Source organism: Anopheles moucheti, chromosome 3 (assembly GCF_943734755.1).
Source record: "Anopheles moucheti chromosome 3, idAnoMoucSN_F20_07, whole genome shotgun sequence".
NCBI classification, from domain to species: domain Eukaryota; kingdom Metazoa; phylum Arthropoda; class Insecta; order Diptera; family Culicidae; genus Anopheles; species Anopheles moucheti.
This window is the reverse complement of record NC_069141.1, coordinates 28,911,808-28,983,896: the sequence shown is the minus strand read 5'-3', so window position 1 is coordinate 28,983,896 and position 72,089 is coordinate 28,911,808. Positions and strand designations below refer to the sequence as shown.

Here is a 72,089-nt window from a genome sequence, read left to right as displayed (position 1 = left end):
TAAGACACGTAAAAGAATGAGAGGATTAGCGTTGAGGGTGCTAGGGGTATTTTGGACTCCGGTGCGACAAAATGGATACCCCGGCCCGGGTGCACGGAGCAACGGGGCAGAGTAAATACTGTTGACCTGGTTCGCTTTCTGCGCTGAAGCTGGAATTGTTTCCATTGCTCGTCCAGTCCAGTTGGACAGCCAATTTTCTTCTGTTTCATTTAATCAAGATTTTTGAGCACCGGTGCGCGCCGTAAGTTATGTGCTGTAAATCGAAATTGCTTTTAAAAAATGATATTTGTTTGATTTTTCACGTTACATTAGTGTTTGATGTTATCGCATTGGAATTTTGCCGAATGCTATTTATGATTTATTCCTTACGAATTTTAGTGAAGCAAAAGTAAATTTTATAGCTATAATATAGCTACAAATAATTCACTAATTTATGCGAATGAATAGTACGGTACAACAATGTCCAGATTTCTAGGCCTGCCTAGACTGGCTTTCTGTGACTTTATTTACCCGTAGCTAAATAGTCTGTCCTACGTCCGAAGGATTGGTCTGGATGGGATTTTGGTCCGGTATGTTCTCTGTACTGATTTCCTGGACCGCCCCATATAATTTACTGATTGGAAAGTTGCAACTATTCCATTCTTTTATACTAATGGTTTAGCGGTTGACGGATATGTCATATAAAGCAACATCTACTTTGCTGTAACAGCAGCTCGAAGACACTGCTCCTACGTATCGGTAATCCACTGCCGAAAACAGAGAAAATGTCCAAGTGTCATCTCTGCCGTTATCATCATTATTACCACTGCTTTTACGGTGGCAACAAAAAAAAAAGCTCGATCGGTAATGATGGCACGCTAACGCTGTTGGCAAACAAGCTTATCGAAAACTTCACTACATCCACTATGCAAGGCCAAACATCCGCACAAAGTGATTCGGCCTTGTTTGTCTTCCCGATGTCTCGATTTCACTGCCGCAGGCCAGATCCACACACAAGCGACAGTGTTGGGTTTCTAGCTAAGCCTAACCAGATGATGCCGGTCGGAGAAGAAAAAGCGAAATCAAACCCGAAGACACCGACAACAATTGACAACTTTTCTCCGGGTCCGTCCACGTCCGCTTGGACGTCTGGATGGAAGCACATTCGGCCGCGGTGCAGTCGGTAGGAGATGTTTTGGAAAACACACTACACTACTACCCTGCGGTGTCCTTGCTCTGTCTCCACCGAACCAAAAAAAAAAAAGGAATACACAGTCGACGCGCCTACTCTCGTCTTGTGCCCGATTCGGTAGTGGATCCATTGTAACGTGTAGACCTTCTGGTGACTTTTGTGGGGTGACATTCAATAACAAAAACAAGAAAAAAAACATCAAATGTTCCACATCAATCTGTCGCTTCCCGCTGTTTTGACATAGCACTGGCAGCGATTCCACCATTCGAATTCCCACATACCGAAGGGCCATTGTTCCCGGGAGAGATGGATCGATCTGGGTGACTCCCCGGTACCGAAACCGTTTATCGCTTCCCATGCTGCTAAGTGGTCCAAACAGTTTTCACTTAATAAAATTGGCATAATGACTTTCTCGCCCATGTTGGTTTGAATATTGGTGTAGTGGTCAGCCGAAGCAAAGAAAGAAAAATCACCTCCCGGTCTTAAAGGTCAAATGGTTCCGTTGGGTTTGTTTGTTAATTTTGCTAGAATCCGAACGGAGCGTCTATTTACGTTGACCTCCGGCTACGGCACACTCAAGAGCGAAGACTTATGAGACTTAGAAGGCATGCAGCTTTACAATGCTTATCCCATACAGCACGAAATTCAACGCAAAATGTGTTTCCCAAACTCCCAAACCGGAGGGGGGATTTATCAACAAAAGTAGTTTTGGGAGTCCGTTTTTTTCTGCTTTTGCTGTTATTTGTTAGAGTTTTTGAGTGGTTTGTGTTTGCTGATTGGTGACGAAGAAAATGACACAGTACCATCCGAAGCCATGGTCTGGGATTGGAGTGTGTGATTTGAATTTGACAAATCTACAAGATTAAAAAAAAGGGCACCGCTCGATGGTGTCGAAAAACGCAGCTGCAGCTGGCCGAATGCTTACAGACGGGGTTTGTTCAGACAGTTGGTTAGCTTCAAACGAAAAACCACCGGATCGTTCACAATCGTTTCCAATTTCCCATCCAGTTGCCAGTGACATTATTGCCGAAGAAAAAAAAACCTTTAACCTTTTGCATTCCCATGCTTCAGCGTCGCAGTTCGTGGCAGTATGCCGAGCGCGTTTGTCTCTGCTATTTTGCCATTCAGAAACTTTCTAGTTTACGATGAGAAAAAGTTCTACCCCAAGCAGCGCTGCTTCACGAAGGTCATTCGGCGAGAGATACCACTTCGATTTTGTTTTTATTTCCGCTGGGAAAATCGTTAGTTTTGATACAGCGGACACCAACACCAGTACGGTGGAGCATGCCCGAGCGACAAGCGGACGGGAAGGCTGCTATCGATCGATACCGATCCTCACGCTAACGAATATCAATCAAATTATTCGCAAAGTTTTCCTCTCGAGTCAATTGCATTTTGCAAAGTTGAAGGTTGATGGTCAGAAGTGAGAAGGTGAGGTTAATTAAAATATTTCCCTTGAACTTATGTGTGCGTTAGGTAAAGAGAGAGAAAGAGCAAGAGATACGTCTTACGTTATAAGGCAAAAGCAGTAACTTTTTTCGGATAACTCGCTCGTTTATGGCGGAACAAACATATCCAAGAGAGTGAGTTCGGTACTAAAAAGTGCAGAAAAGTGTTGCACGCATTTTGTTGAGCTTGAACTTACTTGTGATCCTTTCAATTAACTTCTATAGACATCGCTTTGCTAATACTGCTTAAAGTGAGTATATATTTTAAAGTTTTCTTTCCTAGACTTGCTGTAGCACGGTAGAGTGCAGAGTGCACTGGCGCCATCTACTAACAATTTATCAATTACCCTAACTGCTGTTGACACTTTGACACACATTTTATCGCAGTGAAACATCCGCACCGCCATGGTAGTGACTCGCTTGGGCTCACAGGTTCACAATGTGGCGCTACCGATGCAGCGCTGGCTGCAGTTGGGGAGTCGGTAGATCAGATAGAAGGTAAGCAGTGTATTCTAAACATTTCAACCAACTTCCATCGAAACGGTAGGGTTGTTATGATTACGGGCCAACTCTTCGATGCATCCTTGCACCGTACGAGCGCTCGATGATGATAGATGTATCGGTGCACGCCGGCAACCAGGGCGAAATGCATGTCGTTCGATTGCATGTGGCACACGCTACACGCACACACACCCATCGTAAACAGTTGGTTGGGTTCGAAGAATGTTTTGCTGCATTACTGCCAACCGCATCACCGCACTGGTAGCGAGACGCGCATTTCCTTTTAGCGAAAACAACAATCCCTTCGGCTGCATCTTGCCCGTGTGTGTACGGAAGGTTGATTCTAATGGAAATTGATATTAATCTCCTTGTTTATTAACACTGAAAATAGCAGCTCTTGGCATGGGAGCCCATTAAATGCGCTTGCTTATCATCGCGAATGGCCGCGGTATTGTGTTACAGAGCGATCGCAAGGAAAGGGAACCTTCTGCGTAGAAGCTGTCCAAAAGTTTCAGCTTGAGCGGCTCTTCAAGATGGCGAATGTTTGGATTCTAGTGATTTCTAGTAAACCACTTGTTATATTCCGTGAAGTATGGGGAAGTAAACGGTGTTGTGTTGCAGAATTTGAGAGGAGTAAAGTTTCTGAGCAAATGTGATTTTCATAAACATTATGCTTCCCTTATAAACCACCCCTCACGGTGCTAAAAATGCTTAACATCATAAAAGCGATGTATCTACTTGTAAGCACTAACCTTACTAACCTAACAAACACTTCCCAAATCAGTTTTCAACGCTCAGCCTAATTACTTTCCGGCTCTCCTTCTTTCTTTTTTTTCCTGCACAACAAAACCCCCGAAATGTGCGTAACGAGAAGCATAATTTTCTCGCCCACCAGAAGCCGTCAAAGTTTGCCCGAGCGAAAGGGTGAGTTTTCCCTTGGTGGAAGCAAAAATAATCCCACATTGGAAAACCGACAAACCCCATCCACCCGTACCGTGAGCCGTGCCGCGTGGGGTCTATTAGTTTTTGAAACCCTCCCGAGCCAGTCAGCCAGCCAGCCAGCCAGCCAGGCGGCCGGGCGATCGGGTGGATTTTAATAATTCATCACAATAATGATAATATATTTACGCCTAATGGTAGAATTATGATAAACTACCCGCAGCCAACCGGAATGTTGGCTTCTTATACGCCAACGCATGGCAGCATGGATTGCCCTTTCAGTTCCGGGGCGTATACGAATTTTTCGTATCCTTCCCCATTCGGCGGGGGGCGGCCCGGTGCGATGGAGCGAACATTTTTCACTCTTTCCCGCCCTGCTGCGAGTGAGTTTCCCTTGGGATTTTTTTTCACCCCCTCCACCCCCATTTGCCCTTTTGTTTTTGCGGCGATGCGTAAGACGAATTTCAAACATTGCCCAAGGATTGTTTCACTTGCTGCTGAACGCATCGATATACACGATAAGCCCAACGGGTTCTATCCGCAGCGTGGATGCGGAGGGTTCGGTGGTGGGAGGGCATAATCGTATGTGCCGGGGAGGGTTCTTTTGGTTGTGGCATACGTTACTCCCAGACACTCCCGTGAAGCGTCCCACGAGAATCCATCCCGGAACGCTACGAACGTACTCCTCACACCGGTCGATGCTCTGCTGTTGGGTATTTTTCTTCGCTTATCAACACCATCATCATCATCGCTAGTTGCTTTGGAACCGTTTTGGGGGAACGGGAATTACTGCCGCATCTCAAGCTGTACGCTGTATCGTTTTGTGTACAAAAAAAAAAAACATTATACAAATGCGAAAAATGAAAAAAAACGCGGGAAAGGTAAAAAATACAAAACACGTAACGGGGTGTACAACAGCGAACAACGCGAAACAGACACATGCGCAAGTAAGATAAATTGAATTTCAAGGGTTTGCCGAAGGGAAATTGGCATATTTCGCTGATCCCCGATCCAAGCGTGCCCGGGGCCGTGTTTGGCCCCTTGCAGTGTTAGACAACCTTCCGTACGGGCGCCCGAAACATACGACACACCGAATCGGCTTTCAAACGATCTTACAGTAAAGCGGGAAAAGGTTTCACCAAAGAATCGGGCATACCTAATCCCAGCAGCGTGGCGGCTTAAGACAAACGCACCCGGACCAGCGTGTGATGGTTTGCGGGTCGGGCAAGAGCCAAAGATAAATGATGGGCTATGGTTATTTCGTCGATGATTGGAATGTTATGATGGTTAAAAATGAAAACCTTTCATCGACCTCTTTTGTCGTCGGTAGCAGCTCTCGTACGGTTATAACAGTACCCACAGTGCGTTACAGCTTTTGGGGAACCGTATTGCAAAACTCTGCTCCCTTGTCTCTTTGGAAGGTGCGTCAATGCACGTTGGTTGTGTGTGTGTGTGTGTTTGTGGTATGGCAAGAAGGTAAGGAAATCGATTCCTAACATTATGTACACTTCAAACAACTCACAAAAGTAATCTTCGATAGGCGTAAAGGATGCTTTATCCATATACGAATTGAGCGCATTTCCGAAAGTGGTCTCTTCTCAGATCCCTAAGTCTATCAAATACTATATCCAACCTTTGGCAGGATCTTCAATATTCTGGTTCAAATCAAGCACAAGGACTGTTTGCAATAACTTATGACATTGTTAGTAAGAACCAAGGCTATTGATTTCTTCCAAACATCGACCAAATTGTACTCAGCTTTTTAACATTCAGTTTAATTCTGAATTGAATTTTGTAAAGATATTGTTGTTCTCCAAGGTCTATTTCATAATTGAGATAGTAGGATGACATATCTAAAGGAATATCAATCGTTTCTGCGGCCTTGGTAAGCATGCTCGGACACATGCGCTATAACACTATTAGAATTGATTGAAAAATTATCTGTATACCTTTCTAAATCAAGAGCCATCGAATATGATTCACCTTCATATCCGACAATGTCTGAAGAATTCTTGTATCCACAAAAAAAACATTTCATGGCCTGAATCCACCCGTTCCATGTGCATCTGCAACATGAACGAACTCGGTGAAACGCCTTCATATTTATAAAGGAAGTCGAAGTTCTATCCGGGACAAATCACCGTCAACCACTTTATTTCTTACAGGAATCAAATGTAATATAGAACAATTGGACAGTTCATGAAACATTCTAAAGCTTTGCGTTCTATCGGGCATCAATCAGGGATGTATAAGTGACCTGGCTGTCAGATTAACTTGTTTCGATACACCACAACGGTGTTGTTGTTGAATTGATTATTGATTTAACGTTCCTTTCCAGCAATCGGAGAAATGCTTCGTAACATTTTGTAATTATTACAATCAAACATCAGGATCAGTGCAATGCCGGCAAACGTTTCCAATGCCTACTACGGAAAACACGAAGAACGTTTGTTGACACGTTACAGAGTGCATAACATTACCGTTTGCTCAGAATTTCATCGAAGCAGAAATCAAATTCCTATCTCCATTGGTCAGCACAGTAAATAATCGTCTACTGCAATTCAACCTTTTCCTTACCAACACTGCTTAGAAGCGGAGGAAGGGGCGACTTTGCAGCATAAACATGGACGTACGTTTGGCGCGTACGGATTGGCCACGGTGCAGCAAGACAAACTTTTGCCCTCCGATCGGAAACTTCCGCACACAAAGGTAAAACCGTTCGCTTTACCGTCACCTTACCGGTGACCGGTATGGCGACGACATTGCACCTTCAACCCGATCGGAAAAGGAAAACGGCATGTCAACTATCGAATGCCCGGCAGGGTTTTTCGGTGCGTGCGTACTGCGAAAACACTCCATTCCACCGAGCGGGGTTTGGGATTGGGAAGGACATCGTTAGCTTCACGCTGCGTAACGAGGCTTCTTTGGCATGCGGCTGGTGCCACCGTTGTTTGCTCATTGGGGATGTGTTGCGCATGGGGACGATGGGTTTTCAGGCTCGCTCGAGAAATGTTGAGGACAATCAGGCGAGCAAATACATTGGAGTGTTTTCGAAATTTAAATCAACACAACACCACACTCACATGCCGCTACATCACCAGGACCAACTGCCTAAACGTGTTTGTGTTTCGGAAAGGGAAAATGTTTTGCATCGGTAATCGGACAGGTCCGTGGACCACCCGTACGACGCTACCCATTTAGCCAAATCCATCGAAGGCGGGAGGTTACGTACGCAAAAGGTAATCCTTGCGTTCCATTAGGATGGCGACTTCCGGCTGTGGGGTGTTTGTGTTTGTGCTAGGAAAATACAACATTATGCTGCTGTTTTCTGCTGTGGGGCAGGGTGGAAGGTTCACAGTGACCGTTCACCCTTCTCCACCCAATTTCGGGTGGTCGAAAAATCAGCAAAACCGGCAAAAGACACTCTCCGGTACCGGTCACCACGCATAACATGCCTCATCAAAGTGAATGTTAAGGACGGTGCTATGTATGCGCAGACCAGATCAGTAGAAGTAAAGTGAATTATTTACCGGCAAAAGTTTAATCCTGTGCCCCGTTGGGTGTGGATGTTCGTAAGGGGTTTTGTTGGAAAGGCCAAGTGTGCAAATAGCCCATCGCAATAAGAGCATTCTTTGCACGGTTTGTCCCTGTACCGATCGACGCTTGGTGGTTAATCACGTTAATGATAGAAATGGCTCTTGATTAGACATACACTCTTCGTGGACATGATGTCATTACATTTGCGTATAATGTTTCATTTGATTAGTAGATTCTACTAAAACATATCATTAAAACAGTGCTACTTATCACTAGTCACTTAAACTAAATTAAAAAAATATCTATTTCACAAATTAGTGTCAATACTATTAATGGTGATTTATCGCTATAAATCTTTAATGTAAATATCCTAGCAACTTTTCTACATGTAACTTGATAGATTGGACACTTACCCGATAGAGTACCGTTGTGGTTTCGTCTCAAAAGTCAGACGATCAGACATTTGAATCACCTTGAAAAGACATAATTTTAACTTGTGGCAACAAAACAGCAGGAATTGAAAAAGATTACTACATCAAAACTAAAGAAAAACTGAAAGGATTTTGTTAATAACTAAATCAAATGTCTGAATACGCAATGTGTAAAATTAAAACAAAAAAATGTTGAAATGAGCGAAAAGTACATACTTTAATTATAAAATAAAACAGCTATAATTAACCCGTTAATCTATCTATTTTAGTAAATCGTTTCTTAAATAAACGAATATTTTTCTCTATACAGTGGAGCGCTGATTATCCATGCTCATCGGGACTCGACGGTTGCCGGATAATCGGATAACACGGATAATAGGCACATATCCTATATATGATAAAATTAGCGTACAATGTGTCATAGAAACTGCTGTTTTTAGACCATAATATAATTTCTGTATGTATTTTATTGTTTCAAAAGAAATTAAAGGTGTTTTCCTTAATAATTTTACCTCGTTTGATCAATATTCAGTTAGGTTTTTCAATTCTTCCGTCAACGGTGTTGCCTGGAATATCTCCAATTTTCTTTGGATTTGTTATTTTCGAGCTGCACGGACAATAAGACACTCGGTTAAATGGCACCCGGATAATCAGCGCGTCACTGTACATTCACATTTCATTTAAAATGTGCAAGAAGAATGGAAAAATTTATTTAATTCAAAAATAATTAGTATAAAATAATACATAATTCGTATAATGTTTATGACTCAAAACTTTCCAGCATATGTTTAGGAAAAAGTTTGCTTAAACAAGTTGAAGAATTTTACCGAATATCAAAACATACAAATCTCCTTCTCTTATATCGTTGAAATAATATCAAATTGTTTGTTTTAAAAACCATGATTACCCATTTCGCTTGTTGCGGAACCACTGCCACGGGGCCAATCGTTCCCCATCGCACGACACAATAAATCTAACAGGATTCGGAGAAGAAATTGAGCTAAATGTTGCCTTTTATCCACAACTGGATCCACGTAAGCGGAATCGGGTCCTGTGCTACGTGCACGGGATGAAGGTTGCTTACCGTAATATCAGTATCCGAAGTACTGTTAATTCCTGAAATCTTGTTAGCAAAGCCGTTGAGATCCGGCCACCACTTTCTTCCCACACGCACAAACTCATGCACACACACACGCATATGGGAATACGTGCGAATAACGAAGAGAACAAGTCCCGGTAGCAAGCTTTGCCTGTGTGCTTTCTCCATTGTTTGCTGCTAAAGACCCGATGCTCTTTAGATAGGGATACGTGTGCGATGCATTGGAAGAAACCTCGACTAGCTGGAAAACGGAAGCACACACGTGGGTGATGAGTTTAATCCTTCCATTCACCAGTTCCGCTTACGTCCGCTGATGTTTCCTCGTTATCTGCTTCACTTTAACATCAAAAGGCTGCGTCTTAGATCTTCCGAAGCTGAGTCGCTTCTATCGTCAGCTCGTAATCAAATTCATCAACACACACACACACCCATCCATAGGCCAGCAAGCGATGTGCTCATTGTTGTAATTTATCGTCGGCTGGAATGCCACAGTGAGCGAAAACCAACCAAACCAAACAACAGACCCAACAGTGTGGTGGTGGTTACTTCAAAGAGCAATCGCTGCTTAGCTTAGCTGTTCGTTCGGCAGTAAAGAAATCGCAACGATAAGCGAAACGATGCTGTGGTATTTGGTTTGGCTACGCACTTTCACTTTCGTTTGATTTAAAACTTGATATGGACGTTGTACCATTGTGTCTTTCGGTCGTCGATGGGGCCAGATTGTTGTTGTACTGTTTGTCGCGTCACACACAAATGCTTTGCCTTTACGCAACCCCATTGTCATCTTGGGAGATAATTTTTACATCCACTGTTCCGGTTGATCGGCCGCGTTGGCCTGCAACCATGGAAACCTATTTCGGTCCTGCTCTGGTCCTGACGTACAGTGCCGTGGTTTTGTAGAGCTGGGGAATAAATATGTATTTTATGCCGGTCGAAAACAGGCGTTTAATGGGCTCATTTTCTCATTTCGGAGAGCACGCAGGCAGCCAGCAGTGGGAAAGCCATTTTCCCATTCCGCAAGTTTCAGTACGTTTTTATGCTTTGTTGCTTCAATTTGCGAAACTGCTGCACGTTTTTACAAGCATCGTTAACGTTGTCTTCGGCACGCAAGAATTTACAAACGAAAAATGCAAAAATAAAATAAAACAATCTCCCAACAAAAAAAATATAAGACGATCCATTTTGTACAGATGTTTTAAACCCCGAAAACTGAGCACCAAAGGACAACAGCACCGTCGACATTCGTTTGCACAAATTGGCTGCGTGGTTTGTTCGTTTTTTTTTTGTTGTTGCCCACATTCAAATACCCGCCGAAGAATAGGCGGGAGCCAGCGAGCGACTGAGCTCGGGGCTGGGCACAACTTCATTATCGAGCGAAGGCGAAAATTGAGACATAAACCATCGACGCGTAGGTATCCTGCAAATAAAACAAAGCCGCACCGCAGACCGAAACCAGTGCTCTGTTAGCTCGGAACCGAAACCATTTTGTACACTCGATTTGAAGAATGGGAAACAGATTAAATCGTAAATGGTCGCGAATTGGGAGGCTGGAAAAATATTCCGCGATTTGTGTGAAGTGATGAGAGATGGCAAAAAAAGATGGAGCCAAATGAGTGAATCATCGGTGAGGCAGGGAGAGAGCGTGCAAAAGAGTGGAAGTATCGTTAAATGATTCTACCCATGTGGTAGTAAAAATGCGTAATACTAACGAAGATGAGCAAAAAACAGCTCCTGTACACTGTAACAGCCTAAAAGAGACAGCAAACGCGAAGGAAAACGGCGTGGAAAATGAACAAAAACAGGATTTTAACGACGACCCAAACCATTTGTTCGACGTAGGATGAGGATGATGCAATAGGCACTGGCAGCAGACATAAAACAAAACATCACTCCGACCATTTTCCAACCTACCGAAAAACAACACTGTGCGAAAAAGAGCACACACGAGTACAACGAAAAAGAAAACGAAAGGAAAGGAAAACATTGTGAGAAAAGAAAAAAAACAACACACGAGCGTAAAACAGTATTTTTTATGTATATTTTGTTTCCATTTTTTGTGTTTCAGTTGTTTCTTTTTCATTTTCCTTCAATAAAAATTACCTTTGTTTTATAACCTATTTATAATTTGTGTTCAATTTTATCGTTCACCTCACTCGCTTATCCACCTTCCGCCTTCGTTTATTCTACGTTTTCAACATTTACTCGATTCTTTTGTGTTTTTTTCCACCTTTTTTCCTTTTGCTTGCGTGTGTTTTTTGTTTATTTTTTGTTGTTGTCTCTTCTCTGGGTTTTCTTCTTCTTTCATTTTGTTAATTCTATATGCTACGATGTTTTCTTTTGCCGTTCTTTTTCGTTTTTCATCCTTTTTCCTCTTACTACCGCTTTTACAAGTGTCGTGTTTGTCTTTAGTCATTAGTTGTATTTTTTTGTTTGCCTTTATCGCTAAGTTTTACTTCCTTCTCCGAGAGTGGAAGGTTTTTATAACCGTTTTATTGATTTTTCTATCGCTTTTTTTGTTTTGTTTTGTTTTCCTATACTCGATTGAAACGCTTTTCTCATCGGCATCGAATTATCGTTTCAGTTTTGTTTGATTTATATGCGCTGCTTCGCTCACTTGGCATCCACAATCGATCCGCCTAGCTGTTTGATAGCTAATGTCGGATTGCGTTTGATTACCATCTGCTACGGAGGATTTGATGTTTATAGTGTGAGTGTGTTTTGTTTCTCCTTCCATCTTTGCTTTTGTTTCTTTTTTATTTGCTCATTTTCCATCCTTTTATTTTATTACCAAATATATTAACAGTAAGGGGTTTCTTTTTTCTTTTCTTTGTGTATGTGTGCAAGCACGCGCCATCTTTACAGCAGTATTTCGTTTCTGGAACTGGGTCGGGTTGTTTTCGTTAACGGGTTTTTTTTCTGCTCCTTCCATTCGCCTTATTTTATATCATCACCATTATCAACGCTACCGTTATCGTTACGGCAGATCATTTTGATCTGCTTAGCCTTTTATGCTGGTGTGCCCAAACGCCCACAACCCTGGGTAGATTGATTTGCCGAAACGGGCGTTTGTTTTATTCGTCTACCAGAGTGCTTACCGTCAGGAGGTCAATTGCTCATAATTTCTGTCAGAATAATAATCAGCAGGAGTTTGAACGGAATCAAATCCGGACAGTTGGGTCGATCGAGCTACGTGTGTATGCCGGCCTGTGTGTGTGTGTGCTCGTTTGTGTGCCTTAAGTGGACCGCGTAGTCCTTGCATTCGGGCATTCGCAATCAGCCATAAACGAAACATCTGCGTGTGTTTCGTGTTTGGTTTACTCTCGGTACGCATTTACGGTGGACGGTTGTGCCTTCTTGCTCTGTGGTACTTCGTTTCCCGAAACCCGGCGTAATCATTCACACGTAAATGCTGCCAATTTGAGAAGCATTCCAAAAGGTCATATATCTCCGGCGGCCGTGGCTTCAACACTCCGCACATTGAGCAAAACCCCCGTCTAATAATATCTTTCCACTTATTTCTCCGTGTACCTTCCTTTACAACCCTGCCAGGCGGTCCAGCAGATTCTTTAATCGGGCCCGGTGTGCTCTTTTCGGGTTCGGTTTTATATGCCTCCCTTCTTCCTTGCCGTCTTGAACCGGCTCCCGAACAGGGGAAAAAAGCTCCCTGGAAACGCACAAATCAACAACATGTGAGCAGCTTCACACAGCCAGCTCGACCAGAGCTCGCACGGTTCGGGGAAACTCAGCCCAGTTCATCCGTTCGAACCTCGAAAGTGGAAGGAACAAAAAAGGAAAAGAAAAACAAGCAGCAACCGATTTCTCTTACCATGACCACTCCCGGTCACACCAACCGTTCCAAGTTTTATGCGTCCCGGGGTAAGTGCGTTTGCAGAAAGCAATTGGTATCTGCAGCGAAACAACTGTCGAACAGCCGAATCGCCATGTGGAGTGGAGTATTTCGCTTGCCATTGCATGGTTGGTAAGCATTTTATGGCACTTTGGCCATTTGGTTTTGTTGTTTGCTTTTTGTTGAAATGTGTTCGGGTCATGAAAAATGGAACGGAACGTCTTTCTGAAGGAGCGCAACTGGACAAACAAACATTGCTGCTGCAAGCAAAAATGTTGTGAGTAGCTTTCAAAGCACAACAATGTTTTCGGTTGAAGCAATACAACAATATACATCGTCTGTTGCATCGTACCATTGGAAAAGTTAATGTTAAACCTTTTCTAATCAAATTGTTTCACATGCATCAACAATGACCTTGTAATTGGCCAGCACCGAAAAAGCACCCAGTACGGCACTGATTTATTGTTCACACCAACTCCGTCGCCCCGTTTTGTGCTTTTGGATGCGGTGCGGAAACTGATTACAAACACACGGACAGATGTGAGCTTTTTTGCCCCATTTACACGCGGAACGAGCGCGATGGTACCGGAAATCCTATTTGCGTAGGAATTAGTGCAATAAATCAGCTAAAAGCATTCGCGTTAATTATTGGCAGCTGTCCTGCCGGTAATGACGTTCGGTTTGATGCAATTATGTAGCTGTACGGGCGAGGGGTCACACAGGCGAGCTAGTAGCGTCACCGCCATTTTCCGATCTAAACATGCGGCCACGGGACCTGATTGCCATCGATGATTACCACCGAGCCGACTATGAATTAAAATATGATTTTGCTCAAACTTTATCAAAATTATTCCGCAATCGAATTGATTGCTCATCGAAAATGTGTGGTGGGAAAATTCATTACCAGCATTTTGATTGTGCATTCAACCGTGCATGTGGCAGATGCATATGCGTTCATGTAAAGCTTCTGTATAACAACATTAATATTACCGCTTAGCACTCAACACATTCGCATGCCAATGGCGCAACCATTCGGCACCATTTTCAATCACCATATTGAGTGGTGCGTTGATGCATTTTAAAAGCCATGAGCGTTTTTTTTTTTTGCATTAGTTTGCATCCAGCTGTACGGTGTTTACTCTAATGGACTCGCGTAAAACAAATCGCTAAATCGCATTAAAAAGAATTAATTTGTACGGCGTATTGTGTAGTTGCAATGTGTTTAATGATTATCCCGTATGCAAACACACCCCCTCCCTTTCGCTCCCGCAGTCGGGATGCACTGTCCAGACTAGTTGGAATTTATAATAATTATTATGGAATTCGAGTCCAAGTGCAAACGGCTGTTAAATAAATTACCATTTAAAGTGGCGGGAAAAGGAGTTTGGGTTAGAATTAATTAATTCGTTCCGAGAGGGGGACAGCTATAAAAAATACATAAACACACACACACACGCACACCCTCATACAGAGTCGGCCTCTCATCCCAAACCACATTTTAATTTGTAACAATAGATAAAACTGCTTACCGATACGTTACACTATGCTATTAAGTTGATACGATGCAGTGCGGAACAAAAAAAAAACTTGACAATCAAAGTAGGTTTAGAATTCAAATAAAATTTAAGCGTAAGTTTTAAATTAAATAAAGCCAAAAAAAAAGTAAAATGTAGTCAAATAAAGCAAATTATTGTGGAAAATTTTTAAGAAAAACCAACTATTATTTAATAGCACTCCAAACAGCAACACGATCCAGATGGTATTTTGGCTTTTATTTCTTCTCATTTCTCTGACCGGCTTATCTACAATTATCGTACCGCACTATTTACAATCACTCTGCCGTATTGCATCTGTTAATCGATTACGCTTACCCTGCTGCTGAGGGTCAATCCCGTGTCCCGTTGTTTTCTTTTCCCCATTATGACCATTTTCCTAACGATTATGAATGTTTTTCTCCTTGTTCTTGTTGTTTTCACTCCCAATGAAACACACGCACACACACGAACACATTCCCATCGGTTGCTGTGCGCCATGGCAACAAACCAGCAGTCTGGTTGCGGGGTTGCGTCTTTTTTTCCTAGTCGTTAGCATCATTTTAACGTCGCTTTACCGGTTTATCACTCGCCCAGGGAAAGGCCCATAACAATGGTTTACCTTCATTTTGATTTTCCGTCTGCCACCAATTCCACCAGCTTTTTTTCCTCGGTTAAAGTTTACTCTTTGTCACACTCAATGAGCACGCACGTACATACACACAACCAGCTGGCTACCGTGGCGATCCGTCCAACAACCGAACAACGTACTGTTAACGCAATTTTCTGTTTATATGCTTTTATTCTTTACATGCTTTCCAAAAACACAAAATTAAAACAACAAAAGCTCCTTTTTACGTTTTCTTATCCATTCTGTTCTGTATTTTTGGTTCGGTTTTTTGAACACCACTGTCTATATTGTTTTTCTTTTTCTTTACTTTGTTGTCCATCGGTTTTCACTTTGTTGTCAATTACGGGCTGCCTGAAAAGTGGTGTGTTGTATTTTATTCTTCCTTTCCGACATCATTACCCATTTTGCACACATGTGTTGTGCGATTGTTTTGTGTTAAATTTTCACTTTCCGAAAACGATGCTTTCCGTCCTGAAAATGGCTACATTCAATCAATCAACTTCTATTAGGGGCAACATTCCATTTTGCTTATTTCCTACAACGCAATCCCCGTTTTTTTTTTTCGTTTGGGGAGCATACAAAACCCGACCAATTCTACCTTTTTTTGTAGTCGTTTGGGATGGGAAAGGGGGTTTTGTTTTTAAAATGGATGCTACAAACGAGCTTGAAACGAATGGAAGAATACACCTTAAAGCCATTTCCTTCACTGTGCGTATGTGTGTGTGTGGGTGTGTTTGTTTCGCTTTTTACAATAAAAGTCTAACCAAACCAACATGACAGGGGCTTTCTACTATTGGTTACAGCGCCTGAAACTATGCAATCGTGTGCGGTACGGGTTAGATAATAGATCGTTTTGCTACAACTTTGTCGAAGTTTAGGCGGGATTTTGGTTGGAGGAATTGGAAGTTCTACTTAGAGATACAAACAATGAGGAAGTAAGGGATGGTCCAAATGGAACTGAAAGGTCAGTGTTGTGTTTGTTTTGCTACTGTTGTACCGCTTCCGCTTTTACTACGAGATACATATTTCAAACGATTTCATCCCTATTATCGAAATGTTATCTACGCCCAGAGTGGCATTCCATGGTGCACACAACACAGAGGTGTATCACGTACAGCGCGTCGTACCGGAGCTTCACCGTTGATGCTGTGTGCTGTGTGAAACCTGCAGGAAGTAGTGATAAGCGCGACGCGGCGAGTCTCCGTTTTGGGAAATTTTAGGTACCCCTCACTCAGAACCCATCAACAACAAGCATGTGGGAAGTACCCTTTACACACCGTGGCAAGAAAGTCACTTCCATGCGTGGGAAGCAGAAGATCACGCGATCGTGTCGAACCTTCAGTCACTCGTCACGTCTCACCACCTTGCCGCTTTACGGTGTGGTCGTTCTACTACGTTATGCTACAGAATGTACAAAACAACCAAATCGGAAGGAGCTAACACTTGTCGCTAGTCTTATAATGGCACATCGTCCGACTCGAGCTGCTGGTGTTGGTGGTGTTGGTGCCGGTGTAGCTGGTGATGGTGCAGCCCCGGGTCCAGCTTGGGCTGCTGTCAAATGTCGCTCGTTTCGTGGCTGTCCCCCACGTAGCCCTCGTCGGGACTGTCCGCCAGTGGGCCCGTCAGATGCCGCAGCTTCACCGCACTGCCACCATGCTCGGGGTCCTCCTCTTCCTCATCCTCCTCCTCCTCCTCTTCGCGCTGCTCCGGTATGACGTCCTTGTCCAGCTCGGACGTTTGCGCACCGACGGAACATTTCTTCAGCGCACTGCCCGGCTGCGTCTGCGGACTGCTCAACTGCTGCTGCTGCTGCTGGGGTGGACCACTCGGGGAGGCCATCATGGGGAGCAGCGCACCACCGCCCTGCGCCATGATGGGTATGAGCTGCGGATGGAACCCGGGCAGGAAGGTGGGCCACTGCTGGGGCGGTGTCGGCCCAACGCAGAAGGCGGTCGCTGCTGCCGCCGTTGAGCTCATGTAAGCCACGGGATGCACTTCGCCCTTGTAACCGTCCGGCGGTGAAGGAAACTGCCCGTGGTCACCCTGTTGACCCTGCGGGTAGCCCTCGGCCGTGTACCGCACATCGGTCGGGGCGTACATCTGGTAGGCGGCTGGTGATTGTGTGCGATTCATAAACTCGGCATCGTTGGCGTACCGAGCGATCGTTTTGCCCGCGCCCTGCTGCTGCTGGTGCTTCTTGTGGGGCAACGTACGGTAGTAGTTTACCGGGGGGCCACTCGGTGCTGCCATCAGGCTTAGGTCGACCGGGTAGCCGTTCTGATCGAGGAAGCACCCGGGGCTCAGATGGATGTCCACCTGATGCTGGTAGGCCGAAAGGTCCTTCCCTGCCAGGGCGGCTGTTCCACCGCGCGGCAACGTCGATAGCGCGGAGGAAGCGAACCGTGGACCGCGTAGAATCATCGGTGGATAGTACGGACCCGGTTGCTGCTGCTGTTGCTGCTGGAAGCTGGCCTCACTGCTCCCGTCCTGTACGCTACTGTGCTCGTCCGAATCCTTCTCGCCGAGGTCGGAATCCGCCGGGTCGGGTCGCGGTCGCGCCTTGTGCTGTCCACTCTCGGCGTCATTTATCAGATCCGGGTTCTGGTCCTGATAGCTACGCGCCGACGGAGGACTGCAGAACTGTGCCATCGCCGTCATACTGTTGAGGGCCGCCTTGTCCAGCCCGTTCGGATTCGCGTTCAGGTAGAGCACAATGTCCTGCGGATTGCCACCATCACCCAGCGCGAGCGCACCGTTCATCTTCGCCGCCGTCAGCGGCTCACCGATGTCGTTCGTTATCGAGGCACACTTTTGCTGGCTGGGCGCACCCGACCCATCGGAGGCACTCTTCGAACCGCGACTCTTCTTGCCACCGGCCGACGAACGGCGCGATCGGGCACACTTGCAGGCGACGATGCAGCACAGCAGGGAGAGCAGTACAGCCGTCGCCGCACTGGCTGCGACGATCGCCAGGAAGTACTCCTCGGAGAAGGTGACCTGCTCCACGATCGGTTCCTCCTTCACGATCACGTGCAGTGTGTAGTTGGTCTGCACGCGGCCAGCCGAGTTTTCGGCCACACACGAGTACGTCCCGTTGTCGTCGGCGTTGATGTTGTAGATGAACAGCTCGCTGTGCTTTGCACCGTCCAGCTCGTCCACGTAGTAGTAGAGGTGCAGGTTGGGCGAGAGAAGACTATCGTTTAGCAGCACCTGGCCCTGGAATAGCCACGCCACCGTTGGCTCGGGGATGGCCGCTATCCGACAGTCGAGCGAGATGTTGCGCCCTTCGGCGATCTCGCGGTAGGAAGTCTCCGGTGTCACCACCGGCACGCAGGCGAGATCGTCCAGCGTGAGCGTTTTGACCGTTTCGCCCACCAACCGGGGTGGGCCACTGCACTTGATCTCTTCCCGCTGCGGCACGTTGAAGCTGTTCAGCCAGGTGTACACGTCCGTAAGGTGGCAGTCACAGTGCCACCGGTTGCTCTGCAGGTTGATGCCGTGGAGTGACTCGGGCAGGACGTGCGCCCCACGGATCGTCGTGATGCGATTGCCGTCCAACCGCAACCACTCGAGGTTGTCCATGCCGATGAACGCTTCGTCCTCGACCAGCTCGATCTGGCAGTTGCTCAGCTCGAGCGTCGTCAGGTAGGACAGCTGCTTGAAGGCGCTGGAACGCAGCGCCCGGATCGGGTTGCCGCTCAGCGAGAGCCGCATCAGGGCGGCATAGTCCTGGAACGTTTCGGTCGGCACCTCCGACAGCGTGTTGTCGGAGAGATCCAGCTCCACCAGATTGGTGAGGCCGCGGAACGCACGGTCGTGTATCTTCACGAGCTGGTTGCGTGCGAGATAGATCTTCTGCAGGTTGATCAGCTCCATCTTGCGGAACCGTTCGCTCTGCAGTATCGTAAGACTGTTGGCGGAAAAGTTGAGCACCTGCGTGCCCGGGTCCATACCGTCCGGCAGGCGGTTCAGATAGCGGCCACCGCACTCCACCGTCTGTTTGCCACCCTTCCACTTGCACACGCACACCTCCGCCGGGCAGCCGGCGGCCAATTGAAGCGAGCTCCAGCCGAGCAACGCCATCAGTATCAATGCTGCATCCCACCGGGACATGCTGCCAAACACTGCACACACAAAACCACACGCCCAAACGAAAGCACAACAAAAGCTGCTTGGTTTTCCCCTCCGTTCCACCACGCACCGCACTGTCGGAGAGTGTTTTACTGTCCGCTGTAGCACACGCCGTACGTTCACCTATCTCCAACGGAATGCTCCGAATGTAGGGCGGCCCTCATCGCAAGGCGCAAGTAACCTAGTGTCCGTTGCGGCACAATCATCGCACAAGATTTCACTCTCGATCACTCGGAGTTCGGAGCACTCGGTTCGTTAGAACCCAGCACCAACGGCCGCTTCCACGCCACGTACCGGGTGTGACTTCGGGGCAGTAATTATGAATGACATTTCCGGTGGGTTGCGAATGGGACCAATTTGCACACCAGGACGCGATCCTTCAGACACGTTCGCACCGTGTGTTTTGATTCACGTTTGATGGCCCCCACATCACACACACACACAGAGTCGCCCACCCGCCACTCGGACACTGAACTTATGGATGGGCACGTACGCCGGGTTCACAGTTTTCTCGCTGCGTTTCCCGCCCCAGCAATAAAGTGATTTTAATTCGTACACTCCCGTCCAATCACGTCACCCACCAAGCACCACCAGGCAATTAGAGGCGCGTGCATAAAACACGAACACCACACCACACACAACCGCCGAACGTGATGAACCGGAACTACCGGGCCGTGGCCAGTTTTTTTTACTCCTTCTTTGGTGTTTAATTCCGATGCCACTTGAAGCGTGGCGCGGGTCGCCGAAGAGCGTGGAATGGTCGGCAGCCACCACCCGACGACATTCCACCCAGGTCTTTGCGAATGGACTGCAAACGGGCTCGGCTGTACCGTGTCAAGAAGCCGTCCCGGAAATGGTGCCAAGCCGGTGAGAATTGTTTCAGGCTGCCAGCTGGTGACAATTTGTTCGGGGGTTGTTTTTTTTTTTTCGCCGAGGGTGACTCCCCGTCAACACCCGTGCCTGCGTGGTGGAGTTCGCTTCAAGTGGCACATCACTCCAGAATGAGGTCGAGCTCCACACGAAGCGGTCGCACGGCGCTGTGAAGAAGAAGAGATGGAGAAGAGAAATCACGAGATATAAATAAATATTGTGTCACAAAAAGGGAAATAAATGGGAAGTAGGACAACATCAGGAAGACCACCCACCCTCCCTGGGGGGGAGGTAGTCGCGTTTCTCTAGGAAAGCACCATTCGAGACGATCTTTTTGCGGCAATTTTAACACCCTGGCCAACACGGAAATTGAACAAAAATAAAAAAAAAAACAGACAAAAACACGTTGCAAACTTTTTCAGGTCACCGAAAAAAGATCGATCCAGTGGCAAAATGGGGGGAATATGTCGCAAAAGCTGGAATTGGCAAGCATGAAATTAGGGGGAAGCATTCCATCTTTGTCCGAAAACTCGATTAGGGTCGAATTTATTTACACTGCCTGACAGCTTACGCCACTGCTTTTTGGGGGATCTAGTAGGCGAAATGTTATTTTTTCTGCGAGTCGCATTAATTGTTTTTGTGGATTGTCAATGTCAAACGATGGGAAACTGTGTCTTTTGAGTTCGGTACGAAACTATTCTGTTTGTTTGGAAGAATTTCACCATTTCTAGTGTATCCGATTGAGCAGTGGTTGCTCTGATCAATAGCAAACTTTCTCACACATCCATACTCGACGCGCTTTGGGAAGCTTTTGTGTCAGCAGGATAATTACCTGCCCGTTTGGAGCAAGCACTCGAGCTATTTGGAGAATCGATTTTCACGGGACCGAATCCTCTTTCTCCCGCTGGAAATGTTTGATAATGTGACCTTTCGTTCATTGAATCACAAACACAGCCCCGGCGATAAATTCTCCCGTGCGCTATTTACCATCGCACAATGTTCTATCCACATTAGTTACAGTGCATCGATAATAGGATTATAGGGAGCAAAGTCCCATTTACGGTGCGCGTCGGGTTTCGGGTGGGTCGAAATTGTTGCACACCGTAACGGTAGGATTTAACGCATTTGACCTCCGCTGGTGGCAGGAAAAAATGTATCCCACCACATGGTGGTGGGCGCGTTGCAGTGTCTATGCACCAAAGGCGAGTCTTGCACGTCTGTAATCGATATGGGGCACAACATATATGTATGCACCAATCGGTAATTGTTATTAAGAACGGTGCAATAAATAATCAATCGGATGTGAATAATGGTATTTGCATTGAAATTGGGTTACTTTGCGCAACAATGCTTTGTGTGGAAGGGTCCAACGGTCGCTGTTGGTAGGGAGTTACCAAATTGTTATGGAAATGAATAAATTATTGCAAGAAAGCGTTGCAGCGAAACCGGGGTCTAGATGGTTTGCTGGAAATTCTCATTAATTTCACACAATTATCTACACTTGAATCTCGAGTCTGCCTGCCAGGGGAAGGGCCCACTTTTCATTCTCTTTCTCTCTCTCTGTGATCCCTTAGTTAAGCTCGGCAGAACTCATTACAGCGAACCGGCTTACTCTTAATCACCTCTTCACATCCGAGACCACACTGCAAACATGGGTGGGCCCGTTAATTGAGTTAACTTTAATACGAAATTTCTGCCCCATGCAGCACTATCCGCATTAGGTAGGAACACTTGCACCGGGCAGCACTGCAACATGGTAACGCCCGTCGAGCTGTCCGGAACATGAGATTCTTACGAACCCACCGTAAATCTGTGTGCGACCGTAATTTTACCTTCTTCCTTTGCAAACATTATTGTCCAACCCCATCCCCAGCCGGCCGGGGAAACGGGGAGAGCTAGCGACACATAAGGAGATCAACCTGAAATGAGAACTTAGAGGGCACGGGCTTCTACCTTATCACCAGGATACGCTGACTTAATCACGCAATCCCATTATCGACATTTGCATCTCGCCGTGTTCGGGTACCGGGCACCGGGTACGGAAACACTGGGCGAGAGTGTGTGTTTGAGTGCGCGTGACATGTGGGTCGCCCGAACACCGATCCACCTATTTGCATCCATCCCGTATGTTGGTACCGAAAGCGTTGGTCGTTATGCGTATGTGGCCCATGCTGGTGACATCCGAACGAGTTGCTTCCACTGTCCAGGTGCAGAGGGGGGAAACCAGGTGTGCACCCACAAATCTCGAAAGCGAACGATAGTATGATGCGATGCGCAAAGGTGCACCGGCAATCAACTGCTGTGTGCAGTGTCCAGAAGTGAAGTAAGGAAAAAAGAATCCCCTCACTACTGTCGCAACATAACGCGCACAAGTGGCAGGTTGCTTGCTTGAAATCTAGTCGGGAGGTTGCTTTTTTTCCTGCACACTCCGCAGCATCGAATCGCTTCAGGGTGATGATGGCTTCGGGCAGAAGTATCGTTGCCCAAACGTCAAGAGCAGACGATCGAGCATAGAATGTAAACGATAAAACCCGGTCGAGCGAATGGGAATTTCTCTCTGGAAAACGGGGGAGAAAAACGCACGTGCAACTCGTGTGCGACGAGTGGATGTGTGTCTGCCAGGTTACTGAGCACGTGGGGGATTACATTAAACATGTATGTTGTGCATGGTAGCACCGAGCGCTTGGATTGGATGAAATCGATCGCACTGAAACTGAGGACTTATACACCCATTCTGACATGAAAAATGAGTTAAAAGAAAACACTCGAAAGGAACTTGCAATTTAGTGGCAAAAGTTAGAGAAGTTAAATTTAGTACAGAAAATAAGAACTGTTTCCATTCGTTTAATTAAACGGGAAGCAAGAAGTGTATGCCATTTGATACAGCTATTCTTTAGTTAATACGATCCCAGTTGTAGTCGAAACGGTGTTTTGGTTTATACGTGGTCGAACTTAACACGCAAAAAAAATGTTTTTGGTTGTTAATTTTGTTAAAGTCCTGGGTAGTTTTATATTTCTAATAAGCTATACAGAGGTCACTTTCTTAGTTTACCATACCGTGCATTCAATGCCCAATTGTCCAAAATATGCGTTATGAGGTTCTAATGTGCACGATAGCTTACGGTTTACGTCCTTAGTCCTCCTAAACGCAATATTTTCTATTTTATAAAACCCTCAATTTAATAGATTGATGCAATAGCCAAACATTTTGCCTATGTTCTGACAGTATAGTCATGATTTGTTGTGTATAAATTCAAGTAACATTAATGTTAAATTAAATTACAGCTTTTTTGTAGAGTTACGCGAATTCAAGATACGGAAATCTGAAAATTTCGACAGTTCGTGTAATGTTGTATGGGGAATTTAATTTTTATTTGTTAAATTTCAAATCTCCCCAAAAATTATGTTAAATTTTTATACTACAAACATGGTTTATGTTAAAATTTTAATCGAATTGTTGAATTAAACTTAAAAATATAAATTATTACGTTACGTGAATATCTCTGGCACGCATTTTTCACGTGACTCAAGAAAAGACTGTATTGTTCGGCTTAATAAAGGAAATTCAATGAAATTCCTTGATAGACCCCCGAATTTTTATTCTCAACATGTACTTGGCGTAGAGAAATCTGAATGCGGTTGAAGATAATTTCGTGTACATATAAATGACACGAATGAAATTTCTAAAATCATCATTCCTTTGATCTCATTCCGTTAGTTTTTTTTGTACTATCGCGCCCATGGTCTGAGAAGAATCAACGTGATAGAAGAGTCTTGTGATGCATTAAGCTGATCACTTACTAGATAAAAAAGGGTTTTGCATCAAGTTTAAGAGAATACTTTGACTTAAATGTTCTCCGCCTCCGCTTGCACACCAACAAATGCTGACCCTTTCGAAAGAATTGTACAGATCTTTAGTAGACATATATTTTAATGCCCTGCATTCGATGCTTCAACCAACCACACAGACGTGTCTATTACTTCATCACAATCGCCGCTATTTGACACTTGACTCCACGGTTATCCGTACCAAGATGTATACTCAACCCGCTCAACAGCTTCATTGCGAGTGTTCACCAAAAGCGATTTCCACAGCACACGATATTCACCGTACACTAGCGAGAATGTCATCGTAACGAGTGCAAAGTTCATCCTTACACTGGCACCACTGCTGCATGATGTCTGTTTTCTTTTTGCGCTGTCAGAGCATTTCCAGCGTGTCCACACACCGTCACGCTCGTCTTGCATCTTCTTGCTAGAATCTGTGGCCTTTTTCGCATAACTCTGAGGGTGCTGTCGTTTCCGGTAAATGGGTGAATGGAAGTATGAATACCTTTTCTCTTATTAATAGCGAGATAATCTTCTCGTCAAGCAAATGCGCGCTCACACAGCCACACACTGAGAGACACACTGCGTCGATGAATAGCACACCCGGAATGTTTCCACCTGCTTGCCAACCTGAGTTAATGGGATGTGGGATCGTTGCTGCGATCTCACCATGGCGGCAGGTGCATTCGTCGGTATTTTATTCGCTTAAAAAGGCAAACCATACCTCGATGGCAGTACGAAAAATGTGAAAAATGTTTCGCATCATTTTGGCAGCAGTGCATACTAGATGGAGTAGAGAAAAAAATGAACCTTCCATTTTCCTTCGCATTGCCCCAAAGGTGCATCAGATGGAAAGTAAAGGGGCGAAAGCTGGGCATGAGGCAAGCAACGATGCACAGCACAGCAAATCGCGCACGTTGGTGCAAATGGTAATGCTCGCCGGTGTGTGTGTTAGTGGGTGTAAAAAATGCACAAAAAGAAAATGGACGTTCCTTGTTGAAGGCTTCATCTTTTAGTCAGCGACCCAAAACGATGAGAGTGGGCATCAAACAGCCGTCACGGTGATAGAATTGCATAGAGTGCAGAAGAAAAAATGCCACTACCCTGCCAAACCAGAAGGTGAGGATGCTGTGAGGATCTTTCGTCTCGTTAGAAATCAACACGTGCGGAAATGGGTGACGCTGGGGTTTTGGTGGCGTTTGAAATCCGTGGTGGAAAAATGTGCCATGTTCACCGAAAAATAGAAGAAAAGACTGATGTTCTAACCCGGGAGACGACAGAGTTTTCCCCCCGTTTTCACAGACACACACACATACACACGTGGATGTTTGGGACACTCACGCGAAAGGTTTGCTGTGGACGAGTGGCGTGAGAGAATGAAAACAAAAAAACGACATGGCGCAAAAAGTATCAAGTGAAAGAAAGAAAAAAAAACCCACCAAACAGGACGATAACCCGACGTGAGGACACTCCGTCACGGTCGGTAGGACGGAACCGGTGTCTCTTCGTACCGCCAGTCGTTATCCGGGGAATGTCTTTGCCATGTGATTTTCCACCAGATTTCCATTCTGCTCTGCCTCATCTGGATGGGTAGGATTATGTTTTCCCTCACCATGTGCTGGTGGCGTACCGTGACGTGATTCATACTGATTGCCGCACCTTGAAACTCTTCGCGAAATACACTCACACACACACACACACGCACATTAGCATACAATGGCGGAATTTCCTCCGAGCACACGGGCACAGAGCGGGTACACACATTCTTGTGCTGACTTGTACGCCGGTACAGTGCAGAAAGGATTTGGCAAATAACATGGCTGGGGCCCTGCCGGAATGCCGGGGTGCCATAGTACAAGTTGGAAATTGCATGTTATGCTTAGGTTAAAATTTTGATTTAACAGCACGAGAGAGATATAAGAGCAACCGCGGCACACCTGGCCGCTGGGTGTGTGTGTGTGCCCGTGGCTTTTGGCGTTTTTGCTGCGCTGGCTTTTCGCGGATGGATGCTTCATCCATTCAATTGGTGCTTTGGTGTGTGGTTGAGGAAATGTTTTGATTAGATTTGATTTAATTTTCCTACGGGTTTTCCTTGCTATGCAAGAATATTCGAAGACTTGATTAAATTAATTTAAATTAAATAATAAATAAAACATAAATTAATAAATGATTAAACAAAGAAATTATAATCAAAATGGACTCGAAAATAAATTAAAACATTAAATCAACGTGATCTCTTTTTTAATTTACAAAAATGGTTTTATTGAAAAACTCCAATTTAATCATGTCTTTCCCTCAAGCTACGATTACTTTTAAACTTTTTTTGTCTTTTATTTGTGCAACAACACCAATTTGCTTATCTTCAATTTTCCTTTCTTGTGTCCACTTTTAAAGCTAGCTTACCAGAAGCTTACCTTTCCATTAGAAGAAGTATTTTAAAAAATCAACTTCTCTACAAACTGTGCGGAAATGTTTCGTTAAAAACAACACGTGGCACCATTTTCTACCATTTTCCACTGCAACCTAAAATGGACCAGGAATGGTGCATAAAACCGGTAAAACCGTACCCTTTCAAGCCTTTCTCGTGTCGGTTTCTTTGCCTTTGTGCCTCATTTCGGTGAAAGAAACAATAATAGAGAGATGGAAGCAGTCATCCAAAATTGTGCCCATCCGGTGCCACCGTCATTTGGTGCGGAAGTAGAAACCCATAACGGCTTGAAATTGAAGCCGCTGTGCGCGAACGGGGCGCTGTGGGTACGGTTGTGGAAATGGTAAAGTTGGCACAAAATGGCACCTTCAAACGAGTGCGTTGAAATCTTTAAGAAAAGGACGAACAATCCACGAGCTGTGTGGGGTTTCTGTTTTGTGAAATACAAAAAAAAACGAATTTTCTTACTCATCTTTTTTTGTCGTCAAGTGAAAATACATTATACTCAAACCTACTCAAAGCCCATTCCCATTCAAGCAACCTTGGGGCGACGTAAACGGGTAAGGGATGCTTTTTATGCCTTAAAGTGAGTTGATTGGATGTCGATCAATATCAATATCGCGCTCAACTCATCGGGAAAAAAGTCGTACAGTCGTGTCGCGGAGGAAAGAATTCAGTGGAAATTCTATCAGCATTAAGATACATATTCCCGGTGTCCCTGCAACGCGTTCTCTTCGACATTTGCACGTATTGTTTCCGCTGTCTGTTCGGTGTTCCTTCAGCTTCCATTATTGTTCCCTTCTCCCTCGGCAAACGATGGTAACGTCCACGTACCAGTGCCAGGTTCTTTCCCGGTGCTCGCGCAAAGTGCTCCCACTTTTGCGCTTATGTCATAATAGAGCCGCCGTCTATTTACCGTACATTACTTCACGTTTCGACAATTTGTATGGAAATTGTTATGTTATTGAGTTCGGCACTTTGGCACCATTCGACCACGGAGCAGACGGATGTGGTTCTGCGTCGTATCACATTGCGGACGGGCTGTGCAACACACGGTGCCCCGAGACGCCAGCCGGCTAGACATCGTCAGCAGCAGTGCCGGATCGGATGCAACTCTGAAGCCCTCACAAACACACACAGGGTAAGAGAGAAAGGGAGCGACAGCTCGTGGCTAGCAAAAGGGGAATTCCATGTCAGAACGAATGCATTCCTTGTAGTGGCGTCGTACCAACTTCCGGAAAACCACATCACAACCATGCACCCGTCCGGGTTACTCGGGCCGCAGTGAAATAAATACAAAAGGGCTGAAAGAATTCTGGGCGGGATTCGGTAGGTTATTGCTTCCGGTTGCTTCCGGAGCCCACCCTTCCCCAGTACGGTTCCAGAACATCGGACCCACCAGCACCATCTTCTATTGCCGTTCATATTTGTCTTTCGCAACGACGAATTGATAGAGAGCATTGCAGCTGCTGCACCGTCCGATGGGTGTAGTGCTGGCAAAGATGATTGCGATGTGTAGACATCGGTAAGACCGGTGCTTTGATGCTTCTGGTGCTGCCCTATTGCGGATAAAATTCGCCACCCTATTTGGACAAACCAGTCGCAAATCGATCGATAATATTGCCCGTTGCCAAAAAAACCCCAACTTCCACCAACAACCCCCGTTGCGATCGTCTAGGGGGAGCGTATGGTGTTTTTTTCTTCCGGGGTGGGTTTTCGTGTCTGTCCGAGATGCCTGGCCGATAATCGGTGCCCGGGACAGCAGGAAAGCTCACTAAAGCTCGTTATTTGCTTGCTGATTCCGGTGTGTATTCGGAGTGGATTTGGTGTATGGAAGAGCATTTGCACGTCCTCATTTTCTCGCTTTGCGGTAAGAGGTCCGATAACGAGCGTACCGATCGTACATTGGAAAGTTTATTTTGCACTCTGCTTGCCAGATAGAGGATTTTTTTTTGTTTTCCTCACTTTATAAAATTATGCTGCACACTGAGAGGACGGAGACTATCTGACTGTATTATCTAAGGGTGAGTGATATGGAACAGAGGTAATTTTCTGCATTTGGAAGCAACATAAATTGGGCCCTACCCTAATAAATGTGAACATTCGAAAAAATAACAATCATTACGAATCCACCTCAACGAGACATTCACATTGAAAATTCTTCCAATATCGTAAACTACTTTTCATGAAATCAATCATTCATTTGGGTTTTTCATAAATAATGAAAATTACTAAACTTTAATACACAACAAATTACAGGATCTGCTGCTTAGTATAAATTGTCGATATTGTCGATAAATTGGCAACGATGGTAGTTGTTTTGAAACGTGAATTCTATTTCCCTGAATTTGTTATTCAATTGTTTTATTTGTAAGCGATCGGTAAGGTAAGCTACGCTATAATTTGAACAGACTCTGAGACTAAGACTGATCGAGTCAAATTAATCTTCGTTAAATCACATTCAATATAAATACAGCTGTTTATCAACATTTGTGAAATATTGGAGGACTTGTAGGTAGCCAAAGGGTATGCAAAATGATTTATATAGAATTATTAATCACATAGACAAAGAAATTCCTTTGGAAATTATAACATAAAGATTTATTTTAATTAACTTCGACGAAGGAATAATCATCTCAATTTTAGTCTCCAGCGAAATAAAGTCTAACCTCTCAGAAAATGTCTTTAATATAAGTTATGTTATTAAAAAAATAATAAATAAATAATTAAGCACGTTCTTGTATGACTAATCATTATTCACAATGCAACGTCCGTCTAACTGAAGTGATCGGTAGCGTCTGATGTAAAAATATTCAAAGTTAAGCGGAGATAAAAACTATAAACAGTCACGGTTTAACAACACTTAACACAATTTATAGTAAAGCTCTCTAAGTTTGGGGTTTCATGACGCCCTACCTTCATGAAGTTTCCTTTATTAAACTCTAGTCATATTAGACAAACTTGCAAATAGACATCGGATTAATTAGAAATCCTCTAGAGCAACACGCGCCATTATGTGGCATAATTTAATTTAAATCTACATTATTCACGTTAAGTTTCATTGCTCATTTTATTGATATTCATTGAACCAACCATGAAAAGTAATGTTTGCGCGTGGAACTGTGCGATTTATTTATAAATAAATAAATTTAATCAGCTTTGTTATTACCGCTAAACCGATTGTGTTTGAAAACATTGTTCACGTGTTCACGTGCCCATTCGTTCTCTGCCATTTGAATGGGAAATTGTATCAGTGGAAGCAAATCGAAATGGCGAATAAAACGGGCGTTTAAAAAATGGCTGCAAATTGCCATTCAAATACATATTAATGATTATTTATCAATGATTCATAAAAACGGCAAATAGGCTGACAGCCATTTTTATTCCTCGCTTCGATCGCTTTCTCTTATTTAATGAATATAAATAACTTTTTTTCTATTAAACCCCTGCATCACTTCGGTTGGTTTAAAGCGTGTGAAAGCGCATCAATCGTACGCGCGCACAAAACTGATCATCACCGGTTTAGTATGTGCCGCTGCCATTTTTATGATGGGTCCATCGGATATTGGCGGTCCAGGCGGACTGATAATGGTGTTCGGATTCGTGAAAGTTAAATCGATCAGAAGCGGAATAATAAAACATCCCACTGAGGCTAAGCAAAACCTTCAGAATCGCATCAAAATGGCTCGTTCGAGGCTCAATCAAGGATGATGGTTTTTGGAGTTACAAAAAAAGAAGAAAAAATGGAAGAAAGAAGTTAAACCAAATGACCACCTTTTTTTATTTTACGATGCCCCATGCCCGTCCCGTAATCCCGCTTGAGTAATCTATAAAAATGGCTAATTTTTATGTGCTAACCACCGTAAAATGAACCGCCCGCAACACATCAACCGGTAGAACCGGTCATTATGAGTGCCGGTGTCGGTTCGATGGAAAAAGTTTCCTTCGCCACACGCCCCTGCTCTCCCCCACCCTCCCGAAAGCCCCAAAGGCACACACACTAACGGAGCAGTCACCACGGTTATCTCAATTTCCACGACCATCATTAATTTAACCGCGGGCTACAAAAACCAATCGATCTCCGCTTTTGAAGCGTGTAACGAAAGCAAATCAATTCGTTACCTCGGTTTTTCACCGTAAAGCTGGGTTGGGTGAGTAACGAGTGATGGGTGGTTTGGTGAATGGGGGAAAGTAACGAAGTTTAGTTTACAGCCGTTACACTGCCACAACCAGAGCGAAAATGCGAGGACGGAAGCAGGTGCACACTGCGCACATCCGGATTCGATTAGGGGTTGTAATGAGAAGGATTGGGTGAGGTGGGAATCGGGTGGCCCGTGGTAGGTGTGATGGTGGACAAGTTTGTGTGGCTAACAGTTCTCATTTGCGAAGTTGCCGCTGATGATGCGAAATGGAAGTTAAATGCGATTTTCCTCGCTTGGTCAAACTCGCCCTTTGCGCTCAACGCTAGGAGGAATATCCGTTTGAACCGTTTTCGAAGAAATTACATTTCTCTAACGAGCGCATGATTTTATATAAATTTTCGATCGTTACCAGCGCAAATGGAAATGGCAAACCGGTGGGGTCGAATGTCGCTCATCCAGTGTGCGAACTGTCCCGGGCCCGATCGAAGATGGACGAACCGTGGCTGTGAGCAGCGTTTTCAAACGATGGCGATAATAGCTGCAATTACCATTGTCATCAGTATCTTCATCAACGTCATCGTTGCATGAGGCCGCTTCGTGGATGATGCGTTAGGTGGGGTGTGGTTCGGTGGTATTGCGTTTTATTTTTCCGAGGTAGTCAAATTGTAGTCAAAATTGAGCACTCTTGATCATTGCCTTCATCCACTGGCGCACCGGTTCCGATCTAGCTCCCTCCAACTCCATTTGCCATCATTGATGCTCGCATGTGCCCGTTTCGGGCACTTAATTGACAGGCTTCCAACGAGCAGTTGTCTATACAGCACGGAATGTTTCACATTATCGTGCATCTCCCCGTTAGTGTTCTACCGATCATCGTCCGATCATGTTGCGTACAATTTCCCAGTAATGAATTCCCATTTCGGAATCGATTTTATGGCCACACGCGAAAGCTCCGGCACGGCAAATGGTGGAAATCATTACCGATAAAGATGCTGGCATCTCGTACTGCGGGATGTTCGCATGTGAGCGAAATCGAACCACACCGGGAGGGTGCGGACGGATCGGAAATGGATTTTAGTTTTACTGATGATGAACACTTAAGCACTCTCCACAACCGAACTTTGGGTGGTCCCACAATCCGCAACGTACGGGAAGAAAAGTTTTCAACCCGATTGCAACTTGCCCGGACAGCGGCGCATCCTATCCGGAACACAGCGCTAGCAAACGGCCTAGCCGCTTGAGTGAGCCGGCCCGAACGGTGAGTGGGTTATGAGGAAGTGCTGAGTACACTTACGGGAAATCTCGAAACGATGAAGTAATATGATAATATTTGCACACTGTTTTCCAACGTTCCGTTTGGCGGTGAAGCTAACACTCGCGCGTGAACGGAGAATATACGCGACGGAGTGCTCTTTACGGCACGCGCTTACCACAATCCCGGGTTCGGGTGGCGGTAAAGGCTTTTAATGAAAAAGTTTGCACTTCTCTCCGGGCTCTCCGTGAAGTGAGATTCGACAGAAAGTTTTCCTGGTACACACACACACACACAGCCACCCCAAAAAAGAAGAAACACCCACCGAGTCGTCGTTTGGTTCCGATGCGTTCCGAGATGTCTAGCTGTCGGTTTGAGGCGAAAGGTTGTGCTGTAACTTTTCCAATCGCTCTAATATGGTTTCATGCAGCATTCCTCGGTGTCGGTGTGCTCGTACGGGTATGAATGGAAAGTTGATTGTGTAAGTGCCTGTTTTGCAGAAAATTTCTCCATTTTCCAGGGTTGGAGTTGTTCGAACGTGCGTAGCAGTTTTGATGCACCATCAAAATGATTTACCACCGTCATCGGGAGGCGGTGTTTATGTGGGAGGATATAATTTTAACATAAATCCAGTACGCTATTTCAATGGGTCTGTTGAAAACTGATACCGTTCCAAATAAAGTTACCCCTTCAAACAGCAAGCGAAGTTTTGGTTGTGTATGAATTTATGCATATTTTTCACAAATAGCTAGGCACGTTCGCATGAGTGACTTCAACGGCGGCCAGCTGGTTTGATCAACTCACGTAAACTAATCTTCTGCCAAAAGAAAAGACTGTAGGAGAGTTATTAATTCGCTAGATTAGTTAGCTTTTGCAACAATTAAAATAACCTTCTATTTAAATTGCCCCATCATTTGCATATATTTTTTAGTTGTTCAGATCAGATCAGTAAACTTCAGCTGTCAAACAGCATAAAAAAAGCTTTTTGAAGTAGCAGATATTGATTTTAGATAAATTTACATCTCAATACAATCAATAGTAGAGAGCGTTCAGTTGAATTATGCTTAAAGAAATATTCTTTATTCATAATTAATCGGGTTTTATATATTAGGGTGTAGCGTATGATTAGTTCTGGTAAAACCAAACATTAAAAGCACACATTACACTCATGCTATTCAAATGCCGGGAAAAAATTGATAATAAAAGCAAGCCAAAAACCTTGCAATTTTACCACCTTGACAAACATTTTCTAAAATCTAAAAGCAACCGCCATACCAACGCTCCCTCACGGGAATGTACGTACTAAATTTATGCATGAAACATTATCACATCTTCCATCGTAAAAAGCTTTATCGTAGAGGGAAAGCTTCGGTTACCGCAAACATGCTCGTACACATCACTATTTCCTGGCGAGCAACCTCAAACTACCACATCCCATGGTACGGCAACTTCTTCATCCGTTACGGAATCCGGTTAACACAAGCGTTCCCTCTCCTGGTTGACCGCTCGATCGTCTTAACATTGTTCCGGGCAGGAAATCGTATCTAGTAGCAGAAAAGAAACTATAGGGAAAACTTTCACCATCGACATGTTTCGACGACGTATACGTGGCAACTATACCTTATGCCAGATGGAGAAAGCACAAGTACGTTCCAGTGCTTGGGCGTGCTACAGAGTCGTTAGAAGTTTTGCCAAGGTTGCCTGGATTCGATACACGCATTAAAGCATACCGGGGGCCCGGAAGTGTAAGTTCGCTGCGCATCGAAATTCCCCCAAAATAATGGGTAGTAAAACAATTAGCCCGATGGCCATCAAACAAATATTACAGTAATCGATCTTGCGCCGTTGCGGGTGTGGGTGTGGCCATCGTTACTGGCCAACATTGTCGTTGACTTCTTTATTTACAACAAAACGAACACAAGACCTTTTTAGGGTGCTGTTTCATGTTGATTACTACGAAAGAAAAAATTCTACACTTGCTGGAACTGGATTGATCTATTTCTGAAAAAAAACCGCTTAAAGCATTCTGAGAGAAATGATTTCAAAATACGGCTTAATCCAAAAAAAAAACATCATTTGTTGATAGCAAAGGAAACAAAATAACAACGCTGCTGTTGTAATTTAATTTCCAGCAAATTCAAGTACTCTGGAATTGAAGCCCATTAAAAGGTAGGTGGAGTTGGATACACGTCGAATCATTTCCATTTCATCTACTACAACCCATAATCGGCGTTCGTGAACTTACGTCAAACACAACACACCTGATAAGGGTCGGGGGAAGGGTCGTGTGTTTTTGTTGGCAGTTAATTAGTGAAACCATCGGCAAATGCCCCAGACTCCCCCCACCAAACCGAACTCGCTGCGTGGAAATCCAGCTGCGTTTGTGGTTTACGCTTCATTGATTTGCGGCATCCTTCGTCGCGGAAGGTAAAACTTTCTGCTTTCTAGTTTGTCATTTCATATTCCTGCCGCATGTAAGCGAGGAAACGTGGGAATGGGTGATGCCGGCAGTCGCACAAAACTCACCCAATAAATCATTTGCAATCGATGTCCGATGATTAGTGCCTGTGAAGCGTGAAAAGGAAGTCAACTGCCATTCGGCATTGGCCATAAATCAATCCTGGTCGGGTTCTGGGGATGACATTATTGGAGAGGAGCTTATTTTTCTCGCAGTACACTCAAACACACACACACATAGAACGTAGAGCACGTGGAGTATGTGTAAAGCAAATAAACTCCGATACCATAAAGCCAGTACGGTATGTTATCTTTTTTCCAAGAATTCCCGAAGCGGAAAAGGACACGAGGCAAATGGTGGTGAATTTAATTTCCCGCTCACTTCACGTCACGTGGGTTGGTCTGGTTTCACTTTCATCGAGCGAACAAAAATTTTGCTGCCGGATAGGAACAATGGTGCGCATCAAACCCCTTCGGTGAAATATTTCGCATGAATTTAATTTTGAAGCCATGTGGATAATTCGTACCCGTATGAGCCCGGCTCTATGCCCGCGACTGCTTAGGCATCCCGTACAATGTTTTTTTTTTTCCATTGGAGTTGTCGGCACCAATGGGGGTTTTGAGGGTCCATCATGCCGTCAATTCCTACCGGGCATAACGTGCGCGTACACATCACTTGACGGTGGCATTCCACCGGCCGGGTGGATTTTGTCCAACCGGACGGGAGGAAAACAAACTCCCCGACGGGTGGCGGGAGGGTGGTCTGTTCGTGCGGGAGTTATTTTGTTATTTATTTCCCCGTCCCCAGCAGGCTTTTACGCGCGTATACCACCACATCATACATGTGTGGCCTCGGTTAGCGGCACGTCGGGTAGAGGGCAGGACGTTAAAATACGAAACATCAACAACAAAACGTAACGAATCAACATTCTAACTCACATGCGAGAAGTATTCACGCCACTGCTTCAGAGAGAGAGAGAGAGAGAGAGAGAGAGAGAGAGAGAGCGAGAGAGAGAGAGAAAAAAAAAAACCGGGGACACGAAGGACGCCTGTCACTTCAACCACGTAGACCCGGCGAGACAGAATTGTCTGAGGTAGCGTAAGCGTGCATCCTTTTTTTTTTGAGGAATAATTTAAATTTCTCTACACAGCTCAGCTTCATACGAATTGCTCGGTGAAATGAGTGCGAAGTTTGTACGAACGCTGTGTGTGTGCGTATATTCCGCTGGGATGGGGGTATTTTTTTTCTTCTTGCGTGTGTGTGTGTGTGTGTGTTAAGCACTTGATATACTTTTCCCAAAACACAGACACAATCACACAGGGATATATGCTGGGTGCTTATGGCGGAAAACGAAAAAAAACGCCCTCGGAAAAGCAAATGCCAGGCCGAAATGAAGACATCCCTCCAATGGCTTCTTCCACTGGGAGGTCTCAGGGCAATCATGTAGTTAAATCAATTCTGAAGTTGGTGGGCTGCTCGTTTTCTTTGGTGAAATGTACGGTTTGAGTAAAACAGCAATAGGATTTGAAATAAAAAAAAACACACACACACAGCAAAAACGTCGCCGAAAAAAAGTGTGCGTGAAGAAAAGGACATTTCCGACAGCTAGACCTAACTCAGCTCTGTGTCAGGAGAAGGATGTTCTTTTTCATGGGGTTGGTTGGGCGTTTCGACTGTGAAATGTGATAATAAACAACTCATTGTACATCCTGTAGATGGTTGAGATTTTTTTTTCCATTGGAAGCTGAATTTTCGCCTTCATTTTAAGTCTTAAGAAATGAATTGCTGAGCATTTCTCCTTGAGAAAGTAAAGAAATCTAAATCATAATTATGGTTAATACAGCGATTGCTGCATGGTCAAAATTAAAGCATAATTATACAAGCGTAAAACTTTAGTAGTCTAGCAAGTTATATATTCATACTCAATCGTAATTGGGAAGTAGAAGTGTGATAATAATTTATATTATTAAAATAATAATTTCCCGACCATATGTATCATATGAAGACTTCGTCGAACTCAGATTGAATTGGTGTCATAAGTTGCTTCAATATATGACTCAGCTTCAAATTTCTTCATTCTAGTCCAATAAATAACAAACAGCTTAAGCTCTAAGCTCGTGCGCGATGCGTTCGAAAATAAGTTTTCTCGTTCCATCGCAGCTCCCGCAGGTACCGAGGTACGGTTCCTCATGGCTAATGCACTTCCGATGTATTTCCTCCCGAGGTGGGCAAATATTTTCCCGCACATAAAAAGCATCGTCAACAAGCGCGTTCTTAGCCTAACCCCGGGGTCTCATATCTCTTCTGCCCGATTGCGCCTGGCACTGACAGTAGCAGGCCAACCTCGGGTGGCAAGATTGAAGACCGCAAATGGGATGGCTCCGGCCGGTCTGTGTATCATGTTGCAGATGATATACGATATACCACGCGCCAGCTTGCATACCTTAGCCGGAGCGCATCGGACTTGTATGCATCCGGCCGGCACGTTATATGCTAGGATTCCATCAACCATCAACCAGCACTATCTATCTTCGAGCATCCACGGCAACATGATCCGTGCGCCGTCACCATCATGATCCACCGGACGTTTTCGGCGACCGGGCGTGTGGTTTGTGGCCGGTATGGCAGGTTGAGCTGCATAAATCCATCACAAAAACAGATTAACTTATGACGGTGTCCGTCTTCTCCGGCGGTCCCAGACACTGCACCGGGCGTCAGTGACGGTAAAGCTACACCACGCTACACACGTGCCCACCCGCTCATGGGGTGGTAGATGAAGATAAAAATGGACTTTCGTTTCTTTCGGTCGGCGGTCAGGTTTTTCATGTCCACAAGAACACTGGACTGGCTGTTGACCACACTTGGCTGGAGGTTTTTGTTGCATTTTTTCTGCTACGCTCATCATCACCAGGGTGTGTGTACACGCTTATCCGGTCTGGTAGATGGGACAAGGTGGAGATATTATTTCGAAAATGTACCACCCGAAAATCTCGTCACATTGCGGCCTGTACGATAGACCATCAGTTTTAATCCATGATGACGAACCACAACTGGATGATGATGGTGGCACTTCCGGCAGGTCTATTTGAAATGTTCAGGATCAGTAGCCATATAATGTTGCCTTTTTACTTTCAAGGTATGTTGAGAATGTGTTTGATTATTTCACATCCACATTATTAATTTTAAAATAAACTCGACTTTGCATCACTTTACTTAATGTTTTTCAGTATAGAGGGAAATATATTAATTTCATATTAAAAACTTAAATCAGAACAAAGTTTAATAGATTTATTTAAAATTACTGATGCTGCAAAGTATTTCAATTTAAGGACGCATTTTATAGCACTTCGAAACGTGTCTCTTTCACTTTGCTCGAACCACCAGTCATGCTGGTTGGGTCGACATAAAAGTGGCCAACTGCTATGCTTCAATATTTCAAGCTTTCCGCTAGCTACCGAATCGTCTTTCCAATGACCTTGTTCGCGCCTGCTAAGCAAACCCTTACCATGCCCGACCCCGTAAGGGACGGGCTAATATTGAGCGAAGGAGTTTCTTGTCCGCAACTTAAGAACATAATCGAGCGAAACCATTGGCAAGGAAGGAACTCTTACGAGATCGAGTTTTCGGCTTTGGCCCCTTTTCAACCAAAAAACCGCCCGAGCCTAAAAGTCACCAAAAATGCGGCGGGCTCCAGCGTGACGTTGAGAGTGTTAAAGCACACAAACTTCCCGAAAAGCGTACCGGGGAACTCGATTAAACATTTACAGGTGGCCGTTAAGGAAGACTTTGTGGCTTATGGGTAAGAAACGAACGCCAGCTGTTGTGTGGGTGGGCGGGTGTGTGTGTGTGTGTGTGTGTTCTGGTGAATGTTATCAAAAATTCAACAATCACTAATTAGCTTTGTTGCGGAAAGTGGCAAACGTGCAACGAGCGCCCGGATTCATGGCCAAATGAGCACCGGCACGAGCGTGGCGATCGTTTTGCCGTGAATGTGATGGCCCTCGTGATGGAATCGTTCGTGATTGTATTACAACAACCATTTAGTATCGCCCTGTTCGGCACATGTTCAGTGAGTTAAACTGTTTTTTTGAGTATTTTTTTTTCATTTTGAAAGTCCTGCCATGAGTTGATGGTTAGTAGAATAAATTAACTCCTCAGAATTAAATTCAAGACACGTCAAGAGAAAATCTTGCAGGAAGGTCAAAAGTTGCAAAATTTATCTAAACCTTTCATGAAGTACCATGCGCCTCCATTATCTCAGTACAACGACCAGGCGCCTCCATCGCTTGAGTAGAGTGGCTCGTCGCCTCCATTCTAGTCTTTTCATGTTAACTTTTCATTACTTTCCCTGTTGCCACACTAATTGCTGTTTTGCTACAACCCCTACCGCTGGTTCCCGAAGTTGCTAGAAACCTGTTCCCGGTCTCATCCCAATCAACCGCTACATCCCCACGGGATGATGTCGACAGCGAAAGGAAGCTTCTATTAGTGGTTGTGCTGCCATGCTGAATAGCAGCTGATAATGACTACCGCAGAAGTTGTACAAAATGATAGCGAGTAACAATGGTTTCTTCACTGAAAAAAACGACATGCAAAACAAATAGAAACCATCCGAAAGCGGAATAGCGGTGAGCGGTTGCAAATTTTCCACTTTTCCATTAAACGTAACCCACACTTTTCATAGCACGGGAAGAAGCGAGGCAAAAATGAAAGAAAACCCAGCCTTACAACACAATGCAGCAGAAGGCTAGGAATATAAGAACCGGAGAAATGGAGCGAAAACAAATGAGAGATTGGTAAACTCATTGTTGGAAATGCTGCAGCACCCCGGGTGGCAACAGAAGCCACAGAAGCTAGTAATGAATTGCACCATGATGGAAATGGCATCGCGGTGGTTGCCATGTGTTGCACGTTGATTGTGGCATCGCAAAACACTAATACCGATGCTGATGACGATGAAATTGGTAGTCTTTACGATGGGAATGTGAAACCATAAAAAAGCTTCTCTCCGGCAGCCGGACAAGGTGCCGAAAGTGAAATATGACGCGTTGCTGTGCTTTGGAAGGTTGGATGTGGTTTTACGGCCACTGTAATACAATCAAAAGCGCACACGCACACGCACACACACAGCCAGCAGTACAGGCTCACACCTGCTGCTACACGCCCGGAATGGTGAAGGTTGCTTGGTGAAGGCAAAATATAAATTGGAAATGATGCGTGACAGCAGCGAAAGGAACGGAAAGCTTCCGGTGTTGATTTTTTTGTTTTGGTTTTTCATCGCCTTCACGACCTTTTCCTCAAGCTGTCTCTTTACTTTTACGATATTTGTTTCCCAGCAGCAAGGTTTTCCCTATCACCGCTTTCGATGCCCACTCGACCGTGGCTGGCGATTGGGAAAGCGTACGCAACCGATGGGCTGCGATGGTTTTGAATTCTTCGCCAACGCCATTCACCGTACGTGACGGCATCCACTTTACGGGATTGTGATAACGGAATGAAAAAGTCAATCAATTCTGAAGCGATGTGTTGAGTCGGCCCGGCAAGCAAGCCAACATCGGGCAGTCGTCCCCTTCACGGCTCAGGCGCGTGAAGTGTTTGAATCGGAAACAGAAGCGCATAAAGTCAATGATGGGCTCGAGAGCTTCAACCGATTTTTATGATGTTGCAGGGGTCAGACAGATTCGATTGAATTTCGGTTCCCAGCCATCATCCGCAAAATCTGACGCCGTCTCACCTCACACAGCCGCTTCGTGCGTATGTGTGTGTGTGCGGGCGCTGAAATGCCGAAACTCCGAAAAGTCAAGTTTGGTGGGTTTGGTGTGGGCTTTTGAAGTTTCCCACCCACCACACACGCCACAAAGCGAGCCCGGAAACTGGGCCATTCCTTTACTATTGAGTCATTCAAGACGCTGTTCAACCGTTGAAAAGTTGGGATTCGTGCATGATTGATTCGAGCACTGCTGTTGAGAATGGTTTTGCATTGCAGCTTTGACAGCTCAATCTGCTCCCGGCGATGGCGTCAAGCAAAAAAAAAACGAACCCCTTTGCAAAGATGCTTCACTTTATGATGGGCACACTTTTACAGAAAAGCCGTTTCAATTGCTCGGTCCACTGCGGATTGCGCCTTTTGCACACGACGTTCACACGGAGAAAATTTGAGGAGTTGAGAGACTGGGCAAGAGATTAGGTCCTACAAATTGTCCTATGGACGTCACAAACAATCACTTGATCTTGCTTGAGCTTTCTTTACCACTCCTGCTCCGTTTCGCCTTTTCTTTCTCTCTTTGTCTACTTTTCACTCACTCGCCTGTTCCTCCCAGAAAACGCTACTGTATTAGCCTTGAGTAGGGCTTTGATTAGAAGGGCGACTCACAAGGCGGTGTGCGAAACAGAGTTGCACTCTGCGTAATAATAGAGTTTCCTTCTGGGAAACCAATTTCAACGAAAACCCTTTTCGGCCAGAGCGAAATCGAAACTGAACCAGCGGGTTAACAGTTTCGAGCACGGCCAGATGACAGCAGCCTTCTGACAAAGGTTTAGCTTTGAAAGAACACTTTCTACACCTTTTTCACGGTGGGTGGACGGTGTTTTCGGTGTAGCGCTTAGACGTTGCTGCTGCTTTTTGTTAATGTGTAATCGAGAAGTGTTCGGATGGAACGGAACAAAAAAAGTGTCCGGACCCCGGCCACGGAACACGTGCCACGTTGAAAAAGTTTGTGCTTGACAGTTAAGCCTGCACGCTAGTGTGTGTGTGTGTTGGAGCATGTAGGAGGTCGTTGCTGAGCGTTGTATTGAGTTAGACAGTTTTTCTGTGAATTTAAGAATGCTGCTTAAATACGTTGGTTCCATCCTGCTGCTGCTTAAGCTTCAAACTTCATACAGACTTTAAGTGAGGTTATTTGAGATTTTTTCAGATCTTTCTTCGTAATTTCCCAAATCTATTATCGCTTGGTAGCTACTCTTGGTACAAAAAAGTAAAGTAGTTTAAAAACATATATTTGTTTTCCCCTTTTTCATAAACTTGATTTACCCCCAAAACATGCTTACAATGTATACTCTTGAAGCTAATATTGTACAATAGTACCACATATCACCGGATTCGGGTTGTCGATTCCATGAAAAGTGCAGTGAACCGCTTGTAATGTGGTGTGTGTTTCATGATCGTTAAGGCGAGAAGAAAAGACACTCTTGTTAGATTAAGTTTTATTAGATTAAGTACATATCGAAAAGACACTAAGCTTATGCTGGATCTGCGAATCACCCGAATAAATTCAATTATCATTAAAATAAATAAGTAAACCTTTTAATGTGCAGTTTTTCATAATCTTTTCTGTTTTCTGTGTATTTCAAAGATTATATATCATAGCATAAATGAACATAAAATATAAATTTCAAGCTTTTATTTTTAGGTTGTTTGATTTGTAAAAACTTCTCTTCTTTTTCATGTAATTTCTTTAGAGTTTTAATATTTAAAAAAATATCTCATTCAATCGTAGGCATCAAAAAGCGACACAATATTGCCATAAAATGAAAACCTTTGCTAACATCCCTGTTTTTTGTCATTTTTGTTTACACACAACGTAAAACAAAAGCAACAAACCGATCAGAATATTTTTTATAGCTCGGGATCAGTACTCGGGTCCCACTTAAACCCGAAATGCGAGGTAACCCAAAGCACTTCAAATGAATAAAACAAAAATCTCTGCCATAAGCAATCAGCGTAATGGATGTTAAACTTTTCAACGCACGTTTCTGCCTTCCACGGCCCACCGTGCGCAAAAGTTACACGAATAGTTCATCCAAGTAATTTGATATTCTGACCAGCTTTAATCGACATCCGTGTTTGTTTTTTTATTTTTTTCGAGGGTTGAGTATGTTTGTGTGTGTATGTGCATTTTTATTCATTTGTCTATCACTTGTTTCTCTTACCACAAACATAAAACATTTTCCTAAAACCAGGCACGTATTGGCAGAGTTGCAACTGGGCGCATGTGTGTTTGTGTGTTTGTGTAATGGTTTGGAACATGGGTTCGAAGTACAGTTTTCAACACTCACACCACAAGCCCATCCCGGGCCACTTTGATCGAACATTTATCCATCCCGTTGATGGTACGTATAGTGGCCGTCAGTTGCCTGTTGGGTGTAAAGTGTAAAGTTTTCCCAATTATAACGCCCTGCGAGTCAGCTACAGCTACACCGACCAGGCTGGGTACGGTGCCAAAAACCGCAAAAAGCTCAGTGAAATTTTGCCACCTTGTCGTACTCTCCTCTCCGCCCTTCCTCTGTACGGCAAATACAAAAAAAAAAACACACACCTCATCCGCTTCTGGGTTTGGGCGTAACAAAAAATGGGAAATGAAGCCAGAGTGAAATAAAACGCGCACCCGGAATGGGTGGGATCGGCAAAAGTTTAACCAGCCCGCGGTCAGTACCGGCACGGGCAAGATCGGATAGGATCGGAAACATTGGCTGCGGTTTTGCTTTTAACTGTCAACAACCCCAGCGGGCAGCCAAGGGTTTGTTGAGCTTGTGTTGGTGTGTGTGTGTGTGTGTGTGTGTGTGTGTGTGGTTGTTTTTTTTGCTGTTGTTGTCACAATCTTTTCTCTCTTAAATGCGCAAATGGGACACATCGAGTGGCGCACTCGTGTTTGATGTTGTGAGGATGCTAATTTAGCCACTCGACCCTAACTGACAAAACCGGTAGCAATTGGATGGTGGCGTTGGGGGGAGGAAAAAAGGGAAATTGGTTTTTGTACCGTGCTGAAGAGGAAGAACTCATCCCCGAGAGGTCAGTATTGAGCTCTGTTTCACTTACCTTTCTATGTTGCTTTCTGCGCTAGCACGACGATAAGCAGTATGCAATGCGATACTGGCTACTGAAGGGGTCTCGCACTCGCCACTTGCTCTTGATTACTTCTGTTACTTGTTTTCTTTATATCTTTTTCACTTTCTTTCTCTTGCTTTTGCACTGCAAATGATGCCGCTGTTTTCCCTCGACCGGGTTAACCCTTTTGTCAATTGGTCACTGAGCACTGCTGGAACTGCGGAGGTGCAATCAAAGAGGAACAAGATGGATAGAGAGAGTGTGTGTGAGAGAGAGAGAGACAGAAAGAGAGAAAGAGACAAACAAGTGAGTTGGTAGAAGTGTGCGGGTGGGTGTAAAAAATGATCCCTTCGGGGAGGTTTATCCTTTTCAACGCGGAGGTAATGCTTATTTTTATGATCCTTTTGGGCGCTTCACCAATCACACTCCCACTTAAGCAAACACACACACACACACACAACCTCAAACCCACATTTTGGAAAGCTCCATTTTTACGATGTCAAAAACACGCACACACGAACAGCGGCTGTATACAGGAGGAGCCACCTTGCCGATACCACCCAAACCGAAGGAACGGTTCTAAAACTGCTTTTTAATCCATTTTCAACGCACACCACCGCACCAACGGTGTTTCGATCGTCGATAGAGGGGGGGTGGGGGGTGTGAGATAGATGGGACAGGTGCAGGCCTCCTTAATCCTTCTTTATTGAGCGATAAATCCTTTCGCTCGTCACACCGGCTCACAGAAGGGAGTGAGCACCCATACACACGCGTAACGAGACACAGTACTGACGAAGGGGGTATGGCGGGAATTCGGTTTGACTGTGAACCGATAGAAACAATGGGGCTGGATGGGCTAGCCCCATCCACTAGCTGATCCGTTCCCTTTGAACTTCGCTTTTGTTTGGTTCGGGTGCGTTTTTTTGTTTGCGAAGTAATATTATTCTGCTTTAATCACTTGTCACTCTTCGCTGCACGAAGACTCAGTTTGATCACCACGCTCGATCACTATCACGCTTCGGCAAGAGATTTTCTTTTATTAACAGTGAGTTTCCTCCGGGTAGCACTGTATTACATCAGTATCTCACTGAACACGCTTACGCATTTCAACTCACCGGGCAGACGGTCTGAACTGAATCATCCATCATTCATCCAAACATTGCCGCATAGTAAACCGTAACGTAACGTATCTTTTACAACCGTGAGGTTCTTACACATACCAAAAAAAAACTACCCCCCGCATGGACCGATCGTTAAATCTGATACTCCGGGCGAGCGTGTGCCAATCATCGCCATGCTTCAAACACATCCGACACACTTCCCACCGGAAGCAAATTATTTCACACAGCGTGTCGTCGGTACTGAGCGTTGCTAGACGATATACATATACAGCGAAGGGTCTTGTCGTACCGTGAATATGGGCCGGCAAGATGGGTTCGAATTATCATGCTGAGCTAATGTGACGTGTGGGAAAACACGTTGGAATGAGGGATGAGAATTGGAATATCATGTGGGAAAGCGGAAGGACGCCTGCAGTCTGAAGTCTGGAACAATCTGGAGCTGGGTGATAGCGGAGATTTACCTGAAGACTGAACTCTCGCAAGAAGCTAGACTTCACTCATAGGTGTTTTCCTTGAGAAAAACCAAAAGGATGATTGGTAAGAATCGAGTTTTGCGATGAAAAAGAGTTTTGAAAATCCACATCGAACCACCACAAACAAGACGATGGAGGAAAATAGCTACTAGGGTGATTTATTAGCAACAGTCCCATTATCGCTCGAAGGGTTTTCATGTTCATTCATGCGGAAAGCATCCTTGATGGAAATCGCTCTAGCGAATCTCACACCCCAAACCGTGTGATTACGGATTCCTTGATATTCTCGATGGACTGTTTCGGGCAAGATTTTCCACCAGATACCGTACTGCAACGCCCAGTCGATTGATTTTTCCGAAATGAAAGAGGCGAGAAAAGAAAAAGTCGGATACAGTGCTGTACACGGTAGCGAGATGCTAACAAACAAACGGCCACACACATTCACACATACAAAACGCACTCACGTACACACGTACAGGCCAGATGCCGTTTTCCGGTACGTCCCGGTGCCGTTTCCGCTTTTCCTTTTGAGTCACGTTTTCACTTTCCAACTTTCCACTCGAATGGGCATTATTGCTTGCACACTCCCCGCACTCACTTAACGCGCTTCGCCTTTACCCAACCTGTTTCGCAATCGGTAGCCATCGGGGCGCCGTATTCTATTTCGCACCAAACAAAACACGCACACCCACATGCGCCCCACGCTTCCTGCTGGCGAAGAAAGCAAACATCACAACCGAGCGTTTCGGGTGAAATGTGTTTTGGTTGGGGTGTTCATCACCCGTACATTTCTCACTTTTCTCACGGCCAAAGCGCAGTGACACCTGCCGTAGCGTGCACCACCACTGCTTCGACGGGTATTTAATCGCTTTCGGTGGAAATTACTCCGATCGTTGTGGATCGATCTATTTCCAAGGTGGCTGCGTGGAGCGATTCGGCAGTGAACGGCTGCCCAAGGATGCTGTGTGAAAGGGAAACAACAACTCACCTCGTTCACTACTCACAACTCGTCTTCACTAATTTCACGCACCAAACCACAAAACATTCGTTTGTTTGAACTGTTGTTTGAAGATGTGGGGAAACTCACACGTACTTCAAGCGCTCTTAGCTATTCCTTCGTTCATTGCCGTATTTCGCAATCCTTCACGTAACTTTTACCATTTCTCGAGGCAACTCCCGTAGTGAGATTGCATGAGACTGACGTCTATCGCTCGGGTGTGGGTGAAATGCTTTTATTTTCCTCTTTTTTCCTCCCTTTTGGGAACTTCGCTGCCAATCTCGTCTGGACACCGTGCGATGATGACGCGCCGGAACCGGTCGCGGGTTTTTCTCGACGCGTACACACCTACAAAACCGACGCAGACCGTACCCGTCTTTCGGACCGAATGAATCTGCAAGAACTGGTGCCCAACCGGGGGACGACGCTTTGCGATGCTGCACAGCAGCACCCGAGTGCCCGAGCATCGCGGGAGATGGCGAGAGCGCGAGAGCATCGTGCAACATTCGGTACGGTTGTGGGAGCGTTTTTTTCCCATCGGATCGCTCCTTCGCTCTCTCGATGCTCTGTCTGCGCTCTTCCCAGTGGGGTTGTTGTGATGGAAATTCGGGTGCAGTTAGGGGCGCATGCGTTTGTTTTGGAACGCGCGTAGCGCCACTGTGCGGGATGGCGGGAAACGCACGTACTAACACAGATGTTCTGGTGATGCTGGTGTTGCGACCGTGTGTTTGTGACGAATGACGGTGATGATTGGTGCTGGTGTGAGAAGGTCGGTGCAGACGGCCGGAAACGAGAGGATGGCGTCGAGTGAGAGAAAGAGAGAAAGTATGCGTGTGGTGAAGTGGTTGAAAACAGGTGCTGCAGGAGGAAAAGGGGTAAGGTTATCCAGAATGGCCGAAAAAAAAACGCATAAAATTCTTTCAGTCGTTGGAGGCTTTAATGTGTCCGAATTTTCTGTACTTTAAATATATGTGTTAGTGTTTGTTGCTAGGAGTTATTTTAAGACATTTTGTTTCCTTTAATTCTTTTGGTTCTTTCCGTCGCAAGAGGTCATTTATAGTACTTTTAATAATATATCAGATTTTATTTTCGTTGAATAAAAAGTATTGTAATAATTTAATTTATGCTTATTGCTTCGCCAAAATGGAGCTTATTCACATTTGTTTTGCAATAATGTCTTAAAATTAATTAAATCAAAAACAAGTATTAGTTAAATACAATATACAAATACGGTAAACAACAAAATTTATTTTTATTGTAATATTCCTTTTCTTTCGTTATATTTTAAGCCTATAAATTATGAAATTTGTTGTGTAGTTCAGTAAAAATGCTTTTTTTCAATGTATGTTTAAAGTTCTATTGATTCAACTTTAGAATTGGTATTGATAAATCTCGAGGTTTTGATATACGGTAAGATTAAAAAACAATACCTCCTTTTAGTTTTCATTACCACTATTACGTATAGCAAACAATTTAATCGCTACGAAAAATACATGCTGAACCCCATATTATGCAGTTTAGTAATCATTTACCGCTTTACCGTCCTCACTACATACTTCCGAGCGACTCTCACGCAGTCTCTGTCGCAGGGTCATTTTCGTCCTGCAACTCTTCACGGCTGGTTGGCAAGTGACCGGATAATAACAACGGTTTAACCGACCATCAGATCACAACTACCGTATCCCTTTTTATCCCATCCTTTAGGGCAGAAGTACTAACAGCAGAAGTAGAAGAACTGACTCCCCCCCTCCCCATCCCTAGGAAAAAGCTAAGGGTAACTTTGGGTTTGCTATAAAAAGAGCATTGAAATTTCGTCACTAAGAATGCTGTGACCCGGAGGATGGAAGTGTGTGAGTCTGAATGCGTGTCGGTGAAGGTAGTTCTGCAGTGGAAGTGTGGAAGTAAAAGTCCAAGAATAGTAAATGAGTCGTACCGTGATCGTTACACAATGGATGGACTTTGACTTATGCTTTTTACGAGCGTTTTTCCCTCAGTCCCGTTTGCGGGTTTGGCTTTTTCAGCTGGTGATTCTATTCATTCAATTCCAGATTTTACACAAAAACACTGGCACACACACACACACAGCTTAATGCGAGCGTTCAAGCAAAGTGGGATGACTATTTTTCATCCCTCTTTGATTCTTTGCCTCGCCCGGCTGTTTCAGTCTGCACCGTCTGGTGCCACTGCAGACGGGAACGACAACTTTCACCCCCTGCTGAGCTTCACCGAAACATTTCAAAGAGGAAGAGACAAAAACAAAATGCGAGGAATATCTTCCCGGTATTACTCAATGTTAACCGGAGGAAGAACACAAGGAAAATGGGGTACAAATTTTTCACCAGCGCATAGAAGAAGAAGAAAAAACATCGAGAGCAAAAATGAACAATACGAAGGGAACGCAGGCGAGCGACCATATCCCGGGTTGGCGTAAAATGGTCCACCGGTCAACCGAGCGGATGAATGGGAACAGTAACTAATAGATGCGTGGTGGGCAGAGAGGGGTGAAAAGCGTTAGCATAAAAAAAACTGTTCCGGATTCAAAAGCCAAAAGATATGTCCCCTTGTACACACGACTTACGACTGGAGCTTTTACGGATGAGTGTCCTTCTAACAAAAAAAAAAAAAAAACACACGTATCAGAGAGGTCCACGCTTGAAATGATGATTCAAGTGAATGAAATCGGTATGCCATTGTGTCGGTTAGGAAAGTAGAACGGCAAATCTGATTGTAAAGGACAGAGAGTTTACCTTCACAAGTACAGTGAATATGCAATCCCCAATCCCTCTGCCCCCGTGGGATAAAATGATTGTACCACGAATGATGGACGGACGAAAGTTATTACCACCATAAACATTGATCGGACATCGTAAAGTTGCTCATGGTGGGGTGTTAAAGCTTCAAGTGTAATGTGTTTTCGTTTCTGTTTTTTTTTTTTCAATTGGGGTAAAACATCCATAAAAGGGCACAAAAGTGCATCGACGCATGAAAACAGGCTGCAACTCTTTGACAATGCATTCAACGTAACGGTGGCTGGGGACTGGTGAGCTGGGATTTCCCATTGTCGGGAGAGGACATTTTTGCTTTTAAGATAAATATTGCAAAAGCTGCTGGATTTATGATAGCATCCCCAATCTGGCACCGAAGCTAAGAGGGTTTTGAATGGAGAGCACTTGTCTTGAAAGTGATTTTCCACATGAATTTCTTAAAGGTTTCAAAGTATCGCTTTAGAGATGGCAAGGTAGAATGTAAGCTCACGGTTAAGCTTGTTTGAGGAATGGGATTTTCAACGTTTTTGGTCCCCCATTTGCCTTTCCAAAATTCGTTTCGCTTCATCCCGTTTAGGTGGCCACTGCTGCATCGCGAATATTCGTCAAAAAATTTGGTGTTTTTTTTTGCTGCAACTCTTCAACAATAAAGGTAGCAACCGCGATGCCCCAACCTACTGCCCTTAGTTTTCACCTCAACACCTTGTAGTGGGGGGGGGGGGTGTTTTTTCTCTACCCCGATAAATACCTTCGTTACGAAAGCGAAAAGGAAAGCAATTTCAACGTACATCATTTGACAGATATCCAATTACGATGCCCATTGGACCATCAAATAGAGTCGTCTTGTCGATAGGACTGAATCCTCACACACGCATACACACATACACACAAGAAATTCGCCTTCCTTCTCCGAAAATGGTGCGATCTGCTGGAACACAGCCCTGGAAAACCTTCGTGCTGCTGTCACCCGGACAGCAAATGTCACCAAACCAGTTTCCGATCGGTTAGGGAGTTTGAGTTGGTGTTAAGTAATCGGCTAACGAAACAAGCGAAGAAGATCCTGGATGCGCCAGGGTCTTGGCGAAAGGTTGTTTCGGTTTATGAGTGTCAAATTACAGCCGATGCAAGGTAGCAACAACATTGGTAAGGTTATCAAGGGCAGATGAAAATATGTGTGATGCTATTGAATAGATACGAGCGAACGGTTGGTCGTCAGTCTCTTTCGCTCGCTCTCTTAACTTAACACAGCTGAGACGTTTGGGGTGCGAAGCCGAATCAGCTAATACACTCGGTGTGGGTTTGTGTCGGCTAATGAACGCCTTTGGCAGCCAGTAAGCCAGCAAGGCATGGTGCATGGTAGGAAGCGATGCTTGGATGTGTATGAACGGTTCGTCTATCAGCCACAATAGTGCTTCATCATCGTGCTCGGCATCGCACTGACGTACATCTAATACCCACATAATCTTGACGATACTATTTTCAACACTTCTTCAACCCCATACGGAGAGATAAAGTCTTGCCAGAGGACTATCGTGGAGTGGCATTACAAACCTCGTCTAGAACCCTGCCTGCTCATGCTAGAAGCAGGCGGTTGGAGAACGGGGAAATATGCTTTATTGAGATTGAATATGCACTTGCTGGGAGAAGACATTCTGGGGAGGGAAACTTTAGCCTAAGGGTTGTAAAATTGTATAATCTCCTCTAATTGCTACTTGTACCGGTGTATGCCTACAATATTTGCTTCTACTATATGACTCTTTTCTGCTGATTCCAGTGCTTTAACCTTGTTTAGAATAAAGAGATCGGTCTATCGGTCATTGAAATACGAACGTAACAGTAAACTTAGGCTAATATTTCTACAGTAAAATTCTCCAATCTAATGAGTTTGTCGATCGTTTCATTTAGAACTCACGAACTTGTCTTCACAGTTACACTGAGGAATATACAAGCTCTGTATAGGAATTTCCACCCGTTTCACACTGGGAACGGATCCACCGTACACACAATAATGACTAGCATATTGAGGATATACCACGGTTACATCGTGTGAGTGAGTGAAGTGGTTGTACGTAGTACTGCCAAAGGCGTACATGACGCTTGCGATGACAACGCAGTCACCGCACAGTCACCAAGCAGCTCGGGACTTATAGTCATGCCTGCTAATAAGTGCATGGGGGTGGGTAAAACGTACACCAAGAAGCACCTAGTAGAGGGGAGGGAAAAAGTTAACCATCACTCCTGAATTCCCCATGCGAACCTCCAACGCATCCCAATCGCAACCTCGATGATCGCAAACCCGATGTAATGATGATATATGTAGAAGAACCGTTTACTTAGTGGTACGGTTTTGGGCCATAGTTTCGGAAGATAAATTGTACACGCATAATTTACTCGGACCCCTTTACCCGGTGGTCCAGCAAAAGGTATGAGTAATGGGAGTTGCCGCTACTCGCTCCCGGTACACATGTGCCCCGCCGAACCGCTGCACCGTCCGGCACCATCCTCGGCTTGTACGGTTTACGGGCTGTGGTGTCGCATTCGTCTCGGGAGCGCACTTTTTCATTAGTCCGTTTGATGAAGTTGCAAACAAACGATTAAATCCGAGGATGTGTGCACATACAGGGCGGCTGTGCGAACAGGAGGCAAGAGTAAGGGACAAAAGTCCCATTTCTTAGCCATACCTTAAGGTCCGTCCCGGTCCGTCCCAGGGGCACATCTGGCTGGAGTGCTTTTTGGCACAGCAAACGGATGCCACTGTAATCGTAAAAGGATTAGATTAATTGAACGAAAACAATCCCGAGCAAAAGCGACTAATTAATTGACGGATTAAGCTTTGGAAGCAATGTATTTGTAGATACTGTTTGCTTTTTCCTTGCTGCTGAGATATGGATTTGGTTTAGGATATGCACCCCACCAACCCGAAAGATTAGATGGTAACGGCAGCCTGACCTGTACCGAACGACCCCAGCATCAATCAACTTCGAGTTGCCTTACGGAAATGTGATTTTGCTCGTTGGCCCACAACAACTCTCCAATGGCGATCAGCATGTTGCAAGAGATTAAAGAAAATCACAAGAAAAATACCAAGGTGTGTGTGTGTTTGGGTGACAAACATTTCAAGCCGCTTTGCGACACAATGTCACAATGCTACTCGCCTTGTTTGCCAGAACGGCGCCTAACCACTGTCCACACCAACACCAACAAATCATAAATTCTCAGTACAATCATCTATCCTTTCAAGGGACACCATTAGGTGCGCTTGTGTTGGTGTAATTTTGTCACTGCAATCCAAGCAACCACACCGCCATCAATATTCTTTTGTTTGCCCAACCGAAACCAAATGTTCGCCTTTTGTTGTTTGTTTTTCAACCATTCGTGGGGTTGATGGTTTTCGGTCTGCTTTTTCTCCTATTTTGTTTCCGTTTGTTTGGTCCTTTACTGTTTGTTGTTTGAGTGCGTAGTAGACGTAAATTTTCAAAGGTAGTCGTGCATTTTCTTTAATTTTTATTGTGTTGCCTCAAAGGCACAAAACAACCACTGCTGGAGCATTTTTCATCTTAATTCGTTGCGTTACAGTTAAAGGGCTTGTGCAGCGATAGATTCATTTGCAGCCGTTTTCAGGTCGGTTTTATTGTGAAATTGTTGTGAAAATTGTGAAAATAAAGTATAAAAAGGAAACTCCAACGTTATGAAAACAGTGGCGTGTGGTATAAACATTATTTTCGTGCCTTCTTCAATTGTTGTAACAGGGATTAAGCTCATGGTTGATGCTGTATCTTTCATTACATTGACCAAAGCAAATATAAGTGCAAAGTAAAAAGTAACCACACAATATTACATACTTATCATTACTTACAAATTTACATACTTATGATTTATAGAAATAAAAAAAAAACAAATACAAAAGTTATAGTCGATTTCTTGGTTTTTGTTTGTGTGTTTTAGTTTTATCTTTTCATTTTGGGCGTTTTTGTAAGATTCATTTCAGATGCTATTACTCGAACCAAGTAAATGTCCGTAGCATAAATCAAAAAAGAAAATTTACATGATTGCTTTTGTATGTGTCGTGTGTGTGTGTGTGGGCGCACTTGCCCTACCCGTGGTTTAATACCCATCCAAACCCCCTCTGGACTTTCACATCCATCCCATTTCCTGCTGGACCGGTCAGAAAACAATGGAAATTGGATGGAATTAACCGGAAATGCGATGTCATCTTTACGCAGCTCGTGTATACGAGTGCTTCGAGGTAAGGAAAACCAGCCCAAATGGGGGACAGCAAAACAAAACTTTGGCAGGACTTCTGGTCGTCATCAACACCCGTTGAATCCTGGGTAAGATTCATGAAACGTTTGACAGGAACGGGACAACGGTCCTTATCATAAACATTAGAGGCGAACGTGAGAAGGGGAAGGTGCAGGTGGGAGGTGGAAATTAAAAATAAACAGAGCTAATTCCTGCTACAAAAAACATATCACAGCAAATGTGGACCAGTATCGCGGGATAAGAGAGGAGGGAATAGAATACTACCGAACCGGCGCCAGGATAGGGGATAAAAAGTGGGATTGAGCTTCTTTTTGGCTAATCCTTCTCCTTCCAACGCCAACCCCCCGCTTCCGCTTTGTCCACGGATGGTAAGGATTTAGAAACGGGGAGCAAAAAACTCCACCAAGAACCCTCCCAACGTTGGCTTAACGTTGGCGAATTTTGTTGGCAAATGGCCCGTTGAAATAAAACGGGCCACCTTTCCCCGGGCACGGCATCGGAGATGAGACAAAAATGGGGAAAGATCATTATCGTTGCTATCGTACCGCACCGTTCCCAAAAAGCGTGTGGAAAGCGTCGTCTGTGAAAAGCCATCCCGGGCTCCGGTACACATGAGGAATCGGTGTTGGGGGTTTGAATTGCAGACGGGACGAAAATAAAATCCTGCTGAAAGATAGAGCAGGTTGGAACAGTGGCCAGCCCGGCAGTAAATACGTTTGTGGGTTTGGCGACGGCGTTGGCGAAGGAATTAAAAACAGGAACCGAAGGGAAGCGAACGGTAGCAAAGAAAGCGCAAACGCCTGAACGCCATGACACACAACCTGTGCGTGGTAAAGCACAAACGATGAAAAGCTTATTAAAACACATCAAAGAAGCAACACAGCGGCAGGCAGCGCTGGTACTTGTCCGTGTCTCATTCGCTACCCATTTCATGTGTTTTTTCTTCTTCTCTTCCAGCGGCACTCCAAGAGAACCACTTGTGGGTGGAGTAGCATGTCGTTGGTCGTAGGTTTGAGAAACTTTGTTTCATCTTTTTCACCGTTCCGAACATCGGATGTGACACGAATTGACATTTTTGTTGTTCCCGCTGCACTATTCTGTTGAGCCGGATGAATACGCTCGCACCGTCCACGACGGTATGGAATGTAATAAAGCAAAAGATGGCGAATAAAGCAAACAAACGATGTGGACAAAAGTTAACCACATCATTTGCACTCACTCGAGAAGGAGCGTTGTTTGTGGGCAAGATGGTAAGCATGAGGATTTGAGAACAAATAAAAAAACCAGGGACCTTATCAGCTGAGATGGAGAATTGGTAATAATTTTATTTTTGTATTAAGATTTCCGTGTTTTCTTATGTTGCTTAATAATTTGAAAATATTGTTTAACAAGAGATTGTGTGTTTATTGTTTCTTCGCTCATACACTGACTTAATTGTTCAAATATGAAACAGACAATAAACTACATAAAATTAAAAGTAGTTTGTGTAAGTAATTGAATTTGCCTTCATCAATAAAGCTAAAGCATGAAAAGAGAATCAATAGTTGTACGAAAGCATTGATGCTCCGTTCACAATGATGGAGGCGCATGGTGGCTCATCTATGATTATCTGAAAATGTAAAAGTTTCGACCGAGTACACCCGGCATAAGGTGACCTTTCACTGTTCCGAGAAGGAAATGTCATCAAACTCATGCACATTACGTTAAAGATTAAGTTACAAAAAGCAATGAGCTCTTGAAAGAAAATAATAATAATAATAATAATAATAATAATAATAATAATAATAATAATAATATTAATAATAATAATAATAATAATAATAATAATAATAATAATAATAATAAAAATAATAATAATAATAATAATAATAATAATAATAATACGTGAGCGATAGCTGAACACTCTATTCATGGAAAGTATACGATCGGTATTTTCAGAATTATCCATACGTATTAAGCTTCTAAAAATAACGGGGGCTATCGATGTTCAAACTTGTTTTGCTCTGCCGGTTTCCAGAAATTCTTGGAGACCTGCTGACCGCTTCTTTATGCTATAGTCAGTATTTGAAATGCGTGTGTTTAAATTTCTCATACATACGTCCTGTGTATATGATTTAAATGCTGCTAATTTTAGTATAATTTGTTCCTGAGTCTACCATAAAATTCCATTCTAAAATTCCACAAATAGGGAAGAACAATAAACAAATCTAATTTAAAATTAATCCATTCCCAAGTGCTTTCATGATCTCGTTTTTCTTCAGTTTGTATCATAAAGCATTCTGAGGTTGCTCATTACTTTCCCGGCACAAATAAAAAAATCCTAAACAGAATGTCAAAATTAGACCGACGACTCCAGAAGGCAGATGAGATCCAAGTAGCCGTACGTTCCCCGGCTTTTTTTTCAGCAGCCAACCATCTCTTTGAAGAATGACATTCAAAGCATTTTGTGTGCAGTGAACGAAGAAAAATGCAGTTTGAAATTCTTCTCCCACGATACACCCCCAACCAGTGCATCCTCATTGTTGACGCTTCGGGTGGTATGTGTGTGTGTGCATGTGCAATCGTGTGCATCTCACCACCGACTCGGTAGGGTGAGGCACACAGATGCTGTGGAGGTGAACGGCAGCCCGCTGACGAAGGTAAGATGTATTTGCATTTTTACCATGCCAGTGTACGTGTTGGGTCATACCGACCGAACGGGCAGATGCCCCAGAAAGCGTTTCGAGCGAGCCATATGGTTGGCTTGGGAGTTTTCGCGTGATCACATTTTGCTGTTCTGTGCACTTTTATCAAACCGAAGTGAAGTAACGGTAAAAAAACATGCAACCGCGTACGCTACCTGCCCACGAGCACATCGTGCCGTTTCGTACGTCTGGTGTTGTGAAAAGTTTGGAATCGCTTAAAAGTTTTACTTTGGCCCGCGGCAGTAACGCATCCAATTGCGCGATGTTTGCGCGTGATGGGTGCCGCTTTGCTGTAAAAGGGGATGGGCTCGCAGCACGTAACGGGCGAGACCCCGTTCGGGCCTCCCCATCGCTTCCGTGCACAGTGGCACGTAATGTGTTAAACGAAGAGAAATTACATCCTCACCGTGTGGTGAAATGAATACATAAAAACTAACCGCAACTGCCAACCGATGCATTCCACTTCGCAGAAGCTGTTGGTGAGTTGAAAACATTACCAAATGCGGTTAAACTAGAATTGTTTTGCTCGCTGTGATCATTTTACTTTTTTACAAGGTTTGCTCGACAGCTCGAAAAGGGAAAACTTGTATTAAGCATTGCATATCGACAGGCGCATTGTTTCAATTGGTTTACAATCTTTTTTTGCGATGCTTTTTCGACAAGTTTTTGTACCTTGAGTTAAGGGAAACTTTTATTTGTTTGGACTACCGTTAAAAAACTCTCTTCGAATATAACAAAGAAAATTAAAATATTTGCATTTTCCTTACAATTTGATGATGTTTAATTTGATGTTTTTTAATGTTTCTGTTGGCGAGCAATCACAAGATGAATAATTAACTTTAGAAATTCTATTCAACCCCGTATGGGGTACTGAAGAAGAGAGTTCGAGTTATCGAGGATAAAACTTTTCACACATCCATTCAGTCAAAGGCAGATCCTGTTCATTAAGCTAGAAGCGTTGAAACCATTCACCATCCCAACAAGCACCGGGCTATATTAGCTACTTTTGCCATTTCCAATTGCCGTTTCCTGGCGCTGTTGCTGCCAATTGCTCCAGCAGATTGGATCACCTTTCTGAGACGCATACTCACACGGCCGGTCCCACCCGTCCATCGATCGTTCGAAAAGCAGTAAAACGAGAAGCGAAGGCTGCAAGCTGCAACACCATACAAGCTACGGTTCGTGTCAGGCTCTGGGGCAGCAGCATCCACTTAAATTTATTGTTTTCAATTTCCGAAGGAAAACATACATTTACACTTGCTTTGAATGTTTCGTGCCGGTTGTCCGCAAGGTTTTCCCAACGCTTGGCTTGCGCAGCAGGGTAGCATCTACTTTGTTCCATGGGAAAACATAAGCACTTTGACTGGCACTTTCGTACGGTTGATGTATTGATTCGTCTTATGGAGCGGAATATGTGCCTTAAAAAGTATTTTTAACACAAAAAGGTACAAAACTATTATTATCTATTATACCATACTTAAGAAAAGTATTAAAATATTATGTTTAAGCAAATAAATTTGTATTTTTCGACGTTTTCTATCCACTAGCACACTAAAAATTGGGTAGAATGTCTTCTTGTTACGCTTCAAACCCTCACACTAGTGCATCTCGAATCAAACATCGCCACCGGGATACGTTTCGATATCCGTCTAGTTTTTCTCGGAACCCTTGCCACGGCTAAAGAAAAGTATAAATTTCTCGCTCACTCTTCACACCACTCTTCGACACACATAACTTTCCAATTCGCTGCGGGTTTTAAGGGTGCCGTTAGGGGGGGGGCACCAAACCACTAACCCACTCACACACATACGACGGCACAAACGGATTGACCGGTTCGGATCGCTAGCGAAGTGAGGTGAAGTTTGTGCACCGGTGGAAAACTGCATACATGAATAGCAAAGCATCCGCTTGCCTTGGATGCTTTGGCCCGCTTGGAAGCTGAAAGCACACCGAAGACGTTCGCATGCATCGGACACGGTGCAAAAATGCTAAGCATCGATGTTTTGCACCGACATGCACATAAAGTATATTTTTCACTCCTTTACGCTATCAAGAACAAAAGTTTAATTCCATTAGGGCGTGCGCTAAGGTTTCGTTAGCCGTCTGATTGGGCATTTGCGGTTGGTCGTGGTGGCGCGGTAAGCGTGGACCCCGTGGTGTCTAAGAAAGTGCGCCAGTTACGGTCGCCAGCCGTCTAATGGTCAGGTTTGAGTGGCTTCCTTTCGATACGCCGGTCAGGGGGTTTTTCTTCCTTTCGAACTAGTCTCGTTCTCGCACGGGTTAGTGGACCGCGCCGAAGAAGGATTAGGCAAGCGAGGCAAGAGTTTGTGGTTTTCCCGCAAGACAAAGCGCGCCGATAGGAAGAGAGAAAGAGCAAAAGAGGGTGACCACATCGCCGGTCGTATCGCATATCAGCATAACTCTTTCGGATATTCGGTGGCTTTGCTGTCTTTGGTGGTTTTTGTGTGCAGCCCTCGTCTTCTGCGCAACCGGCTTCCACCGGCTTCGGTCAATTTTTAACCCCACACCCTGGCAAGGCGAATCGATGTTCGCGCGGTGGTGTGTTTTAGCGGGCAACTACACAAAAGCTCACCCACACTGGAGAAGCGCGCCGAAGAAAGCCGGACACCGGAACCGACACCGAACAAACGACACCGTCCGTTCGCTCGGTCATCCGTTACGAAACCGTAAATCATTTTCCGGCTGTGGCTCCGGAAAACTGGCCCCATTCGATCGGGTCATCGTCGCCAGCGGTGCCTGTGTACGGATGTGCACGGTCTCTGGTCAGCGCAAAAGTTTTGAATTATTCCTCGCCACCGTACCAAGGTATCGGTGTGGGTTCCAGGGGGTGCCCCTACGGTGCGGAATTCCACGAATCGTTGAGCTTGCAGTTTTGTCTGGCCATTTCACTCTGGCGGCAAATTCTTCCAGCGTGGTGCTCTGCTTCTGCGACAGAGCGCTCGAGAAAAACCACCCGCACACATGGTGGCTTGGTGGGGGAGGGGTGGGAGGTTGGTGAGGGAGTGTTCCAGTGAACTATGTCACCACTTTGATCACCCGGAACTGAGCCGGGAAATCGATCTGGGTGAGAGTTTTTGTCATTTTCTTTGAAAATTCGTTTCCGTTTCTGTCTTGCGGGCTGGGAAGGGGTTTTACCCGGAAATTACCGGCTAAACAGATGTTGCAACTGGCTACGGGGTTTGTCTTTTGTAAAATAGCAAAACGCTAGTTGTGGACGGACAAAAGGATTTCAAATTTCCTGTGAACTGGCTCGAAATTAAATTTTTGCAATATTATTTGCTGCAAGAATGTGCGGGCATGTGGGAGATTCATGTTGTACCATTGTGGTTTGATACAATGTTACAAATAATTGCTTATAGACGGTAACACTTATTTCTTTCTAGGAAAGTATATTAGAATATATTTTTAGTATTACTTTTCAGAATTTATTTCTAATATTAGTTTTCGTCGAATTCGTTTCTTAGAAAGATTTATTGCTTTTGTATTGTTCTTCGTATTTTGCTTCATTGGTTAGTAAAAAATCCCATAATAAACTTTATTATTGCAAATAATAAGCAAAATAGAACACTCGAAAGAATTCGTAATATAACGAAACCTAAAAAAAGTTACGAAATAAAATTCCTTCGTCTCTTTCTTCTTGAATAACTTCATTCCTCCTCATTTGCTTCCTTCGCCATCATATTTTAGATTTTAGTTTTTAAGTACCCTTATTGTTTAGCCCTTGAAGCAGACCATATTTATGTTAAATAAATAAAATAAGATAAGTTAAGTTAAGTCTTGAAGATGAAGTTCTACGGTCCTGTAGATATAACCCCAAGATTCATGACTTCCCAAGACGATAACACCCGATAAAAAGATTGTTATAGTATAAGGTGGGATTCAATCAAAGGTTGCTTTGATAGTGCTTAAGAATGGATTCTGTGACGATGAAATCAACATTAAATGTGTCAAGCGTAATTCGGAAAACTCTCCAGATAATATAATCATTTCTGGTAAATTAACTTTGGAAGAGTTCGTAACGGATCATATCAATACTAGCTTTGGATTGGCTATTTCTTAAACATCACACGATTTCTCCAAACAAAAACCATTTAACTACTGTTGCTCGTTATAGCTTTGTTCCTTAAAAATACTTTGAAGTCTGAAGAGCTTAAATGGTTATTTAACAATAGAATCCATTTAATAATCGATTTCTGTGTCGTTTCAGCAATTGTATTTCCTCTCCGGTGAATCAAACCGAACCTCGTTCGCATCAGACATCCAAAAACCGATCATTTTTCCATCATTAATCTTTGGTGCACCGTGCAAAACTTTACAACAATTGTGTGCCAAACAAACTTTCTCGGGGGCCACCAAAATTGCGTCTCGATAATACTTTTATTCTTTCCTTCCGTGCGGTACGTGAGTTCGCGTGGAGTTTTGCGACGTGATTAACCGCGTAAGACGCGTCGTGCGATTGGAGTGCAGCGTGCAGAGTTTGTGGGAAAATATTGAGCTTGATTTTTTTTTTGTATGTGCACAAGGTACACTTTTTAGCTGTCAAAGTTCACGGAGCACATCCGATAATCGATGCATGTGCTGGGTGGAACGAATTTATGCGCTATTTGCAACGTGCCTTGCAAGTTTATTCGCCCGCACGAGAATACGCGCACGGAGGGAAGATCAAAAACTACCAAAACAACTTATGCACCGGTGTTATCTGGTTTGTGCGATTGCTTCACTATTCGCTAAGACCATAAGCCTTCATTCCGTGTACAACGTAGGCCTCAAGGAATGAGACCGATTGGAATGAACTCAAGCAAATTTTCGCCGCTACGTTCTTCGCACGTTTCACATTCCACGGATCAAATGGATGCGCGATGCGAGATGGTGGACGGACGTGCGGAGGAGCCACTTGCCAGCACATTAACAGCACTTTGTTATGTGATGTTTGTTGTTTTTTTGTTTTTGGGAAACGCTATCTGTGTCGCTTCCACCTGTCCCAGGCGAAAGCATCATCGGTATCGAAACATTAGTACGTATGGAGGTTCCGCCGAAACGGAGATTGATGGAAAGAAATTGAAAATACTTCAATACTCGTCACGAACGTGACGCTTCAATTGGTGATCATACGCTCAAACCAGCCCGCGGGCATCGTGATTCGTGAAAAAGTTATACATCACACTCAAGTTCTCTTGAAATGTGAAACAGACCATCTACGACTCCCGAGCATCTTTACTTCCCTTGTGCGCTTCCGTCGTCAGGAGTTGCTGCGGGGGGAAAAACTAACACCTGTCATTTGAGTGTCAAAGCCTTTGAACTTTTTTGATTTATACAAGGAATTCAGGGCGGATTTTGTACCGCGCTGCGTGACGCGGACAGCGAAGGGCTCGAGGACAGGGGTCTGGCAAATTGATCCTTCCTGTGATATGTATCGGAGCATGCCGGCGAACGTGTGATGCAGCGAATTTGAGAGTTTTTTTTTACATTCTTCGAACCGAAGCTAAACACTGTTCCACGTGATTCATAAAAGATGACTTAAAGTCTACCTAGTTCCTGCTAGCAGTTGTTTGAAATGCGGATGCGAGGAATGTACGCATTGTATTGAAGAAAGATTTTTCTACGAGAAGGTAATTTTATCCGCGTTAATCTTATTCCGCAAAATGATATTTCGAATTTCAGTTCATGGAAGTGTGTCCTACAGCCGAAGCATCAAAATTTTTCATTTCACGCTCTACGTTTTTCCCTTGATTGAATTCATTTAAATAAATAAAAGCTCTATTTCAATAATTTTGAGGTTTTCTACAAAACCGGGTACTGTTTCTAATTTTGTAGTACTTGTGTGTTTTTAGTGTACATTTTTACGTTGAAGCTTATGGCTGTCGGTTCTACTTCTTAAAAAAAAATTACGAAAAAAGTTTTTTTTATCTTATAACATACGTCAATGAAATTAAAAGTCTAGACGATGACTAACGCTTGCTCTTGAGGAATACTGCCAAAGTAAACTGTCATCTACTCCTGCGAGAATTCCTACGATCCCGGCAGTAGTAATTACTTGATAGGGAAAACCTTTCACAACAATTAATAAAGCTACCGGCAGCATAACTTAGGATAAATCCAGAGCTTTCGATCACGAACGCGTTACTTGTCCACTTTTATTCGCAGTCACCTTCCTTTCGATTGATTATTCTTCGAACTGTCCTTAGGCGATGGTACCTAAACCCAGACGATATGTTTCCCCCTAATCTGCCATAGACGGTGGGTAGTCTTGCTCTATCCGATTTCTTACGCTCATTCCTCTATCCTCTTGAGGACATTTCGAGCACGTACCAGACGTGGATGTCCAATAATGGGGACCCGCGGGCAACCGCGGTGACCCTTTTCGCCCGTCATGTCCGTTTTCTTTTGTGTCGTCCAACAAACCACAATAAATCCTTTTATCAGATTTAAGGATTAATTATCGTGATTAATCAGAGTAATAATAATTAATTTGGAAGGATTTGGTCACCCCTCCCCTCCGGACACCAAACTCCGGGAATGTTTGGCCCGGACTGTAAGATTTGGGAACAAAATTTATACCAAAAACGCTGCTGAACGTGCCAGGGAAGCTGGGGCCGTGCAATGTCGCCGTGGGTCACTTCCGGTGGTTCGTTAGCAACAAGGGGTCTCACATTGCTCGCCGGTCGCCCCAAAACCCGATTAGAGTGAAGCGCGTGCAATAGATATTTTAACATCGGACGCTGATATTCTCCAGATGGGACCATTCCAGTGACCGAGGATTCGCGTGCGAACCATTCCGGGTTGGTTTCGGGTTTTAGCTAATGCTGATTGATTGCCGCGCACTGTGTTTCGCGTTTGTGAACCGCGGGGCAGAAGGAATCGATTCGATTAGCTACCCATTAGTATTATTATCATCATCTTCCATTTCCGGTATCGCGTTTAAGCTGCTGTGGTACTGTTTTGCGATCAGCTGCAGACAGGGAGGAAATTGAATTGTGTCCCCGAGTGGTGGCTGGTCGATAAAACCGACCGGGAATCGAGGGAAGATTTAATCGACCGAGTACACCAGTGTGCAGATGGGGATGTGTGTGTTTGAAGAGTAATGGGCGCAGCTGGAGAAAGGAATGGCCGGGTCTCGTATCGTATCAACTAGACGAGGAAAAAAATGTGACCAGTTGGACAAAATTTGACCACCATCATCCATCGCATGGTCATATCCATATCGCATGCGATTTTCATCAAAACTAGCTCCCACTAGCGTCAGCGTATGTCCCCTTTGGGGAGAACGGATCGTTTTTTTTTCCCCTGAAACGACTTCTCAACTCCTAAATGCTAGCCGAACCATTCGTAATTGTCGATGAAAATTTATCCCGGAAAGCACGGTTGAATTCGTTTTATAATTGAACCCACCCATCCCACCAATATGCCGCGCACGGAAAGGGGCAATTCCAGTATTTTTTTTTTTCGTTATTACGCCAAATGCCCCACTGGTCACCCGGCATCATCACGCATCATCGATGTATCGTGACATTCTTATGGCATCTACCGCTGTGCACCTGCACCTGCCCCTGAAACCGATTTCCGGTTCAATGCTGTTCGGATAATTGATTAATAAATTGAATTGATTTAGAGTGGCAGTGAAGATCGAAACCGGTAGGGACAAAATTAATTGAATCATGCTTTGGGCGCGAAACAGCCTTGACCAAAACATGGGCTGCGTGCGATGAGGTTGGTGTGTACGTGACTATAATTCGTAGGCAAGTGTGTACAGAAAAACCCCAATCCTAACGCGGATGCATTTAGAATGTATCAAAGCAGACCGGGTAGAGAAATGGTTGGAGGACGATGTGTTGCAGATTTTAAATCGCGTTGAGCGTGTAACAGATGCAATAAGCTTAATTTAAATAAATTCGCGGGGCTTCCGGGTTTTTTTTGTTACAGGAATATATTCTACATTTGTGTGATATTTGCGTGTTATGAAAGTTTTCTACAATTTATCTCTGAGAAGGTTTTGAAAAGTTTTATTTCCAATCGTAGTTAGCAGGCTAAAATCGTTTTCAATTCCTGGAAGACTCTACTACGATGTGATGCGTTTGTTGAGGTTTTAGAAAAGTAATGTTCAGTAGGTTGTGTTAATTTTAAAATTGTTGTTAGTAAGGCTATGCTGCTTTATTGGTGGAGTAACGCTTTTTTATAATAAGCTTCCAAATAAGGTATGGCAATATAGTCATGTTAGAATGGTAAGATTAAATTACTAACTGTCAGTCAAGTGAGACCATTATGAAATTTTTTGTATTCGAAATTACTTGTTTTACAGAAATATGTATATGCCGTTTGATTCTCAAAAGTTAATTACATATATTTACTTTACTGTCGTCTCGTATATAAATCCCCTACAATGCACAAACAGGGAAAACAATGCATTGAACCGTGTTCTCAACTCCACCCACCGTGCTCCCGGTACTGTTTGACAAACGATCTATATTGGTGTTATGTAACCTATTTCCCATGCGAGAAAGGTGGAACTCCTGCATACCCAAACATTTTCATCCCAAAACCCGCTTACCTCAAACCCTGGGTCACGAGCGTTTCCCAACGGTGAAAAATGATTCTTCTTCAGTTCGGGAGGATTTTTTTGTTGTTAAAGAAACGAATGAAATGGATCCCTGTCTCTGTGCATTGTGCAAACCTCGCCAGCTCGCATCGCTTTTATTTGACCTTGCTCCATTGGCGTATCTGGGTGTGAGCGTTACTCCTTGTACTATGTGTGCCTTTCTTCATTCATTCGGTGGCGCTATTCAATTGTCAACAGTACGGCAAGCGTGTGTCTGTCTTGACATTGTTACGTATTCCGAGCATGTAATTGGATCATTTATAATCCTGATTTGGATCGTGCTGCATCACTGCTGAATTGGGGTGGTGCGCGGTGAGCAATGTATTACAAGCACTGCTGTGACGTGGGGAATAGCTTACCGGAACTGCAGCTGCCCCAGCTCCGTTTGAGTGATGGAAAAGATGATCCGATTTTTCGACCTGATGGAAATTTGTGTGATGTACAGAACGAGTTTGTAGTTTTGTAGGGTAATTTGCAAAACAGACAGTTAGTTTCGGTAACCAGAGAAATTGTTCAAGTGAGAATTTGAAACGAAATTGTAGTTAAAAAGTTGGACCGAACAATTCAATTGATGTCAATTGATGATAATTTAGTAAATAAGCAGAAAGCTTTCAGGAGTTCAGGCACAAATTAGCTGGATTAGCAACTTTGTTTTACGGTTACTAGTTTGGGAAAGTTATTTTAAAAACAAATGATGCATTGTTTTGTTAAATATCTACTTAATACGTAGAAGAATGCTACATATATCTTCTATGACAGGTCACGAATGATGGAAATCCCGATCCAACTCTTAAACGAAAAGTAATTTTTTCGCCTCAAAACGACACAGCGTATGCACTTTCTGAGCACACAAGTAAAAGTTCTGTGCTGTAAAAGATGCTGTGTGATTATTTATATCAAATTTTACCTGCTTCGACAACAAACCTCCGGTGAAATGATAATGAGTTTAGAAGACATTATGGTTTATGGGACAATATTTTACTCCGACTGTACTGCGGTACGACGATGAACATGAATAACAGTGCCTCTAGTTCTTTTTGCTTCTCGCATACACATTTAAGAACTGAACGAAGAAAACGGTGCCTGAAAGGTTGTTTTTGAAAAGAATGTTTGTGTTTTTTAGGTGAGTTAATAATTAACTTTAGTATTAAACTACTACAATTGGAAAATTTCATTGAAATTTCTGGATAAGGATAAGGACAAAATGGAATAGATTGAAGAAACTCATATTAATTGTATTGTTTCATATTTGTATATATTTCATTTGATAGGAGGCTCAACGTACATTGCCCACAGTCATTCACCTGAATAAGACACATTTTGATGACATTGTTTCCATTGCTGATCGCCAACGCAACATAAAACACACTTCACCAAAATCACTCACCCTCCGGAAGAGCCTCGGTTTGTAAACAATTTCTAGCCAACATAATCTGTGTTAAAATATTAAAATCTTCGTCCACTTCGGCTGTGTACGGCACGCACTCGTTTCGTTGAAGAGTCACAAAATACAGTATGTTGTGGCAAAATGGAAAAAAAAATGCCCCAACAGGGATGGTAAACATCGAAACAACAACTCGAAGGCAATTTTGCACCTCAAACATGTTTAAGGATGTTCTCGCTCGGCTCGAACGGTTGCTGCACGAAACGGCATTCTGAAGAGCAGAGTGGAATAAAAAAAAAATCATGCCGACTAGAGGCACGTGTCATCATCATCATCATGGGATGTTGTTGGGTTCCACTTCTCTCCCGGGCCTTTTTCTTTCGGAATGACATAATCGATGGGTCCCCTGCATGACGACGGGCTAATGTATTTTTTCGTTGCCCGTTGAAAATTTGAAGAAAACCCAACGCCCAACGGAGAAGTGTTTGGGCCACCGGCAAACTGGGAAGCAGGTGCTGTTGAAGTGCTTTAAGCGTGAAGAAAGAAACCTCCGCACGCTTCCTGCTTCATCAATAACTTGGTTTGATGCTGGGATCAAACCCACCGACGAACAAAGCACATCTCGCGCAGGAACGTCACGTCAAGTCGGGAAGGTAGCGGCTCTTACCAGGACCTGCCCGAACGGGCGCTTGTGTCATTGTCGTTTAGAAGTTTTAATATTTATGAAACAGTCACACCAGGTGTGATAAAGTGTATGCGCGTACGAGTTTTCTTGTTATTTCGGACGTTGTTTTGTTTTTTTTTGTTTTCGATGCTGCTTGTTGCGTACAGTTCGCGCGTTGGGTATGAATTTATGTTGCCAAGCTTCCATTTAACTTGCGTTTTTTTTTTGTGTGGTAACTTCACGCGAAAGACTTACGGGTGCCTATGGTGGTTCTACGGTTCTGTCTACTACTACCACCACTTCGCATACACAACCAATGCAAGAGTAGCGTGGGGCAGTATCGCTTTTTTTTCTTGCTGAGTTTTGCTACGAAGTGAAGCATAAAACTCGGCCAAAAATATGAACCAACCCGGGGTCCGTGAGCTGTCGATGAAGTTTGCTGATGATGGGTTTACTTCTTGTGGTGCCTTAAAAATGGATACACTTTTCATTCGCTGCATTCGCTGCAGGTGCGCTGAGCTGTTGCTTGCTGATATACACACCTACCAAACACGAGACATGATGAAGTAAGTTAATATTTTCAGCAGTTTGCACTTCACCATCGCGTGGTGTATGATACGGTACGTATCGCGTGGCTGCGGTATCGTGATGTAGCTTAGCACTGAAAGCTTGCCATGCAAGATATAATAAAGCTACCGGTTACTGTTGCACATTGGCCCCCAACAGCACGCAAATGTTCCTTTTTTCCCTTTTCATCCTTCGCTCGGCAATTGAAATGCATCGAATGCACCATTAGCAACGCGCTCACCTGCGTTGCAATGGCATTAAAATGATTACCAGTGATTATCCTCCGTTCAAACCACCGTTTCCGGTACGCTGTGTGCCGGCGCTTGAGCAGCAGCACCGATTCGCAAATGAAAGCTACCGGGCAATTGAAGCAATTACAAGCCTGTGAAGTGTCGCCCGCCCGACCACCGTTTGGCAGGGAGCAAGTTTTCGTCGCCGTTTCTTTAAAGTCTGCAGCACGTTCCTTGCCATTTGCCCTTACCCAGTAAGCACAAATTGCGTTAAACGGCTCTGCATTGAGTCTCCAAGCAGCGAGTGTCGTTTGATTTTTTTGTAACAAGAGTTAAAGAAAAAAGACCGTTAACGAGAGCGGAACACAACTCACAATGGCACTCGCGATAGTTCGTCTAGGTGGTATGCAAAAGACTTCAGTCTGCTTACTGCGCAGAGAAAGCTTTAGAAAGAAAATTTCTTTCTACCTGCTCTTGAGCTGCATTCACTCGAACAGTTAAGGACTAAAGGACTGAAAAATTTACCTTTACACACACACACAAAAGCTAATGCAAAGTGGGTATGTGCGAGGCAAATTTTAATTGCACACATTGCTGCTCCTTTCATTAAGCCGGAAACTTGCACTGGCTTAACTGCTAGGTGCATTTATTTCCAGCGTGTGTGTGCATTTTCATCAAACCACATTTTGAGTAGCTTCTGATAATTCGCGAAGGAAATTCAACGAACAGCGGGTTGAGATATCCTGGAAGTAGAATCCAAACAGGTACCTTGTCTTCATGGGAGTGGAGCTGTCAGTGTGGTCTGTACGTTTCTAATTGAGATTGTATGACTACTCGAATGTGGATCGCACTAGTGATATAAATTTCAATTCCAACTTCATTCTTCACTCTTTTTGCATAAATTGATTTTATGTTGCAATAGAGATTTTTTTCTCCTACCTTGTTGATGGTTATTGTTGTTGTTCATAATAACCTTGTTCATAATTGGAAAAATTAATTGTTGTCAGGAATTTCTGTATCAGCAATTGCCTTTTTTAATCTACAACCTATTTGACGAATTAGTTTAATTGTAAATAGTTTAGGAAGCTTATCGTCAAATTTAAAGACTTACGGCACCCTTCAACAAACTTGAAACTTGTTCATATTATTAGTGAACAAATTACTTGATAATCCACAGAATTAGTACAAGAACTAGTTGAATGCTTGCAGGACTAATTGATAATGCTGGTTTCGTCCAAAAGTAAACTTCAATCGACAGATAGTATGTAGTCTAAAAAGTACAGTTAAATAGTGGTGGTAAATGTAATATTTTACAATCTTTTAATACTTATTTTTTTTTTTAGTATCAGTAGGAAGGCCAGGCAGTATATCCTATAAACGACAATTAATTTCTAGTAGTTCAACAATTTATTAATTGCTAACAGATAGGACATTCCTTCTCTCATCATTAGCATGCACCTTATTCCGTGTGAACTCGGTAGGAGTAGCTGCAATCTTTTTGCAGTATCTCATGTCCTCCCTTTTCAGATGAGCTTTATTTTCCGGCAGATTTCGACATTTAGACAGGCCTCTTAGTACCGCTGGTGAACGTTTTTGTATAGTAATTTTGTCGCGATTTCGCCATGTAATGAATTCATTTATTCAAATACCATGGTCTATTTAATCTCGATATATTATTTGAACATATTGAATCGAACACCTTATCGATTCGTTGAATAGTTCTCTACCTTTGTGTCCTTTAAAATTCTCCTTTAGTCCGTTAAATACACCTGACTGTTTATGCTGCTTATTATGGTAATGGCACATGACAAAAATTATCGTTTGAAATAGAAGCACATGTAAAACACATCACACGACTGCAAGCTGTACGAAACGAATCCGCTTTGATTCAGAGCCGCAGCTTTGATCGTCCGCAGTGCAATCGTCGATGATTAATGGTCTGACGATGACTAAATCGAGATGATTTATGGATGAGTCTCATACCGACAGCATCCGTGTGTCAACCGGGGGGAGGTTGATCCTTATCTGCTGCAGAGAGGTTAACTTCGCACACAGCAAAACGATAGCAGACCCTTGTGTCTAAGGTGTGCCAGTGTCACCGCAACTTTTCACCACATCAATTGACTCCTATCGATTGCGTTTGCTTGTGTACAGTAACACAGCAAACCGTTTGAGAGAGAGAGGGAGAGCTTGAAATAATTCCATCCCTTAGTGCTGTCCTTCCGTTGTCGCACCGTGTGGGGAGGAACGATGATTGAAGGGCAAATTGATTTGGACAGAGGATGAGAAATGGCAAGTGTAGCATTTAATAAACATGTTCACACCTTTGCAGAGGTGAAGCGTTTCTGTTGCGCAACGCACGTTGTAGCGATAAAACATTTTCTGAATGATTGCGGGTAAAGCCTTCCGGAGAGATAAACCCGAAAGTGGTGTGTGTATATTGTTGTGTAGAGATAGTTTACCCCGGTTGTGGGATGTGGGTCGTTATTAGCACAGGCTAAACCCCATCAGCGGATACCGAATACTTCTAGAAGAGTAACGCCTTACTGGAGCTTAAAAGCTTTCCCTTTATAAGTCATGGCCAACTCGAGCGAGCTGTACCGGGATAAATCGTAGGTGACACGTTGCTCAAATACGTGAGCTTTGCAGAAGCAAATAAAATTAAACTGTGCCACACATACACCCCGGCGGCGGCAATGACAATCCGGGATAAGGAACTGGCTTGTGACATGCTCACACCTCGTACGGATTCGCCACTTCGAAGGCAGCGCTTGTTACCTGCCTAAACCTTGCGCTCTCACGCAACGTGGGAGACGCTGTAACAGGAAACCATTATATGCTGTCTGCGTCTGTTCTGTCAACTGTCACAATGTGGTGCCACGCGCTTCCGGGAAGCCGTCGGGAACCGCAGAAAAGAACTGCTGTAAATTGGCCATCATGCGTTCTACCTTTGCTTCCATCTCGCTCATCGTGCAGAATATTGGGAGCTCTACCGTCGTTTGGCTGACAACAATGCATCCCTCCTCGCATCGAAGGTAAGCGGATACTTAACGCTTAAAACACGCCCTCACATGTCATTAATCTAGCGATAAGATGGATTGTGACATTTTAAATGGTAGATGCGGTAGAATGCGTGTCTGTGCATGGTCTGGCAGTCTGAAGCGTACTCCTTCGCTGAGGCTCTCACCCCGAGGGGAAAAAGTCTCGTGCGTGGCGCGCGAAGGTCGATATACGTAATGCCCGGGCACGCTTTCGCAACGGTTGGTACCATCATTACCGTGTAGTACCGTGGGCTCGTTACGTATAATTTCGTTGATGGATCCGTGGAAAATGGAAGCATTTTTCGGACGGGGTGGGACGTGATGGATGAAAGGCTTCGGAGTGAAGACGGTGGTAATGATGTCGGTGCTGTTGTTGTTGGGTGGTTTGAAGTTGCGGTTAGGATGTTTATTATTCTACGTACAAAACCGCAGAAGAAAGTCACAGCCAGATGCGGTGAGTACAAGGAACGTCAAGCGGCATGTAGGGAACTAGAGAACGAAAGTGAGAGCGGGGAAAGCATTCCTACTTGTCCCGTTTATCAATATTAACCGCAGCAGCTTATCACTTTGGTGAAAAATTCTCTCGTTAATCATATTTGTGTATCATTCATCTTGCCATTTAAAGTAAATTTAATTCCCTTAGTGTGTATGAGAATTCTATATTTACAGCCATGCTAGAGGAGTTTTTTCAGTGTGACTAAATCAATTGTTTGTATTATACATAAGTTGTAAGCTTTGATGCGTTCTCATTTCCCTTGCTGATCGATTTTATTATTCGACCTTCTGGTGACTAAGAACCTGGGACTAAGTTGACTGCCAAAGTCACTGTAATTGGCTTACAATTTTATTTTTCAGTCGAACTATTCCAATTTATCAAAATAAAAATCCGTTGAATGTGTTAGTTCAAGATAATAAAGATATACTTAAAGCAGGCTATAGTAAGATGGAAAGCTTTGGTAATATTATTATGTTCAACCTATAGAATGATATTGGTTTTCGAGTTACGTGGGATTGAAATGTTGATTGATAAGCTGATGTTTTTTGAAATATTTTATACAGCTTTATATTTTCTCAAAGAATTAAAGAATGCCATACTTGTACAGCATGCCATTTCTTTCCCTACACCCTGCTTTCTGTATCACGCTACTTTGAAGATAATTTTAAGCTCATTACGCAACATTAAAACACACTGAATCCCTTTCCCGAGCCTTTGCTTCCACACATAGATGGATGTAAACTTTGTGAACAATTTTTCGATTATTTTAACATCGCTTCGCTTTCTCACTCTTTCACCAACGCGAACTAATCTAGGCGGGAAACTGCGCCGTGGAAGGAAGTGCAAAGATAAACCAAATTTAGTTCAGCTTGAAAGTGCAAAATTTTACAACCATCCACTCACGTTAATAAAAAAGAAACTCGTGCAAGCAGCTGCTGTGGGTCACACACTGACGCCCGAATCACGGAAGAACCACGAACGGGAAGCGTTTCTTTGAGAAACAATAACAAATCAATTTTAGCACAAAACCATTTCCCCGTTGTAGCCTTTACCCCGGGTGGAAAACTATATTTTGAACATTTGTGTGCGTTGTTGTGTTTTTTTATTCGCTCTCTTTTCCCCGCGCTGCTTCCTTCTCTGTCGGCATTCCGAAGTTCATTCCTTCAGTTCAACGTTCCGAAAAAGCTTACGAAAATGTTTTCATAGCGAGAAAGTTTCCTCATGATTTTTACAGCTTTTCGCCTTTGCTTTGCATTGTGTTATTGAGTTTCATTTTTTTTGCCATTCCCGTTTCGTTCCGTAAACCCTAAAAGCAATAGTTTTTTTTATTGTATTTAAAATTGTTTCGAATTCATAGTTTTGAGGGTTGCTTGCAAAGCAGTGCCGTACTGGGTGCTGCTTGACCAACTGTGAAAACTGCATCTGGTTAGAATGGCGCTTTTCATTTGCTGCTGTACGGAGTCATTTAAAATAAAATAGCTCATGTAGCATCAAGAAAGTTTTGTCTTTGTTTGATTATGTTTAAAATACAAAATATAGAACTGTTATTAAATTGCTTTTCCTCGCAAAATATTTTCGATTTATTTTACGGTCAGAAAGTATTTTATAAAACAAAAAATGCTTCAAATGAATAAAAAAGATTTGTTTTTGAAAAGATGATTCTATGCTAATAACCAGCAGACTGCACTTTAGCGACATCCGATGAATAATTGCGTTCTCAA

The 72,089-nt window shown here is 43.9% G+C and overlaps 1 protein-coding gene and 1 long non-coding RNA gene across 2 annotated transcripts; both read right to left on the bottom strand.

Moving 5' to 3' along the window:
- Window positions 1-14,603: 14,603 nt before the first annotated feature.
- On the bottom strand, window positions 14,604-19,249 carry LOC128302538 (uncharacterized). The gene has a single exon (XM_053039381.1). It carries the CDS (start codon window positions 19,247-19,249, stop codon window positions 16,691-16,693), a length of 2,559 nt encoding a protein of 852 aa, XP_052895341.1. The 3' UTR covers window positions 14,604-16,690.
- Window positions 19,250-19,580: 331 nt separating this feature from the next.
- LOC128304463 (uncharacterized) lies at window positions 19,581-46,035 on the bottom strand. Its single transcript, XR_008287410.1, has 3 exons — window positions 45,652-46,035; window positions 43,061-43,286; window positions 19,581-20,304 (listed from the first exon to the last, which is right to left on the bottom strand). It is a non-coding gene; the product is annotated as an uncharacterized LOC128304463 (long non-coding RNA).
- Between the last annotated feature and the right edge of the window lie 26,054 nt (window positions 46,036-72,089).

Coding starts and splice junctions, on each gene's coding strand:
- LOC128302538 (XM_053039381.1), bottom strand. CDS start 19,249: ATGTCCCGGTGGGATGCAGCATTGATACTGATGGCGTTGCTCGGCTGG.